Source organism: Schistocerca piceifrons, chromosome 1, assembly GCF_021461385.2.
Source record: "Schistocerca piceifrons isolate TAMUIC-IGC-003096 chromosome 1, iqSchPice1.1, whole genome shotgun sequence".
NCBI lineage: Eukaryota > Metazoa > Arthropoda > Insecta > Orthoptera > Acrididae > Schistocerca > Schistocerca piceifrons.
Window position 1 is genome coordinate 448,145,647 of NC_060138.1, and position 72,089 is coordinate 448,217,735.

Sequence of the window (72,089 nt, forward strand, 5' to 3'; positions counted from 1 at the left end):
ATCAACTTTCTACATAAATGATTAGGTGTGTGCGGATCCCTGAAAGCGCGAGTCCTACTCGAACTTGACAGATTTTTTTTTAAATCTACAAGAGCATTTCAGAAGAAACGAATTCTAAAAGAGTCGTTTCTACTCAGGTTTCTAATAAAAAACTTTACGAGACGGAAGTATTTTTCTTCAAGGCACAAGAAATGTGAATGTTACCGTACTTCCTTTCATACATTACACTGGAGAGAGAGAAACAAAATTTAAATATTTCTTTTTCCAATAAATATTTCTCCTACCGTAACAAGCAGCAATGCAAGTTACATCTAAACATGCATTATTTTACAAAACTTTTTTTTTTCTTCCGAGATAGATGTCCACAGAAGATATTACTCTTTGTTCCACAGCTGTTTTCTTTTCACGTCTTATTATGTGTCTCTGATTCACATTGCAAGTCGCACACTGCCATCGGTCGGCCAACGACTACTCCAGCCGCAGCTAACATCCGTTCTAGTATACCGCGCCACCAGAATATCTCTCAAAATATCGTTTGGCCGGCGCGAATCTCATAGTGCAGGGCTTCCCAACGTGTGTTCCGCGGACCCTTTAGGGGTCCGTCGGCTCTTTCTAGAGGGTCCGCGGCCACCTTTCACCAAATAGTGTAAAATAATGAGTAAATTTATTGAATAAAAATGTGAAAATCGAATTCATCACTATTTTTCTTTTCGTGTGAAAACATGTCTACTTTTACTTCAGGTTGTATTCCCAAGCAGCTTTTGTTCCTAAGTGAGAACGCATACACAGTTTAGTGCCGGAGAATGTGGCTTCTCTGATCGACTATTTCGAAACAATACGGGGGTCGTTTGTGCGCCGGTTCACGGCGCTAGATGCGCTGAAACCTTTCACGCATGCGCGGAGCGAGCTTTGTCGACCAATCAAAGCGCTCGCTGGCACGTATATGACCCCAGGCATCATTAAATGTCAAACTAGCTTTGTCAGTGCACCACCTATTTCATAAATCGATTTTTGACCAGTTTATTACTTCTAACATGGATTGGTGGCTGAAGTCAAGATCATTGAAGAAGGGTGCAGTTTCTCCACACCTTCACAACAAGGGAAGTTTCCAGTTGAAATGAGTTGAAATGAGGGAGGACGACCAGAGGAAGACCAAACAGAAGAAGCTCCACAGCCGGATTTATTATGTGAAAACGCTGCAAGTACTCCACTGGTTGCAGTATCCTGTGGAAGTGGAATAACCAAGAAGCGTATGTACAAAGAAAGCTATGTAGAAATGTGCTTTATGGAAACAAAGGAGGGTGAAGATCAGTGTGTAATTTGTGCGCGAGTCCTTCCAAACAGTTCAATGGTTCCAGTTAAATGGCGCCGTTATTTTCACGGTACTCACCTGAATTTCCAGGCTAAAGACGTCGATTTTTTCAAAAGCAGGAGTGCTGAACTAGCTGCTTCTCAGCATTGCATGAAAACTCATGCAAAAACAATTAATTAAAATTCATTAAAGCTTCTTTCTTGGTTAGTTATTGAGTGGCAAAAACAGGCAAAGCTCATACCATTGCAGAAAATCTCATAAAGCCATGTGTAAATGATATTGTTTCTTGCATGCTAGACGAAAAGGCTGTAAAGCTTGTATCTTCGGTGACATTATCAAACAATACTGTCAAGAGACACATTGTTGACATGTCAAATGATGTGAAAGACACTCTTATTTTTAGCATCCAACACAATTCATTTTCTCTGCAGATAGATGAATCCACTGATGTTGCAGGATTAGCGATTTTATTGGCTTTTGTCCCTTATGAATATTCTGGATGTTTTGAGGAGGATCTCTTATTGTGCAGACCACTACCTGCTAACACAACGGGTGCTGAAATATTCCGTCTATTGGATGACTTTTTAAGGACTAACGAAGTTTCATGGTCTAATTGCATAGATGTGTGCACATATGGTGCAAAAGCTATGACGGGTCCTACAGTCGGAGCAATAACGAAAATAAAAGAAAACGCCAAGAACTGCAGCAGTAGTCATTGTGCTCTCCACAGATACGCTTTAGCTACGAAACAAATGCCTGTTTCGTTCAAGAAAGTTTTAGACGAATCCATTCAAATCATTAACTACATAAAATCAAGGGCGTTGAAGTCAAGACTTTTCACAATACTGTGTGAAGGTATGGGAAGCCTTCATCGTGCCCTGCTCCTCCACACAGAAGTGAGGTGGCTCTAATGTGGGAATGCACACTCTCGGTTGTACGAATTAAGATTGGAAGCCTTAGCTTTCCTTTTGGAGTATGACACCAAATTAGCAAACCTTATTAATGACGAAAATTAGCAGTGTATACTTGCCTATTTGTCAGATATTTTCTCAAAAATGAACGAAATGAGTATTTCACTCCAAGGGCAAAGTGAAACAAAGGTCACTGCTATCGACAAAGTTCGATCATTCAAGAGGAAAATCAATTTTTGGGCAGAGAGTGTCGAGGAGGGGGTGGTCGAGTGTTTTCCTCTTCTCAAGGAGTTTTTGAAAAACAAAACATTGGCGCTTGGGAAGAATTTGTTTCATCAAATCCTGGAACATCTCCGAAGCTTGATGTCATTGTTGGAGCATTATTTCCCAACAGCTGAAGATGAGAAGCTGCAGAAATACGAATGGGTGGTCAACCCATTCACTGTATCCAAAAAGCCGAACATTCTATCATCAAATGAATATTAGTTGTTGATAGCAACTGGCGCAGACCCTACCTTGAAATCAACTTTCGACATTGACGTTTACTCACACTTTTGGATCCGTTTGGATAACAAGAAACACTACCCCCTTGTTGAAAAGGCAAAACGTGTACTTCTTCCGTTTGCTACAACATACATGTGTGAATCTGGATTCTAGATCTATGCTGCCCACAAAACTAAGTATCGAAGCTGTCTAGATGCGGAACCAGACATCCGTCTCCAGTTGTCAAGAACTGAACCCAACATTTCAAAATTGTGTCAGCAGAAGCACCCTCAACCATCACATTAGGATTCCATTATTATTCCTACAGACTCATCTATAGTAAAGAAGAAAGGATTTTTCTTCGTAGATGCTCTGTGAACGTACCTGAACTATAACTCTGGAGGAATTTAGTTTCTGTCTTCTATCATTTCCAAAATATTTATTAATTGAATTCTGTTGGCACTGATATTTTTGTTACGAAAATTAAAATGATCTCTAAAGCTAATTTCTTTTCTTTGTAATATATTCCGTCCTCTCAGTTAAAAATATTGACTGCCTATACTTCAATTACAATTACTTGCTATTACTCTGACACTGTATTGTGGCAACTGGCTGCGAGCGTAAACTAATGAGCACTTTTCACGTGCCACCTTGTAAAAGGCATACCTCCTCTGCCGGAATTGGTTCCTTTGAGAAAAAAAGTCTTACGTTCTTTGAAATGCTTTGTCTTCTTATATAGAAATAAAAGAGTCTATTTGTTTGCTTTCCTAATTTGTTTACAGTCGAGGCTTACTGCCACGATATAGTGCCCAAGTAGTAGTTGAAGTTGTCAGCTGTGGTTAAACTGTTGCCACGCCACCTGCCAGTTGCCAGCTACCAACTGACAGTACACTGTTGCAACGCCGCCTGCTAGCTGCCGGCTATGTACTGACAGCTGCCGCTCAGTAGATACGCAAAGACGTAAAAATAACTAGACTTTCCGAGCTGTTTACATGGGCACGAAAATCGATTGTGGAACTGGAAAATGGTTTTATAAAATCAGATTTCCAGAATCGATTTTGAAGTGTTTACCGACCAACCAAAAGCGAAACTGGGACATCGGCTTACGAAATCCAGTTTTGGAAACGCATGTAAACTGGGTGAATGTATTCCCATACATTACACAACAGATGTCACATTAGTCCTACAAAGGCAATTCCTTGGCCTCTTTTCTTTCGTGATGTGTTTGTATCCCGAATGATGGGTCTGCCTCTTTCCTTCACAGCTGTGCGGAATGGCCGCGTGGTCAAAGCCGCCGTGTCGTCGTGGATTGCGTGGCCGCTTTCGCAGGAGGTTCGAGTCCTCCCGCGGGCATGTGTGTGTGTGTGTGTGTGTGTGTGTGTGTGTGTGTGTGTGTGTGTGTGTTGTCCTTATCGGGAGTTAAACTTAGGTTAATAGTGTGTAAGACTAGGGACTGATGATCTCAGCAGTTAAGTCCCATAGACTTTACATACATTTGAACATTTTTCTTCGGATTTCCGAAAACACACACGACTGTTAAGAAATATGCATGCTCCTTACACAACAGTAGCCAAACAGTGGAAGTGAACAGACCACAAGCGGCAGCTTGTCAACAGCGAACAGTTTGGACGTGATGTTGATTGCTCTTGGAGGAAGGCAGCTCCAACGTGTGAGATGTCAATTACCAAGTAATTTTCATCAGGCTATAGTGTGTTGAACAAAGGGAGTAAATCCACTAGCAATTGTCTGGATACAGTGGGAATTCAAACTGGATCGTTAATTTAAAGTTGTTTTCATTCATCTCTAAACCAAAGACTATTGATACTTCGGGGCGGGGGGGGGGGGGGGGGGTTAATTGGGAACATGGCACTTACATTAAGAAGCTTTCAGTTCCCATGGGTTTAGCTCTGAAATTTAAAGTTACTATGCTCTTGACTGACTAGGGGTTCACCATGGAGTTTCGACTGAAGAAGGGGTCCACCAGCTGAAAAGATCGGGAACCCCTGTCATAGTGTTCACGAAAGAAGAAAAATAAAAGCATACCCAAGTATCGGTACCTAGTACTCTCTGGGAGATTAGAAAAATAAGCCGACCGCGGTGGCCACGTGGTTCTAGGCGCTGCAATTCGGAACCGCGCGACTGCTACGGTCGCAGGTTCGAATCCTGCCTCCTGCATGGATGTGTGTGATGTCGTTAGGTTAGTTAGGTTTAAGTAGTTCTAAGTTCTAGGTGACTGATGACCTCAGATGTTAAGCCCCATAGTGCTCAGAGCCATTTGAACCATTCTTTTTAGAAAAATAACAATAAAATAAGGAAATAAAAATAAATTTGAGCTGACGATACTGGTTCCTCACAGCCTGAAATCCCAGAGCCGGATTTTCCGTAAGCTCCCTGATTCTCTTCAGGCACTTTCCGGGATTGTTCCTCTGAAACGACACGCCTTGTTTCCTTCCACAGTTCGAACTTGGGCTCAGTCTCGTCGTCAGTGGGAATGCTAAACCCTAATATTTCATGCTTCTTCAGAAGCAGGTGTACACTGCAAACAAGTTTATGTGTGATGGTAGTTTACATGTCACTGTGGCAGTGTGAGAAGATAGATCATATACTGGTAGCTAGAGGCGCATGTCATACAGGCACCATTTACTAGACGAACTAGGATGGATGGCAACTGCTAAATGAGGTCAAACGCAGACAGAGGTGGATTGGTAGTTACAAATCCATCTTCTAGTCAAGCGGCTGCGACACACCTCGAGTGACCGTCGAAGCCGATGATGCTCGCAGTTTTGGACCAACATCTCCATCCATTCATCGTTTGGATTTGCACCTCCTTGTGTTGACCGTGTTTGCAGTTGAAATTGTAGGATGTGAACGTCCGCCAGTTATGCAAAACACCGTTTTTTCTCAGTACCCAAACATGTTTCAACACCACTGTGGCATCATCAGTGGATTTCCGTTTCATTTACCATTTTCACTTGGTGTGCATGAATTTTCCAGATAACTTGTGTATTGCGGATGACAAGCTACCTGTAGTAAATAATACACAAGTGATCCGGGAAATTTATGCACACCAAGTGTAAAGAATAAATAAAACGGAAACCCACTGATGATGGCACAGTGGTGCTGAAACAGGTTTGGGTACTGAGAAAAAAACGGTGTTTTGCGTAACTGGCGGACCTCACACACTACAATCTTCATCCATATTACTTTCTACTCTTTCTGTAGCCATTGGAAGAGTTATATCAATAGGTAAGAGCACTATCTTTTATGAACGAGGTGTGTTGTTTCCAGTGTACAGTTACTCTGACCTCAGTAGAAATTTGAAGCCTTAATTGTAGTTCTACATTTTTTTGAGAATCGTGTAGTTACTGCTGAATCAGAGAGGAAAACAGCATAAATTCTGGACGGAAGTAGCCGATACTATTATCTACGTGAATGTAAAATCTCAGATTTGAAACAGGACAAAGTACTGCTTTTGAGAAGAACTATGCACTATCCTACTTCAGGTGAATATTTTGAGTTTGCTTTTCGATACTTGATTGTTCTTGGTTTACACTTCTGCTGGACGTGCTGCTCCATGACTGGTTTTGCATCAAGCTGCTACCTTGCGTTTTTCTCACACATGGTCGTCACTGTATACGTGCTTTAAGCCGTCAGCACATTTGTCTGAGTCACAGGTTTCCGTTGGAATGACCAGCATTGTTCCCAGAAGTCGGCGCCGATAGTCAGCATACATCCTGCCGACCGCACGCCGGCGGTGATGAATCACGCATCTGCCACCACAAGCCTGATGCTGCCAGCATGTCCTGTTTGGCTGACGTTTCCCAAAGTAGAGCACGGCTTCTTGGCTACCATCTGATGACGCTACGGCTTCTGCGACCCAGATATCGATTCTTACTCAAGTTTTGTTCCTCTACAACCCGTCAAAGTTTATCGGTACGGTGTCGTTACACCCCGAATAAAGTCTACTTTTTTGTCTGTTTCAAGTGCTCTGTTTTTGTTATCCATCTCAGGAGCTACAGTTACATTTCATTAAAAATACTTTATTTGATCGAAAGACACTGCAGTAATTGCTTAAGGTCTGTTATTACATCATCGCCTTGAAACCTAAACCCAAGTGCGAGTTCCTCTTCGGAGGATTAAAGAGGTAAAGAGGTGCTTAAACCTCCTTCGTATCTGTCTTACGACAGGATTCAACTGGACACTCTCCGTCGTGACCTATTGTGAGCATCTTCTTTCAGCTGTTTATACTTTCATCCATTTTTTAGTTTTGTCAATCATTCTAGTTCATTACGTAACTCTTGCTCCTCTTATTCCTTCCATTTTTCAGTGTATGTTCCAGGCAAGATTTGCCCTCTTTCTGATCACTTCCAATAACCTTTCTTCCTATATTTTCTCCATTATTACTTCATACTTCAGTCCGTCAATCCATTTGCCTTAAGCATTCTTCTCTGAAGTCACGTTTCAAAACTTTCTAAATGTATTTCGCCTTTTCTTCTAAATGTATTTCTTCCTTTACCCCCCATGATACAATGATGCGAAACACTACATTTAAGACATAACATTTAACAGGTCTTTTCCTCAGTTCCATTGGAATTCTTCTCTTACTAACCTCTACATCTTTTCAAACGCATTCTTACCCATAGATATTCTTCTTCTTATTTCGTTTGTATAGCTTCTGGCCCAAAAATTTCCCAGATATGGAAAGGATTTTATTTGCTCCGTCTTTTTTGTGTTAAGTATATGTTAACCGGCACTTCCTTCGTGCTTATTTTCATCTCTTTTGTCTTTCCTATATTTATTTTCAGTCCATGTTCCTCGTCCCTTTTTGCGACACTTTTGGTAACAGTCTTCAACATATGTGTAGCTCCTCTTCTGATTCTAAAGCTACAAATAAATGACTAAGTGCCTGGCTGAGGGTTCATTGAACCACCTTCCACTCTCGAACAGCGCGTAAGAAAAATGAACTCTTAACCCTTTCCGTAAAAGGCCAGATTTCTCTTATTTTATTACGGTGATAATTTCTCCCTGTGTACGTTGGTTTCAATACAATATTTTCACATTGGACAAGACAGACAGCTGGTGATTGAAATTGCATGAAAAGATCTGTCCAGTACTGCTTCATGACCTGCGTATTTTATAGTCTTTATCCTTACTCCACCAATAATAACGCCCTTTGCGTCCTCTTTAGCATTGCCCATCAGTTTTTCTCCATACTCGTTAAACAGCTTCAGGGACAGAGATCATCCTTACCTTACAACACGTGCAATGCTCACCTTTTCCGACTCCTCATTCTCTAACCTTACTGTCACTGTTTTGTCACTTTTTAATCTGTGTGTATCTCCTTCATTATTCTCTCCCTCCCGTCTCTATCAAAAGGGCCTGAGGTCTTATGAAGTTACTTTCCCTACCCTACAGGTGAATACGTGTATTGGTGTGACATAGATCCAATAAACATAGTAGTAGACGTATCCGGGAATGCGACACAGAACACCAGGATGTATGCAACCCATCCGTCTGAGAAAGCTGTCACGTCTTGCCTAATTCATGCTTCTGATAGACACAAAAGACCACACCAAAAATATCTGCAGCTAATTCTACGTACAGACACTAGAAGTCATGAACAGAAATGAGATACTGGAGGCACTCGTAGAATCAACACAAAAACTAAACTACAAAGTCTGAATTTTACAAACCATTTTTAAAAACTGAATCACCTCTGACGAAGGAGTTTGACTGATCAAAAAGACGAATTCAATACTTACAAATCACTCAATGGACAACTCCTGGCGTCTTGAGGAGCGATACACTTCTTCAAAGAGCTGCGACTTCAGTGTGGATTTCGTGTTTTACGATTCTCAGACTGAGCAGACCTCAGTATAAGTCTTTCAGTATCGCTAATGTGTAGGACTGTCGACTGCAAAGTCTCAACAAAAGCTTTCGCCAGTGATCTCGAAGTTGTTAAATTACAGTGTGCAGAATATGGCTCACTCTTCCTTTTGCTGAAGCAATAGATGAGAAGAGAGTGATACAGGGCGACTCTCGAAGTTGTTCAATCTGTATGTTGAGAAAACTCTGAAGAAAAGCAAGGAGAAATTTGGAAAGGGAATTACACTTCAGAGAGAAGGAATAAAATCTTTGATTGTAATTCGGAAGCAGACTGAAATGAATAAAGTCTTGAAACTGAGTTTCAAGATGAACATCACCAAAAGCAAAATGAAGGTAATGGAATGTATTTGAATTAAGTCAGGCGATACTGAGGAAATTAGGAGACTAAAAGTAGTTGATAACTTTTTCTGTTTGTGAAGAAAAATAATTCTTGGTGGACGAAGGAGAGAGGATATAAAAAAATAGGCTCCCAGTTGCACGAAAAGCATTTCTGAAAAAGAGAGATTTGTTAACATTAAATATAAAAATAAATGTTAGGAATCTTTTATGAAAGATTGGTTCTGGAGTGCTGCCATGTAAGAAAGTGAGACGTAGACGTGAACACTGCAGACAGCGAGAGAATAGGTGCTTTTGAAATGTTATGCTACAAAAGAGTACTGAATATTAAATAGAGAGATTGAATAACGAATGAAGAGATACTAAATGTAATTGGAAAGAAGAGACATTTACGCCACAATTTGACTAAAGGATGCGATCTATTGATGGGACACTTCCTGATGCATCAAGGAATAGTCAGTTTGTGTGTGTGGGCATAAAAATTTTAGACGGAGACCAAGGGACAAATACATCAAGCAGGATGAAATGATGTAAATTGCAATAGGTACGCAGAGATGAAGGGATTTTCACAGGATAAACTCGTATGCAGAGCTGCAACAAACCAGTCATCAGACTGAAGACCACAAATAAATGCCGGCAGGTGTGGCCGAGCGGTTCTAGGCGCTTCAGTCCAGAGCCGCGCGACTGCTACGGTCGCAGGTTCGAAACCTGCCTCGGGCATGGATGTGTGTGGTGTCCTTAGGTTAGTTAGGTTTAAGTAATTCTAAGTTCTAGGGGACTGATGACCTCAGATGTTAAGTTATTGAAATGCAGGAGGATCTGCAGTGAATTGACGCATGGCGCAGGTAATGGAAATTGAATCTCAATGTAGACAAGTATAATGTGCTGCGAAGACATAGAAAGAAAGTTCCCTTATCATTTAGCTACAATATAGCAGGTCAGCAACTGGAAGCAGTTAATTCCATAAATTATCTGGGAGTACGCATTAGGAGTGATTTAAAATGGAATGATCATATTAAGTTGATCGTCGATAAAGCATATGCCAGACTGAGATTCATTGGAAGAATCGTAAGGAAATGCAATCCGAAAACAAAGGAAGTAGGTTACAGTACGCTTGTTCGCCCACTGCTTGAATAGTGCTCAGCAGTGTGGGATCCGTACCAGATTGGGTTGATAGAAGAAATAGAGAAGATCCAACGGAGAGCAGCGCGCTTCGTTACAGGATCATTTAGTAATCGCGAAAGCGTTACGGAGATGATAGACAAACTCCAGTGGAAGACTCCGCAGGAGAAACGCTCAGTAGCTCGGTACAGGCTTTTGTTAAAGTTTCGAGAACATACCTTTACCGAGGAGTCAAGCAGTATACTGCTCCCTCCTACGTATATCTCGCGAAGAGACCATGAGAACAGAATCAGAGCGATTAGAGCCCACACAGAGGCGTACCGGCAATCCTTCTTTCCACGAACAATACGAGACTGGACTAGGAGGGAGAACCGATAGAGGTAGTCAAGGTACCCTCCGCCACACACCGTCAGGTGGCTTGCGGAGTATGGATGTAGATGTAAGTCCCATAGTGCTCAGAGCCATTTGAACCATTTTTGAACCACAAATAAATAATACAATTTAAATAGTGAATCTTTCCATACAGTGGACTATACCTTTGACAAGGCAACTAAATAATTCACAGCCGAAAAAAATTAGTACATCTGGAAAGACAACGTCGATTTTGATCCAAGAACAGTATATTTCACACTGTGGATAGTAGATGTACTCATAAAGATTTCAACGTCGTTCAGCAACTGACAGCGTAATAGCGTAGCTACCAGAGCGCCATCTGTGTCTACCCTGTAATAGGGAATGCTCACAGCATGAACTATTAGCATGGTACAATCGTGTGAAACAAGAAGGCAACCACGCTGTGCAGACGCACTCGTGCGCACTGAGCGAGTTTGAAATGGTCAAGTTGCGACCCAACAGGTTGGTTGGTTGGTTTGGGGAAGGAGACCAGGCAGCGTGGTCATCGGCCTCATCGGATTAGGGGAGGATGGGGAAGGAAGTCGGCCGTGCCCTTTCAGAGGAACCATCCCGGCATTGGCCTGGGGTGATTTAGGGAAATCACGGAAAACCTAAATCAGGATGGCCGGACGCGGGATTGAACCGTCGTCCTCCCGAATGCGAGTCCAGTGTCTAACCACTGCGCCACCTCGCTCGGTCGACCCAACAGGTGGCAGGACAGTCCTTTAGGTGAATTGCCACACAAGTTGGACGTTCTGCGTCAGTTGTGCAACAGTGCTGATATCAGTGGTCATTTGAACGTTCCCAAACAATAGAAGAGGTTCTGGACGTCTACGCGGCACAGACGCCCGCCGGGATGGTCGTATTGTAAGGGCAGCAGTGGAAGATTGTACAGCTACCACAGCACAGATAAGAAGGCGTGTGAGCCAAGACATGTCAACACGAACTGTTGCAAACCGGTTATTAGCAATGGGACTACGAGCACGCACCCCCTTAACCCGTCTTCCACTCACGACACAGTATCGATGTGCACGGCTCGACTAGTGCCGTCACAGGATCACTTAGAAGATGGAATGGCGCGCCGTGGCCTTCAGCGATGAAAGCAGATTCTGCCTGCACGCTGGTGCTGGTCGTTTGCGCGTCTGACACAGACATGGTGAGCGCTGTATCGTAGACTGCACCCCGGGTCTTATGGTGTGAGAAGTACGATAAGCTACAACTCTCGTCCACCTTTGGTGTTTCTGGAGGGGCGCTAATCAGCGATCGGTACGTGCAGAATGTTGGTAAACCCTTTCTTCTGCCATTCTTGCAACACGAAGATAATGTTCCAGCAGGACAATGCTCGCCCACAAACTGCCCGTGAAATTCGAAGTGCTCTGCAAGACGTTCAGCTACTACTCTGGCCAACACGATCTCCCGTGTTGTCTCCAATCGAGCACATGTGGGGCGTGATTGGACGTGAAGTGACTCGTGCGACTCATCAATCAACAATTCTTACAGAAATACGTTAACAGGTCGAGCACGCGTGGCAAAAGTATTCCAGGACAGTATTCGCCATCGGCACGGTCGATTGAATGCCAGAGTCAGCGCCTGTATTGCCGCCCGTGGAGGCTGCACCATGGCACTAATGAGGGACTTTCAGCACGTGTCGGTACATGGTACCTCAGAATCGCTTGTGCTATTAATCTGTAAATGTAATCATTTCAACTACTCCATATGCATTGTTGCAAAAATAAATCTTGAGTTAATTGGAAACCTCTAAAACGGTGTACCATTTTTTTTTCTGGCAGTGTATATACCATTATTCTGTGCTGATCATAGAGAGTTTGGAAATACCAGTACATTGAATTTTGGTTAATTCTCGTAACAAGCATTTTGGTAATGTAAAACTGCCCGTAACTTCTTAGTAGGGTTATTTGGTTTTCCGTAAAAGGCGCTGTCTAGTAATGAAAACTAGTATCACTTGTTTCAGTAATTCCGTCGTGTACAAATGAAAGAATGGGACAGCGACTGGTCACTGACTTGCACAAAACAGACATTATTAAATCTACAACCTCGCTTCCGCCGTTTTGCAATACACGGCAGTTGCGGCAAGTGTGGTTCAGGTGATTAGTCATAGGTGTAATACAATAAGCTTAGGCATCTGTAAACATAATGCCATTAAAATATTAGTCGATTTGTGATTGGATCATAAGGTTATTCTCGCTAAGTAAGTCAACTTACGTACCCATATCTCTCCGTTTGCGGGACGTTTAATTTTCTGCTTTAACATGAAGATATCTGCGGCTGTGGCTCTTAAAATGCTGGGTAAGACCAATGGTGAGGGAAGTATTAGTGGAAGAACGTGCAGAGAATGTTTTCAACGCCTGAAGAACGGCGATTTTAATGTCCAAGACCGGAATGGCGGTGGAAGGCAGATCGTTTTAGTTGCTACTGAAACAGACGAAGACAGTCACAGGACATCATTAGAGAAAGCAATTGATGCGTTCCAGCCCAGCACTGAAACACAAACGGCCACAATACAGCGATAGACACGTAAAGGTAATTTTGCAGCAGGTCAGTGCTCGACCCCACGTCGCAAATCCCGTCAAAATATACATGGAAACGTTGAAATGAGAAGTCCTATCCCTCCCGCCGTATTCTCCATACGTTTCTCTCTCTGACTACCACCTTTTTCGATCAGTGGCATACAGTCTGGCTGACCAGCGCTCCCGATCATATGAACAAGTGCAAAATCGAATCGATTCGTGCACTCCCACAAAAGACGCCCTGTTGTTCCGCCACGGGATTCGTATGCTGTCCGAAAGATGGGAGAATGTAGTGGCCAGCGATGGGTAATATTATGAATCATAACTTTTTTGTAAGTTTTTCACAATAAAGCCCCGATCTTCGAGAAAAAACGGCGGAAGCAAAGTTGTAGACCAAGTGAATAGCCGTAAATTTATTGAATAATTTAATTACGTTACCAGTTTCGGTGCATAATTGGCGCCATCTTCAGGCCCTTGTACAAATCGACAAAATCATTAAGGCTACCATAGAATATAAATCTGTTGTCGTTATTGAACATAAATACATATGCATTAGTAAAAATACAAAAAGAATGATATAAAATACAACGATGGTAAAATAAAATGTATGACATAAAAACAATTGTCACTGTGGACTGTGGACTGTCACGTACCTATTAAGCGTATTAATAAAAACAAAACAATATTAACGTAACGTTAGGATATACAGTGAAAACTGCTTCTTCGTAGTAATTAAGAGAGCCTTCATTGAAGAATACGCTGAATCATGTCGTACAAACGATAGTATCATATACAGCGGTCATACGGTACCCGCCAGGGCAGCTGAGAGCGCTAACGCGCTGCTTCCTGGACTCGGGTATGCGAGCCGGCCCCGGATCGAATCCGCCCGGAGGATTACCGACGAGGGTCGATGTGCCGGCCAGCCTCGATGTGGTTTTTAGGCGGTTTTCCACATCCCACTAGGTAAATACCGGGCTGGTTCCCTTGTTACGGCTCGCAGACATCGGAACACATTCACACTATTCCATGGATTACACTCGACGCAGACAGTTGGGTTATAATAATTCCGTCCCGAGGGGTACGGAGTGGCAGCAGGAAGGGCATCTGGCCACCCCTTAACCATTAACATGGCAAATCCGACTAACGATGACTGACCCTGCATAACTGCGGCACAAGGCTCAAGCGATAGACAGTGGTCATACAGTAACGAAACCTCATGATGACAGAAAATCCGACTTATAATATTAATATGGAAAAGTAAGAAAAAGAAATAATGAAAGCGTAAGTATGACAAAGGAAGAATGTGAACAGATTATACGGTGTAATTGAGTTGCTGACCATTGCGTATCCTGCACATCAATTGCGAATATTATTGAAATAATTCTTTGATCTCTCTTTAATTGTTCGATCATTTGAAGTGGGTCCTTGGGACTGTGCGCTGGAAAATAAATTTTGTGTTAATGCAGGCAAATTAACTTTTCCGTCATGACAACACAATGTGAGTGCCGTTATATCACGTACAGTAACTTCATCTTGGACAGTTTCCAGCCACTGGCTGGGTCTGTCGGGAACACAAGCCTCTCCACCGTGTTCTGTCTTTCCACCATTCCCCCTCTTCCACCTTCGTCCAGTTCTCTCCTCTTCTCATCACACATTCCTTCACTCCCTTCACCCATCTATCTCTTGGTCTTCCTCTGGGCCTCTTCCCCTCCAGTTGCAGATCAAACATCCTCTTTGGAATTCGTCCCTCATCCATTCTCTTCATGTGTCCATACCACTGCAGTCTTGATTTTTCTATCCTGTCCTGTACTGGTTCCTCCTTTAGTCTTTCCCTCACATACAAATTTCGCAATCTGTCTCGTCTTGTTACACCCAACCTGCTCCTCTGGAACTTCATTTCACTAGCCTGTATTCTACTTTTGTCGCTTTTGTGCATTACCCATGTCTCACTTCCGTATGTCAATATGGGGACAAAGTAGGTTCGGTATATAATTCCCTTGGATTTCTGTGGCACCTCCTTGCTCCAAATAAGCCCCCTAATGCATTTGTAGAACTGCCCTGCTTTTCTGCATCTTTCATCATCAAACGCAAAATGTTTTGGATTAAAAAATTTCACTTTACATTGATTAAACTGCAATTATAGCTACTTAAGTTAACCGAAATTACGTTCAGTGTACATTTACATGTATCTTTCAAAATAACAAAAGTATTGTAATTATTAATGTCCACATTGCTCCTATTACTTTGTCCACGTAAAAACAGTGAAACATATATTATTTTTAAGAGAGAAGCCAAATTCAAATTATCGTAGATTTAGCGTTGAAAAAATGATTTTGTAATGAAATAATTTCGTAAAACTTTCTATCCCCTATTTCATTCCCTTAGGGAGTGGATTTTCCGAAACACTGAAATGCTTTTTTTTTTTTTTTACCGACAAGTCAAATACCAGTTTTCATAGATGCAACTTTACAAATGCTTTAGTAGTTCTTCAATAACGATTTATTTTCAAAAATAAACTATCTTCCACTATTTTACCCCCTTAGTGGTTGAATTTCCAAAAATGCTGAAGCACGTATCTCTTTACTTCTGACTGAGAAACCAAGTACCAGTTTTCGTAGTTCTTGCTTCAAAATTGCGTTAACACCGTCATATTTTGAGAAAGTCATTCATCTTCTATTTCACCACCTTAGGAGTGGAATTTCCAACAATCCTTTCTTAAACGATGCCTGCAATATAAGATTTCAAGTTTCTGTCGTTGGCGATTTGGGCTGGGCAATGATGAGTCTGGTTTCCAGCCGAGATGCCGAATTCAAATTTTGATGGATTTAAAATTAATAATGCTTTCATAATGAAATATTTTCATAAAACATTTCATCCTCTATTTCACCCCGTTAGGGGTTACATTAAAAAACGCTGAACACAGTTTTCTTTATTTACGACAGCGCCTATATTATAAGATAAACAGGCTCTTCAAATTTCAAGTTGCTATTCTCAACGGTTTGGGCTGGGCGATGATGCGTCAGCCAGAACGTTACCTTTTTTTAAATGTGAATTGTTTCTTCGAGTATGACGGTCACTAGCCTACTGCAAGTCTTTGCGAAACGTAAGTTTCACACAATAATTTATTTAGAAAACTCGTATCGTCCTAGAATGCTCTGCAAACTAATTTTGGTTTTTGGTGTAACGTATTTTCAGCATTTTAGAATCTTAGAGAGAGAGGGAGATCATTCACATAACATTCTGAGATCACTTTTATTGAAGATAACTCTGATGTTCCTGTTCAGGTTAGCGAACAGACTAAGTAAGGATAAATTTCTGCACTTGCAGTTTGGGAAAAGAAAGCTGTAATGACAATCTGACCATCCAGACTTTCTGTCTCTATTGCCTGTATGCCGATGTTGGGATAGCTTCGTTACAAAGCGTAGAACCCACGGGAATAGAAGAGCAGTTAATGTGGTTATTTTGCTCTTTTTTATCGAAATTCAGCTGGTTCTCCTTTCTCTATGAACTAGAGCACGGCAGTAGACTAGAAGCTGGTGAAAACTTTTTTTTCTAATAACTGTGAATGTTGTGCAAGACAATATAATGATATTTTAAGCGCACTGTTACATCATCTTGTAGTAAAAGTTTATGTTTCAGGGCTAATCAAGAGCATCATGTGTTATCGCGAGAGAAAACCTTGAACGTTTGTTTACCACTTTCTGGTTGAAGCTAGTTACTTAACTGTGACATTGACGAGGCACTAGCCTTTAACTGAAGTGTCAATCTCACGTGCATCATGATGGAGTATGAAAGCACTTCATATCGTTGTCCTTGGCGAGCCCATTGTCCACGAGGGATGAAAAATGCATAGTAATGTAGCTCCAAGGTGCTTGTGACTGTCCGCGCCTGAAATAAGCCAGGAAGACTTCCCACAGCCTCAGTTAAGATATTTTTATTCTCATGATCTACGTCGTGATTATCGATCTCATTCTAAAAGTTTCATGGATATCCTGTATGTGGCTATCGTAAGATCACGAATTGCTCTCCTGGATAATCCGTTATGCAAGATAGTGCCAAGACACTAAGCAGTAGGAGAAAGATGTTTAACGACGGTTTTGTAACATAGTAGGTTACGGTGAAGTTTTTAACGACGGTTTGTAGTAGAGTAGGTTACTGTGAAAGTTTTAGCGTAACACAAAGCGTAAAAGATGGTTATCCACTGACTGTACAAGCTTTTCGAACCTCTCTGTAGTGTTCAGGTTGTAAAAGTAGATCATAACGGCAACTTTAACTACGAAGACGCTCACCGCTCAAGTCTGAACGTTTCATCCTGTTACTGAAGTTAACGCTGCTTTTGCGTAGACTGTAGGAAATGGGAAGATTGGCATGAACGGGCCTCCATATAGAGAAGTCTTAAGGCTGTCTTCAACTGCAAACGATTTCATTCTAGGAGACCATACGGAACATGCGAAAGCTTTGTCTTTCACGGGCACCCCTGGTTCAGCAGCTGTTGTGGCTGAGCACCTGAAGGATAATTTGGATAATATTTCGAGTAGATTTCCACATCATGTTATAGTTCTGGGTGGAGATTTTAATTTGCCGGATATAGACTGGGAGACTCAAACATTCATAACGGGTGGCAGGGACAAAGAATCCAGTGAAATTTTTTTAAGTGCTTTATCTGAAAACTACCTTGAGCAGTTAAACAGAGAACCGACTCGTGGCGATAACATATTAGACCTTCTGGTGACAAACAGACCCGAACTATTTGAAACAGTTAACGCAGAACAGGGAATCAGCGATCATAAAGCGGTTACTGCATCGACGATTTCAGCCGTAAATAGAAATATTAAAAAAGGTAGGAAGATTATTCTGTTTAGCAAAAGTGACAAAAGGCAGATTATATAATACCTGACGGCTCAACACAAAAGTTTTGTCTCAAGTACAGATAGTGTTGAGGATCAGTGGACGAAGTTCAAAACCATCCTACAATATGCGTTAGACGAGTATGTGCCAAGCAAGATCGTAAGAGATGGAAAAGGGCCACCGTGGTACAATTACCGAGTTAGGAAACTGCAGCGGAAGCAAAGGGAACTTCACAGCAAACATAAACATAGCCAAAGCCTTGCAGACAAACAAAAATTACGCGAAGCGAAATGTAGTGTGAGGAGGGCTATGCGAGAGGCGTTCAATGAATTCGAAAGTAAAGTTCTATGTACTGACTTGGCAGAAAATTCTAAGAAATTTTGGTCTTATGTCAAAGCGGTAGGTGGCTCAAAACAAAATGTCCAGACATTCTGTGACCAAAATGCTACTGAAATAAAGGATGACAGACTAAAGGCCGAAATACTAAATGTCTTTTTCTAAAGCTGTTTCACAGAGGAAGACTGCACTGTAGTTCCTTCTCTAGACTGTCGCACAGATGACAAAATGGTTGATATCGAAATAGACGACAGAGGGATAGAAAAACAATTAAAATCGCTCAAAAGAGTAAAGGCCGCTGGACCTGATGGGATACCAGTTCGATTTTACACAGAGTCCGCGAAGGAACTTGCCCCTCTTCTTGCAGCGGTGTACAGTAGGTCTCTAGAAGAGCGTAGCGTTCCAAATTATTGGAAAAGGGCACAGGTCATCCCCGTTTTCAAGAAGGGACGTCGAACAGATGTGCAGAACTATAGACCTATATCTCTAACGTCGATCAGTTGTAGAATTTTTGAACACGTATTATGTTCGAGTATAATGACTTTTCTGGAGACTAGAAATCTACTCTGTAGGAATCAGCATGGGTTTCAAAAAAGATGGTCGTGTGAAACCCAGCTCGCGCCATTCGTCCACGAGACTCAGAGAGCCATAGACACGGGTTCACAGGTAGATGCCGTGTTTCTTGACTTCCGCAAGGCGTTCGATACAGTTCCCCACAGTCGTTTAATGAACAAAGTAAGAGCATATGGACTGTAAGACCAATTGTGTGATTGGATTGAAGAGTTCCTAGATAACAGAACGCAGCATGTCATTCTCAACGGAGAGAAGTCTTCCGAAGTAAGAGTGATTTCAGGTGTGCCGCAGGGGAGTGTCATAGGACCGTTGCTATTCACAATACAGATAAATGACCTTGTGGATGACATCGGAAGTTCACTGAGGCTTTTTGCGGATGATGCTGTACTATATCGAGAGGTTGTAACAATGGAAAATTGTACTGAAATGCAGGAGGATCTGCAGCGAATAGACGCATGGTGCAGGGAATGGCAATTGAATCTCAATGTAGACAAGTGTAATGTGCTGCGAATACATAGAAAGATAGTTACCTTATCATTTAGCTACAAAATAGCAGGTCAGCAACTGGAAGCAGTTAATTCCATAAATTATCTGGGAGTACGCATTAGGAGTGATTTAAAATGTAATGATCATATTAAGTTGATCGTCGGTAAAGCAGATGCCAGACTGAGATTCGTTGGAAGAATGCTAAGGAAATGCAATCCGAAAACAAAGGAAGTAGGTTACAGTACGCTTGTTCGCCCACTGCTTGAATACTGCTCAACAGTGTGGGATCCGTACCAGATAGGGTTGATAGAAGAGGTAGAGAAGATCCAACGGAGAGCAGCGCGCTTCCTTACAGGATCATTTAGTAATCGTGAAAGCGTTACGGAGATGATAGATAAACTCCAGTAGAAGACTCTGCAAGAGAGACGCTCAGTAGCTCGGTACGGGCTTTTGTCGAAGTTTCGAGAACATACCTTCACCGAGGAGTCAAGCACTATATTGCTCCCTCCTACGTATATCTCGCGAAGAGCCCATGAGGATAAAATCAGAGAGATTAGAGCCCACACACAAGCATACCGACAATCCTTCTTTCCACGAACAATACGAGACTGGAATAGAAGGGAGAACCGATAGAGGTACTCAGGGTACCCTCCGCCACACACCGTCAGGTGGCTTGCAGAGTGTGGATGTAGAGTAGTAGATGCACCATCATGCAGAGGAACAATTATATTATTTTGTCATGGTATGAAGGTAAATAATCAAAACCTTTGAAAACGGTGGATGTCGCATTGCAAATACAGTTTTGACAGGCGAATAAATCTTATGCAAACGTCAAATGTCCGAAGGAAAAGGGAAGGGTGGGAGGAAAATCGTGATGGCATTGTGGTAATGCAACGGCGGAAGCTGAAAATTTGTGGTGCGCCTGATCTCGAACCCAGACTTACAGCTTCCCATGAGCTAATGCCTTAGCTGCTTACACCCGGCTTATCGCGAGCGGTCGTTTGAAACATTCTTTTTTTTCCGTCAAAATTACAGTGTAAAATGAAACTTGTGTGACTCTGTATTTTATCAGTAAACAGTATAAAACAGAATACAACGAAACTGAGGATGCCCTTCCGGTAGTGCAACATAAGAGCGACGACAACTCAAAAGCATCAGAAAATAAACGCTATCCAGTCCGAGATCTCCACAGAGGGGATCCAGATACGACTTCTCTCAATACAGTCTTCTTCAGTGGTCCATTCTAAGATTCAGATCAGGTCCACCAGAATCAACTTCTCTTCCCGGTACCGTCCAGCTCCGCGGTGGGATTATTTAATACACTCCTTAAGTACACTACTGGCCATTAAAACTGTTACACCAAGAAGAAATGCAGTTGATAAACGGGTACTCATTGGATAAATATATTAAACTAGAACTGACATGGGATTAAATTTTTACGCAATTTGGGTGCATAGATCCTGAGAAATCAGTACCCAGAACAACCACCCCTGGCCGTAATAACGGCCTTGATACGCCTGGACATTGAGTCAATCAGAGCTTCGATGACGTGTAAAGGTATAGCTGCCCATGCAGCTTCAACACGATACCACAGTTCATCAAGAGTAGTGACTGGCGTATTGTGACGAGCCAGTTGCTCGGCCACTATTGATCAGACGTTTTCAAATGGTGAGAGATGTAGAGAATGTGCTGGCCAGGGCAGCAGTCGAACATTTTCTGTATCCAGAAAAGCCCGTACAGGATCTACAACACGCGGTCGTCCATTATCCTACTGAAATGTAGGGTTTCGCAAGGATCGAATGAGGGGTAGAGCCACGGGTCGTAACACGTCTGAAAGGTAACGTCCACTGTTCAAACTGTCGTCAATGCGAACAAGAGGTGACCGAGACGTGTAACCAATGGCACCCCATACCAAAAAAAACCGGGTGATGACAAATACACGCTTCCAATGTGCGTTCGCTGCGATGTCGCCAAACACGGATGCGACCATCATGATGCTGCAAACAGAACCTGGATTCATCCGAAAAAATGACGTTTTGCCATTCGTGCACCCAGGTTCGTCGTTGAGTACACCATCGCAGGCGCTCCTGTCTGTGATGCAGCGCCAAGGGTAACCGCAGCCATGGTCTCCGAGCTGATAGTCCATGCTCCTGCAAACGTCCTCGAACTGATCGTGCAGATGGTTGTTGTCTTGCAAACGTCCCCATCTGTTGACTCAGTGATCGATACGTGACTGCACAATCCGTTACAGTCATGCGGATAAGATGCCTGTCATCTCGACTGGTCGTGATACGAGGCCGTTGGGATCCAGCACGGCGTTCCGTATTACCCTCCTGAACCCACCGATTCCATATTCTGCTAACAGTCGTTGGATCTCGACCAACGCGAGCAGCAATGTCGCGATACGATAAACCGCAATCGCGATAGGCTACAATCCTACCTCTATCAAAGTCGGAAACGTGATGGTACGCATTTCTCCTCCTTACACGAGGCGTAACAACATTTCACCAGGCAACGCCGGTCAACTGCTGTTTGTGTATGAGAAATCGGTTGGAAGCTTTCCTCATGTCAGCACGTTGTAGGTGTCGCCACCGGCGCCAACCTTGTGTGAATGCTCTGAAAAGCTAAAAATTTGCATATCACAGCATCTTCTTCTTGTCGGTTAAATTTCGCGTCTGTGGCACGTCATCTTCGTGGTGTAGCAAGTTTAATGGAAGTCTGACGATAGCTAGAATTGTACTATACTTGATCATAAAGATCCTGTATGAAAGTCCAAAAGCGAAGCATATTTTTGAGACCGTACACAGGAAGTCTTCTGATCCAATTCATCGTGTGGTCCTTTCTGTCTGGAAAATAGGTCTTAAGCGGGAGATGGAGCATTCCTGGCTCGACTGTGCGAATACCTCTCGGACAAAGATGGCAAACATTTTCTTCATTAGAATTCACACATAAACGGGAAGACTACATTCCAGGTGACGTTTATCCGTGTCTACCGTACGACACCGTACGCACATTGGCGAGTCAACTATAACAACATCTGCAGTCTGGTCTTGGAAACCTTTCGATGACCATGAGGTAACATGTGGTGCCAATCTCCATCGTAAAACATTTCTGGTGAATCGCTCGCCTAACCGCAGACCACGCTACTCCTATGTGACGTCTTTCTACCATATTCCGAGGGTGATTCGTCACCAACAGGCGGTACACATCACGTGCCCAGGTCTTTTGAAACAGGGCATATTCGCGTGCCCATAGCTATAATCGAGGAAGAATATTTTGATGTGGGAGAGCGCAGGCGTATGCAACAGAGGAAAGTAGCACAGAGACACCACTTCATCAGTGAGGGGGCTGGTGAAACAGTGTCGACGATCCATACCTTGAACATGGTACTGATGTTAAGAGCTTGTTTGTCCGTTTTTGGAGCGAAATACAACACTGATTCTCCTTATCAAGGATCCGACAGCTTGTTAGTAGATTTGTGGAGGTATGTGGCATTACATGTCTATGCGCAGGCCATGTAATTCGTGTAAATAATGGGCAGCTGATTAATGTACGAGGTCCTGGCGCCCGATAGTGACCCAGATGGGCTCAATAGGATTTAAATTAGATGAATCTGGTCGCCGGGACATCAAACTGAGTCCACTCTAACGCACTTCAAACCACTGTAGCGCGTTTCTGACTCCGAGACACGGATAGTTAGACTGCTGGAAGATGACGTCGTCGTCGAAGAAGACATGAAGCATGAAGGGATGTTCGTGGTTCGTAGCGCGTCATCGATTACCTCCACAGGTCCCATGCCAGCGCAGGAGGATGTCTGCTATGGCATTACTGCTCCCACCACCCTGTGCCGTGACACGCTGCGAGTTTCGAGCCGCCGTTTACCTCGATGACGGCCTCTGTGTAGCAAAAATGTGTTTCACTGGAAAAGCCGACATGTTTCCATTGATCGGCGGTCGAATCCCGATGAATGATGTGCTCCGAAACACTTGTGTGTGCATCATCATTGGGTTGTCTCGGTGGAGATGCCGGAAATCACCATCTATCCTACATTAAAGAGCAGACAAGCCTCCGAACACCACGTTCTGTGCCTTGTCCTCCTACTTCTTTCTGTAGATGCTGATGACAGTAGCTCATGTTTGACCAGTTTCGTCTGTATCGAGATACTCTTTCACAGGCTCTGCGTAATAACGATCTGCCCTTTGTCAAAGCCGCTTACCTCAGTGGATTTCCCCATTTGCAGCCCGTATCTTCGCTAGGGTGATCCCCTGTCCGTGTATGCTCCGCTTTCGTACTTCTCTTACCATGTCACGTGCCTGCAACGCTACCAGGCGGCATCCAGTTTCGAGATGGACAATAGTCACATTGTTTTGGCTTATTAGTGTAAGGGGCCGCTTCAAGAGCTTCGAGGGGAAGGTTCTCTTGAAGAGAAGTCCATTGCTAAGAAAGTAATTGGGTCCGCTGTCCAGCACTGGAGTCATCGGTAGGATTTGCGCTATGCGCGGTATCCAGGACGCTATGTAGGTGTTAATGAAGGCGACCATTTGGACAGTATCTACAGCTCGGAGAGGATGGCCTTGAACGCCTGTGCAGTGAGCTTGTGAAAGGCGTTAATGTTCAATGCCGTGGTGCGACGGACATCTCTCCGTAAAAACGATGCTCAAAAACCAAAGCGTATCCAATCATGCCACGCTCCCCTCCCAAAGCCCTCTGCCGATTGCCATGGCAACGTGACTCGGCCATGTTCATGGTGATGACTGTCACATTCCCATACCGCTCGATCCATCCTAGCGCCTTCCGGATCACCTATTCAGAACAGGCGAAAAAAACTAGGTCATCCGTGTAAGTGCAGAATTGGAAATTGTGTCCTTTCAGTACGATCCCAGAAGTTTTTGTTTTTGCCCACATAGAAGCAGCTCTATCACTACTGCATAGAGAATCATTGAAAAATGATAGCCCTGTCGAAATGCATGTAAGATGGTAATCTGTCCTTCCACCCTACAATTAATCATCATACTCTGCGAAGCACCAACGCTCTTGAGCACCTGGATAAAGGCCGCAGGGAAGATCATACGATCCATCATGGTAGTCAGGAAAGAGTTGCTCACTTCATCAGACACATGCTCAAAGTCCATGGAGACCAGGGCGCTGCTCAACATACAGACTGACGCAAGTGCGATCATATCTCAATAATCGCTATGGGTCATCTGGATTACTGCACCACCCCCAAAGATGTTTCTTCATACGAAATAATTTGGCCCAATACTCGCTTAATATACATCACCGAGATTCTGATGAAGATTTTGAAATCACAATTGAGGAAGGTGATCGGGAAATAATGTTCAATCCGAATGCGACTGCTAATGACAGCAATTCTTGATACATCTCCTTCCACTGCATGGCCATCAGATCCTTAAAGGGCCAATAAAATTCCAACGGGAAACCACCTAGACCTGTAATTTACTATCTGCCCCCTTGGCAAGGACGTCCACACATCATCGCTCGCAATTTTCTCCAAAAGGGATGCTGACACTGTATAAGCAAATGCGCCAGTGAAGGTCTGAGGGCCTGTTGCCAAGTCCACATCATCACGGCGCACCTCCTAATACACTTGGTGATAGTGGATGACGAACACACGTGCACTGTTCATCTGGTCAGTCACATTGCTACCATCCAGGAGATCCAGTGCATGTACCAATCTTCGTTTTCTTTGTCGTCGTTCGGAGATACTGTGCGGCATAGAAGGAAGTTCTTAATCTATCCTGTCATGGCATCTTGTTCGCACCACGACATCTTCAAGCCCATAGTAGGTAGGATGAGGATATTCGCTTTGGCACCATGGAACTCTGCCTGGTGATTCGACGGTGGAAACGTCATTTGTTCCCAGAGAAGTGCATAATAAAAGTCATCTTTTGTCAGTACCAGAGCAATCTACTCTAACCAACCAGTGCATATCGTAAAGTTGGTCTGATGGATTTGAGGGATCACTGAAGCCACGACAAACACAGCAACAGTCGACATTCACATGAGGCCCACCTAGTCACAATGAGTTGCCCATATTCCTGATCCCATAAGAGTGGCACATGCAGTTTCAATAACCCCAACTTCTCCAGAGGTTGACCATGCAGATGTATGCACTATGTCCAAGAAAGACTCTGCTGCAATCACCACCGCAAGATCAGACGAGATGTAGATGCGATAGAGTCAACTGGTGGAATGACAGGCCACATAAGTTAGGTGATCTCCATGTAACACCTCCCAAATATCAGCAAAACACAGTGCTGTACGAAGATATGGCATAGAGTATAGTTTGGTTGTTGGTCTTTCTGAGACAGCACACTATTAAAGTCATCACCAATAATGGTGTGGGAATGGCGACCCAAGAACAGAGGTGTAATTTCTTCCACATAAAACTATGACCAGTTCCATCTTTTATCCGTCGCAGAATGGTGATAAACATTAACAACTCGAGTACCTTGCGTGTCGAATGCCAGTCCCCACGCCAATAGCTATTATATCACATTGCTTATCTCTGTTCCATCTCAAACAAGGGCAGCGGTTTCATTGCTTCCCATAGCAGAAGAAGTGATGCAAGCAGTAAACCCATGGAAGTCCAGTAAGGTCTCCAGTCGAACTTCCTGCTGTAGATCAACATCCACGTCCACAACCCTAAGCATATCGTGCAGCTGTTGAAGTTTTATATCTGTGCTGATCAAGCTGAGATTGATGGAGGCAAACTTGCTGGCTTGCTGCTCATGCGTAGGCATTGGGGCGTTCATAACAATAGGGAGAGGGGGTGTAACCGCAGCAGCACAACCACGCCGAGCCACTCCTTCACCGCAAAAAGTGTTCTACCGCTCCAGTGCTACAGAGACCAATCATCGTCCTTGCAGCCTCGGGCGAAATTTCTGGGGAATATCATCTACCCACGCCAACGGATGAGTGTTAGGGTCTTCAGATATCTGTCCAATTGTACGTGGTGAGTGTGAGGATACTTTGCATCACATAGGGCGTCATTCCTCGCGTTGGTCAGCAATCAACAGCAGCACGACCGGCGACAGGCCTCGTGGATGGATACAGGTCACATTCAGGCATGGAGTGTCCATCAGAAGTTAATCGTCAGGTTGGTCGGTCTCGTGTGCGCACCAGCTGAGGACATCTTTCAGTATGCCTCTTTGGGACTGAGAGTGCGTCTCTACATCAGATAACAGGAGCGATGTCTTCGCACAAAGGCGGCCATGGGCACAACCACTGCATCAACTTCCATCCCGTTTTTTACCACCTACAACAACTGGCGGAGCATAAGGAGAGGAGACCTGATTAGGTGTCAGCTGCCACTCCTCGTCCCCACTTGGCATCGCCAATTGCGAAAAATCCGGTGGATGGTCAGGTCCATGCATCCATCTTGTGTGTCACTACATATGTGAAAGGTACAGATGTCGAGGTGGTGGACATATCAGATCTAGAGATCAGGGCTAAGAGATACAGTACTGCAGACACTTCCAGCTAACATGGCCCTCTTTTCCACAACACAAGCAGGTCTTTGGCTGGGCACCATATACGAAGATCATATCCCCTGATCTAGAGGTAGGATAGAATATGGTTGCTGATTTAAGTGTATACCTGTCGTACTCCACTCGAAACAGGGCATGTAGAGAGCTGTGTCCACTTGTCCACGATGTGGCTGTGAAACGTTTCAGAGGGCGTGAGTGCAGCTGCCACATCAGCTTCCAGCACTTCGAGTGGGGGTCTGAATGTGTGGATTGTCCTGTGTCCAAGAACCACATGATCCACAGTCACTGGACCAATGTTGCCATCTGAATGTCAGAGCTTGACCTTACCCTTATCTCCTCTAAAACCGTGTCATATGCAGCATCAGTTTGTAATTTAATGTAAACCATGCTGCTCAAAATTGAGAGGTAGTTCCCACAAGATCAGTACAGGGAACCTTCACATCATATCGAAGAAATTATTTTACTTCCAGCACTTTTGGGGCATATATGTTCATTCGAGAACCCCTAATTTCAACAACAATTTTCAATATGAATTGGCCATTTATTAGAAAGACATTCACTAATGCGAAAGCCGCTGTAGCACTTAAACACCTCGAAAACGAGCAACAGGTGAGGATCTAAACAGCTCCAGTCGCACTGCTCTGTCGCCAAAGGCAGACTGCCGCTTTGGCCATCTGGACATGGTCCCTCACTGACGCAAATTTTAATCGCGTGCTGCTATGCAGTGCAACTCGCCCATTAAACTCCCTACTCGCAAATTATGTTCGCCGTAGGACTGTGGATGATGTCTATGCACACGCATGAAGCAAACATTGCTCTGTTTTTCATAAATATATACATCTGAGTGCTATCTGTTCTGTCGGTCATGCCCTATGGTACAGACAACTATAAACAGTTTCGAACCAAATCGCAAAACAATTGTGTGTTTGAGGACAATGGTACATCTATATATGACTTTTTCGGATATAATGGAATGCGACCATCACTGGAAATATATAGCGATCAGTATACAAATCGAAAACCGAGTTAGTGAAGCACACAGATTTTAAAACCTTACCGATGAATGCCATGAGGAGGTTAAGTGGCACAGGATCTGCCAAACAAGTACACTATCTGGTCGGTCAACAGTATCTGGATACCCTAAGTAATGCTAAAGTTATCACTAGATATCGCGAAAGTCAGATACACCAGTGTAAAAGGAGATATGGAGTATTGTGTTGTCAGTAGAGAAGCAGAATGTTTTGGACAGTACAGGTGAGTGACATTGGAGCATGGACCAGTCATTGGATGTCATCTGAGTAAAAAATCCATCAGCGGCATTTCAGTCTTTCTAAAGTCGCCGATGTCGACTGTTAGTGATGTGACTGTGGAGTGGAAATGCGGAGGAACACCCAAACTAAGAGCAGTACTCAGGTACTTGAAGAGCAGGACAGTTACCACTGTAGAGAGTGGCTCTAAAAATTGTGTGAATTCAGCGGAAGAAATCGTTAGTGAGTTCCAGAGTGCTATAAACAGCTCAGCTAATACAGTGACTGTGCGTAGGGAGTTAAAAGGGAATGGGGTAACATAGTCGAGAAGCTTCTCATCAGCCACGTTTTACTGAAGTCGGTGCTAAGCGAATCTTGAGTGGATGGCTGGAGGCGAGAGTGAAGAGTTTGGTTTTGGTTTCGTGAATACCAGGAGAATGTTATCAGCCAACATTTGTAGTGCCAACAGTGGAGTGCAGGGGAGGCGGTGTCACACTATGGGGTTGTTTATTGTGGGTAGGGGACGGTCCTCTTATTGCGCTTAAGAAAAGGAAATGGCCACTTTTTACAGCATTATTACTGTGCACAACAGAAGAATAATTTGGTGACCATGGTAGTCTGTGTCAGCATGACAATACACCCTGTGATAAAGCAGCATCTGTGAGGCAGTGATTTGTCGGCAGCAAAAACATTTCTGAAATGGACTAGCCTGCCAAAAGTTGCGGCCTGAAACTGATGGAACAGATTTTTGGTTAATTTGAGAGTGAACTTCGCTCCAGAATCCAATGTCCAGCATCACTACCTTCTCTGGCTTCGACTATGGAGAAAAAAATGGGCTACCATACCTTCATACATATTCAAACACCTGATTGAAAGTGTCCCCAGAAGACCTCAAGCCATCATAAAGGACAAGGGTGGACACAATCCATACTGATGTCCACTAATATGGGCCTAGATACTTTTGATCAGGTAGTGTAACTATTGGGATCTGACAGACTATTATTTTAATTAAATGACTGCGTGCTATCATATTCTTGTTCAATTTGCATAAATAATGAAATACAGAAGAGTACTAGTTTTGTATTAATGAAAATGGGTATCTGGAAAAGTGCACATGAAGGACGTATGTTAGCGATACTGTCGTAGTACTTGTTCTTGTATATTTTACATACTTCAGTACTGACACACCTCAGTTCCTAGGTAAAGAGCTTACATGTGTAAAGATTAGTTCTTTCAGAATTATAGTTTATGCCGCCTTCAATAAGTGTATCAAATTCATACAGAACTCGGTGATAACATCAAGACTTATGTTCTAAATTGGTGAATAAGATTTGGGTTTGAGAACCTAGCATATCACAATAAAGCTGCAATATTTTAGGGATCTTCGAAGATCCCTAAATTTACCCACTGCCTTACTAAATAATTGTCTTTGTAGTGTCTTGATCAGAGCCAACCACTGAACTGCGAATTTTGTCAATATACTGTCGATGGGCCACTCTGCAGTTAAGATCGGTTTTGCCTTAATGTCAACTTATGTCTAGACCATAAATCCTGTAGTTAGTCCCGTACCCCACGGCAAGAAGTTCGACGCATACTGCGTGACTGTGTGGAGACACTGATGATTCTGAGTGGTATTTTCCCCTTCCGTTTCCTCTTATTACAGTACTGCAACATGAAAATTGGATGATTTATTCAAGAGAAACAGCTTCACAAATTGATCAATTCAGTAACGCGTTGGCACACCTCTCCCCGTTATGCAGGCATTTAGTGTTCTTGGCACTGATTCAAGCAGTTGTTGGATGTTCTCTTGAGGGATGTATGCCAAATTCTGTCGGGTTAGTGCGTTAGATCGTCAAAATTCCGAGATGGTTGGAGAGCCCTGCCCATAATCCTCCAAACGTTCTCAATTGGGGAAAGACCTAGCCATATTGCTAGCCAAGATAGTGTTTCGCATGCCCGAAGACAAACAGTGGAAACTCTCGCCGTGTGAGGGTGGGCATTATCTTGCTGAAACGTAAGCCCAGGTTGCAGAATATCGTCGACGTATCGCTGTGCTGTAAGGGTGCAGCGGATGACAACCAAACGAGTGTGCTATGAAAAGAAATAGCACCCCAGACCATCACGACGTATGGCGGGCGACAGTCAGCTTGGTACCCCATCAACATCCGAGGCATATCCATGCAGGCCTTCGCTGGTCGCTGGGGCTAGATCATAAGTGGGACTCATCACCGAAGACAATTCTGCTCCAGTCAGTGAGTTTCCAGGCCGAAGACATATTGTCCCATATTCTTCTTAGGACATCAGTTGCAGCGGTTGATGAGGGATGTTTCCAGTAACGCAGAAGTCCTCTCTTTAAGTCTCCCATTCCTTCAAATAAGAAGAGGTCTGAAGATATTATTCAACATGGGGGTTAACAAACATTTTGAAGATAATGTCGGGTAATGAGCAAACTGTGGCGACTGGCTTTTGTCTTGTTTGAAGAGTAGATCTAGTCGTTGATGGGGAGGCAACAGACTAAAGTGGATGATGATATTCTGCACTGATGGCTCTTCCGTCAAGAAACACCTCGCGTAACCCATCTCTTTCTTAGCCTCTATCGCTACACCGTCGGAGGCCGACAGCACGGTGAAGTAGTTTACATGAAAGCCCGTGGACAGCATAACGTAGCTTCGAGCAAATGGCTTCTGATGGTGCTAGCTCATACAGGGGGTGAAATGCAAATTTGATCATATTTTGCACGTCTCGCAGTGAATAGTTCTTTTTCATTCCATTGTCGTGACAGTGGGGCAAGCCGTTATAGAACGTCTTTCTTTTCAGCCAGAGATCCCATTAAAGTAGGAGTGGACTAGGGGTAGTCGTAATTAGGAATATTTGGGACGGAATATCCAAGGTAAAACCTCCCGTACAGCTTGATCAGAACACCTACATCTACTTGTCTAGTTTGCACTTCAAACACAAGTGCTTGGCAGAGGTTTCTTCGAACCATCTTCAGACGTATCTCTGTGCTCGCGTAGCTCAGTTGTTAGAACGCTTGCTGACGCAAGGCAAAGGTCGCGGATTCGAGTCCCGGTCCACCACACAGTTTTAATATGGCACGAAGTTTCTCGTTTCTTTATTGCTCCATTCTTGAAGAGCACGCGGAAGAGTAGAAGAGACAAATCTTTCCGTTCCCGTTCTGTTTTGTATTATTACGAAGATCGTTATTCTCAACATAGGTGGGCTCAACAAAATATTTTCGCATTGGGAGGAGAAAGTGGGTGACGAAAGTTTCGCAAAAGATCTCGCAGTAACGAGAAACGCCTTTGTGTTAATGATCGCCATCCTAGCTTGTGCTGGTTCGTCTTTTTTATGTGATCGTTTCTGTCTAAGTTCTACCTGGAATCCCTAAGTATTTAGTTGAACTGACAGCATCTGGATTCGTGTGATTTAACATGTAACCGAAATTTAACGGATTCCTTTTATTCCTCACGTGGATGACATCACACTTGTTATTGTTTAGGCTTAGTGGCCGCTTCTCGCACAGATATATAGTCCAAATTATTTTGTAATTTGTTTTGATCTTCCGACGACTTTTTTTTTTTTTTTTTTGGTCATTAGTCTACTGACTGGTTTGATGCGTCCCGCCACGAATTCCTTTCCTGTGCTAACCTCTTCATCTCAGAGTAGCACTTGCAACCTACGTCCTCAACTATTTGCTTGACGTATTCCAATCTCTGTCTTCCTCTACAGTTTTTGCCCTCTACAGCTCCCTCTAGTACCATGGAGGTCACTCTCTCATGTCTTAGCAGATGTCCTATCATCCTGTCCCTTCTCCTTATCAGTGTTTTCCACATATTCCTTTCCTCTCCGATTCTGCGTAGAACCTCCTCATTCCTTACCTTATCAGTCCACCTAATTTTCAACATTCGTCTACAGCACCACATCTCAAATGCTTCGATTCTCTTCTGTTAAGGTCTTCCCACAGTCCATGTTTCACTACCATACAGTGCTGTACTCCAGACGTACATCCTCAGAAATTTCTTCCTCGAATTAAGGCCGGTATTTGATATTAGTAGACTTCTCTTGGGCAGAAATGCCTCTTTTGCCATAGCGAGTCTGCTTTTGATGTCCTCCTTGCTCCGTCCGTCATTGGTTATTTTACTGCCTAGGTAGCAGAATTCCTTAACTTCATTGACTTCGTGACCATCAATCCTGATGTTAAGTTTCTCGCTGTTCTCATTTCTACTACTTCTCATTACCTTCGTCTTTCTCCGATTTACTCTCAAACCATACTGTGTACGCATTAGACTGTCCATTCCGTTCAGCAGATCATTTAATTCTTCTTCACTTTCACTCAGGATAGCAATGTCATCAGCGAATCGTATCATTGATATCCTTTCACCTCGTATTTTAATTCCACTCCTGAACCTTTCTTTTATTTCCATCATTGCTTCCTCGCTGTACAGATTGAAGAGTAGGGGCGAAAGGCTACAGCCTTGTCTTACACCCTTCTTAATACGAGCACTTCGTTCTTGATCGTCCACTCTTATTATTCCCTCTTGGTTGCTGTACATATTGTATACGACCTGTCTCTCCCTATAGCTTACCCCTACTTTTTTCAGAATCTCGATCAGCTTGCACAATTTTATATTGTCGAACGCTTTTTCCAGGTCGACAAATCCTATGAAAGTGTCTTGATTTTTCTTTAGCCTTGCTTCCATTATTAGCCGTAACGTCAGAATTGCCTCTCTCGTCCCTTTGCTTTTCCTAAAGCCAAACTGATCGTCACCTAGCGCATTCTCAATTTTCTTTTCCATTCTTCTGTATATTATTCTTGTAAGCAGCTTCGATGCATGAGCTGTTAAGCTGATTGTGCGATAATTCTCGCACTTGTCAGCTCTTGCCGTCTTCGGAATTGTGTGGATGATGCTTTTCCGAAAGACAGATGGTATATCGCCAGACTCATATATTCTACACACCAACGTGAATAGTCGTTTTGTTGCCACTTCCCCCAATGATTTTAGAAATTCTGATGGAATGTTATCTATCCCTTCTGCCTTATTTGACCGTAAGTCCTCCAAAGCTCTTTTAAATTCCGATTCTAATACTGGATCCCCTATCTCTTCTAAATCGACTTCTCTTTCTTCTTCTACCACATCAGACAAATCTTCACCCTCATAGAGGCTTTCAATGTATTCTTTCCACCTATCTGCTCTCTCCTCTGCATTTAACAGTGGAATTCCCGTGCACTCTTAATGTTACCACCGTTGCTTTTAATGTCACCAAAGGTTGTTTTGACTTTCCTGTATGCTGAGTCTGTCCTTCCGACAATCAGATCTTTTTCGATGTCTTCACATTTTTCCTGCAACCATTTCGTCTTAGCTTCCCTGCACTTCCTATTTATTTCATTCCTCAGCGACTTGTATTTCTGTAATCCTGATTTTCCCGGAACATGTTTGTACTTCCTCCTTTCATCAATCAACTGAAGTATTTCTTCTGTTACCCATGGTTTCTTCGCAGCTACCTTCTTTGTACCTATGTTTTCCTTCCCAACTTCTGTGATGCCCCTTTTTGGAGATGCCATTCCTCTTCGACTGTACTGCCTACTGCGCTATTCCTTATTGCTGTATCTATAGCGGTAGAGAACTTCAAACGTATCTCTTCATTCCTTAGTACTTCCGTATCCCACTTCTTTGCTACACTGTAAACGACAGCACCATCTGCAAAAATCTGTGACGGCTAGCCAAATTGTCACCTAAATCGTTTGGTTTAAGAGTCACTGAAAGAGGATTGTATTCGCGGAAGAGACCTAGAGACACTGTAATATTACAGATTGAAAAGGTAACGGTAAAACAGTGATTTCGGAACCAGATTTTAAATTCCACGTGCTGATGTGGACTATGGGCATAGTTCATTGTTTATGAACTGTAGACTAAAAATGAAGAAGCTGTTAAAAGTTAGGAAATTAAGGGGTTCGAACATGGGGATGTTGAAAAAACCGGAGGTTGTTCAGAGTTTCAAAGGGCGTATTAGGCAAACGATTGACTGAAACAGGGGAAATGAATACAGCAGAAGACAATTGAGAAGCTGTAAGACTTAAAATAGTGAAGGCAGCAGACGAGCAAGTAGCTTATATGTGAGAAAGGGGGTGTACCCTCAGACTTCAACAAGCATGTTACAATTCCAATTCCTAAGGAATAGGTTGTTGACAAATTTACTACCGAGGTAGTAGAAGTAATCCACTAAATTACAGGTCCGTATCATTAGCGCCTATATGCAGTAGAATTTTGGAACATATATTGTGTTCGAACATTATGAATTACCTCTAAGAGAACGGTATATTGACACATAGCCAACATTGTGTTAGAAAGCATCGTTCTTGTGAAACAAAACTAGCTCTTTACTCACAAGAAGTGCTACTAATAAAGGAATTAATTTTGATTCCGTATTTCTAGATTTCCAGAAGGCTTTTGACACTGTACCACACAACCGGCTTGTAGTGATATTGCGTGCTTATGGAATATCGTCTCAGTTATGTCACTGGATTCGTGATTTCCCGTCAGAGAGGTCACAGTTCGAAGTAATTGACGGAAGTCATCGAGAAAAACAGAAGTAATTTCTGACGTTCTCCAAGGTAGTGTTTTAGGCCCTTTGCTATTCCTTATCTATAAAAACTATTTAGGAGACAATCTGAGCAGAGTTTTAGCTTGTTTGCATATGACGCTGTCGTTTGTCAATTAGCAAAGTCATCAGAAGACCAAAACAAATTGCCGAACGATTTAGAAAACATATCTGCATAGTACAGGAAATGGCAGTAAATAACGAAAAGTGTGAGGTCATCCATATGACTGCTAAAAGGAAACCATTACTTTTCGGTTACACGATAAATCAGTCAAATATATAGGCCGTAAATTCAACTAAATACCTAGGAATTATCATTTATGAACAACTTAAACTGGAAGTAACACATAGAAAATGTTGCGGGGAAGATTAACCAAAGACTGCGTTTTATTGGCAGGATATTTAGAAAATGTAACTAGATCTACTGAAGAGACTGCCTACACTACGCTTGTCCGTCCTCTTTTAGAATACTGCTGCGCGGTGTGGCATCCTATCCAGATGGGATTGACGGAGTACATCAAAAAAGTTCAAAGAAGGGCACTACTTATCTTAGCAGATAGGTTAAAGAAAGGTAAACTACGATTATAGCTGTTATAGACTTTGAGATAGCTTAGGCAATTATGAGTGGAACACACCCTTTGAAATTATGAAGGTAGAAATGAGTAAATAACAGGAAGCGAACGGTTATGTACAACTTGTACAGAAGCCAGACGGCAGTTATAAGAGTCGAGGAGCATGAGACGGAAGGAGTGGTTGAGAAGGGAGTGAGACATGGTTGTAGACTGTTAACGATGTTATTCAACCTGTACATTGAGGAAGCAGTGAAGGAAACAAAATAAAATTTTGGGGAAGGAATTAAAGTTTAGGAAGAAGTAATAAAGATTATGAGGTTTGTCGATGACATTTTAATTCTCTCAGAGACAGCAAAGAACTCAGATCTGCAGTTGGACGAAACAGACAATATCTTGAAAGGAGTATATAAGATGAACATTTGTAACGTTAAATTTTGTTAAAGGAAGACAAAGGCAATGGAATGTTGTCCTATTAAATCAGGCGATGCAGAGAGAATTAGATTAGGAAATGCTACACTAAAGCTAGCGGATCAGTTTCGCTATTTGGGCAGCAGAATAACTGATGAAGGTCGAAGTAGAAAGGATGTAAAATATCGGCCGGCAACTGAACGAAAAGAGTTTCTGACAAAGAGAAATATAAGTGTTAAAACCCCTTTTCTGTTGGCGGTTACCTACAGCGTGTCGTGTAAGGAAGTGAAATGCGGACGATAGGCCGTTCAGACAAGAAGATAAAAATAATAGAAGCTTTTGAAATGTGGTGCAACAGAAGAATTCTGAAGATTACATGGGCGCATTGCGAAAGTAATGTGGAGGTACTGAATATTTGGGGAGAAAATAAACATGCGGCATAACATGACCAAAAGAAGGGATCCGTTGACAGAACGCGTTCTGAAACATCAATGAAGCTTCAGTTTAGTTTTGGAGTGAAGTTTGGAGGGACAAAATTACGGAAAGAGAACAAGAGACGGGTACAGCAATCATATTCAAATGAAATTATTCGGAGATGAAGAGGTGTCCGTGTGAAGAACAGCATCAAAGTACCCTTTAGACTGAAGATCACAACGCATACAGATTAACACTGGAAACATTGTAATTTATTTCTTAGATATCCATTGTCCCAGCGAAAAATTAAATGATTGTGAGTGTGTGCTTATGAACAACAGTTGCTCCTCTGTTGTGGCGGTCTGCCCTGAATCTCTATCTCGCTGTCGCCGCCGGTCGGGATGGCCGAGGGGTTCTAGGCGCTACAGTCTGGAACCGCGCGACCGCTACGGTCGCAGGTTCGAATCCTGCCTCGGGCATGGATGTGTGCGATGTCCTTAGGTTAGTTAGGTTTAAGTATCTCTACGTTCTATGGGACTGATGACCTTAGAAGTTAAGTCTCATACTGCTGCCACTTGAACCATTTTTTTCGCTGTCGCCGGGAATCAGGACTAGGAGCAAGTGCACCTTTCTCAGACTTACAGTATGAACGGTGATACACACTGTCCAGTCATGTTAATGTCACCAGCTCTCAACAGCCTGAATAGCCTCCTTTTGCATTACTTGTAGAATCAATAAAGTGTTGGACGGTACCGACGGTGATATGAAGCCATACCGAAAACAGCGCCATGGCCAACTGCTCTAGGTTTCTCAGCAGAGGATCCATGGTGCTAAAAGCCCGATCGAGGTGGTCCCGCAGATTCTCGGGTGGGTTTTTAATCCGGGGAGTTTGGCAGCCAGCGGCGTACGGTAAACTCGTCCCATTGTTCTTCGAACCATGGACAGATACTACGAGTTTTGTGACACGTTACATTCTCCTGATGGTAGGTGAACAGTCCACTAATTTAGCCGTTTAGGAAATGCTTCGACTCTTGGCCCGAAAGCCAGTGATCATGCCGTTCTGCGCGTCAGATAAATCGCTCAGTTTGTTGCATTACGATAACTACTGCACCGTTTTCTGCGTCTCCGCGACACGCTTCATATACCCTCCATTGCTAGTGCTTCCACATGCCTTGTCCAACATAGGCGGTGGTCACATTAATATGACTAGGCCGTGTAGAATTAACACGTCATATCATATGCAGAGTAATTTACTCTCATTTCATATAAATCACTCATTAGACTGTTCTTTCCGTTCAGCAGCTTCTTAATTCTTCCTCACTCTCTCTTTAACAGAGGATAGTAACGCCATCAGTGAATTTTGTTATTGACGTCCTTTTACCTTGAATTTTAATCTCACTCTGGCACCTTTATTTTATTTCCGTGATTGCTTCTTCTACCCACACACCGAACAGAGGAACCGAAAGAGTACATCCCTCGCCGTATACCATTTTTAATCAGAGCGCATCGCTCTTCTTGTTCTTCAATTTTTATAATTGTCTATCGATTCTCGTACACATTCTAATTCCAGCATTTCCCTATAGGTTACACCATTTTTCTGAGACTTTAAAACATCTTGAGTTGCTTCATGTTGTCGAACGCTTTTTATAGGTCGACAAATAGTACGAACTTGTCTTGATTTTGTTAACTGCTGTTTCCACTATCAAGTGCAGCGACAGGACAGCTTCTCTGGAGCCTTTACCTTTCCTGACTCTAAACGGATCCTCAAGTAATGTATTTATTTCTTTTCTATTCTTCTGTATATTATTATTGCTAAATTCTTGGATGCATTCACTGTTCATGTGATTCTACGGTAGTCCTCGTATGTGTTTGCTTTTAGTATCTTCAGGGCTGAGTGTATGATGTTATCCAAAACTCTGACGGCTTGTCTCCAGTCTCATAGATCCTGCACACTTACGTGAATGATCGTTTGGTAGCCGCTTTCCCCACGACGTTAGAAATTTTGAGGAAACGTTATCTATGCCTTCTGCCCTGTTCCATCGCAGGTCTTTCATAGCTCTTTCTAACTCTTAATACTGGATCCCCTATGCATTCCAAATCGACGTTATTTTTTCTTCCTTCACCTCCGTAAAAGGCATCGTGGGCATTCCCGGTCAAAATAAGTTTGCTGCTATCGAACATCAGCTTTTATTTGAGAAAAACATTTCTGAGACGGTTCGTTTGGAGTACAGTAGTGTGTAGTGGTGAATTATGGACTTCGCGAACAACACGAAAGAACTACATCCAAACGTTTGAAATGTGGTGCTACAGAAGGATGTTGAAAAGCATGAAGGATGAAGAGGTTCTCCAAAAAACCGACCAAGAAAGAAACATATGGAAAATACTGACTTGAAGTGTACACCAGGGAATAACTTGCGTGGTAACAGAGGAAACTGTAGAGGATAAAAACTGCACTGGAGGAACGATACATTGGAAAATATTCCACTAATAACTGAGGACGGCTCAAATTAAACCAGTCAGAAGACTAATGACTAAAAAAAAGAGAAGTCCTGTCCAAGGGACTGCAAGCCAACCTAGAGACAGGAGAAGTTATAAACTCTGGACAGGCAACCAGAATAAATGTTCTGATGTCCCGATAGACGAGACGAGGATGTAGTGCATGTTGTTGAGTTGAAGGGTGCAGATTTTTGTAGAAGGGAGCTGTCAGTTGAGGAGACGTGACAATATTTATAATAGCACAGAATCACAGTTATTCAGGTGCTGTCAAACATTACTGAAGATTATACATAAACGCTTTTAGAGAGGAATATGCTTGGCAAGTACCTGTTTTAATGGGGTATTATGGAAAACAGCGGAAGTTGCTAACAAATAATTCGAGTGATGAGATGAAGAACACGAGTTGGCCATTCACATTAAGGACAAATCCGGTGCAATTTTTGGTGAACGCTGTGGAAAAGTCTCAGAACTAGTATGGAAGATTTTCCTGTAAAATCTCTGCTGAGAGGCATATCTTATACCCAGGAATTCTGTCGACGGCTCACTGTAATGCAATATCTGGTAAATGAAATACGCTACAGCTTTGCCATAAAAGACAACCAACGTGCTGTTTGTCTCGAAGTAATGACTAACATCCTTCAAAGGGACGTTGAATAATTATTAACAAAACGAGAATACTAGTGTTTTATTTTTTTAATTTTAGTATATACGTATGATGGAGAGCCATTAATTGCTTCAGAATAAGTTTTGTTGAAGGAAAACTGCAATCAATTTCGTTGAGGATCAGAATAAAATAAATTTTGTAAAAACAACTGGTTGAAGTAAATTGTAATTACATTGCTGTATTAAAACTGTGTGCCGGACCGAGACTCGAACTCGGGACCTTTGCCTTTCGCGGGCAAGTGCTCTACCAACTGAGTTACCCAAGCACGACTCACGACCCGTCCTCACAATTTTACTTCCGCCGTGAGTCGTGCTTGGGTAGTTCAGTTAGTAGAGCACTTGCCCGCGAAAGGCAAATGTCTCGAGTTGGAGTCCTGGTCCGGCAGACAGGTTTAATCTGCCAGGAAGTTTCAAAATCAGGGCTCACTCCGCTGCAGAGCGAAAATTTCATTCTACATTGCTGTAGTTAGAGCTCCTAACGATCTTACGTGACACCACTTTCAAATGCCAGCTCGAGTGTAAATTAATTGTAATTAATAAATATCATTAACTTAATAAATCCGCCGCACTTAAATTTTTGGGAGGACTACGGTTAAAATCCGAGTCCGATTTGTGTTTTCCGTTATGTTTCATACATAGCTCCAGCCAGATGCTGGGAAGGTTCCTTTGAAAGAGCACGAGCGATATCCTTTCCCATTCTTGAAGCATTCCGAGCTTCTGCTCCGTCTCTAATGACCTCGATGTCGAAGAGACGTGAAACATTAATCACCTCCCTCCTCCTCCACCTCCCCCTCGATGTTGACTGGACGTTAAATCCCAAACCTCCTTTCTTTCACTTACGTTATTTGAAACATGCGGCCTTACTAATTGTTCGCTCCATAAATAACTTCCCATACAGACGCCAAATTACGACCAGGACGTTAAATCCTAAACTTCCTTTCTTTCACTTACGTTATTTGAAACGTGCGGCTTTACTAATTGTTCGCTCCATAATTAACTTCCCAGACAGACGCCAAATTACGACCATCACTAATATTTACTATAAGGATTCCACCTTAGGGGTGTAAAACTAAGTTTTATTACAGCAAAATCAGTGTTTCTATATTATTACTTACATTTTTCTTCAATAATCTAAACTAACTGTAGTTTTATTAGCTACCGTGATGTATCAGTATAGCCTGTTATCAGCCGTTACGTGCTCGTTGTGCCGTCACACGCGATGGGATGTTCCGTCTGTGCCTACGCCAGGATCCAGTTAATAAATAAACAAAAAATAAGCGTTGCGAAGTACCCTGAATGGGAGCGACACTGTCCCCTGGTGCTTCGTCACTGGCGGCCGTCCAAGAGGAGGCGGGAGTCAGCGTCCGCGAAATAGCCACCAGCGGCAGACGTGCCGCCGCAGCTGCCAACAGGCAGCTGTGCAGCCGGAACACCTGCCAGCGGCCGCTGCCGGCCGTCTTCAATTTACTGCACGCCTCTTACAGCACAGCTTCTGGCACTCTTGTTTCATTCAGGTCAGGCTGTAAGGTATCTCGTTATACGCCGACAACCAACGAAATGGAACAGTTCCAACAACATGATGAAGAATCATCATATTTGTAAAGGGTCAGTAAATTCAAAAATTTAGTGATTCAGAACACCGTCCTGTGGACCTGATAGTGACTACATTTCGAAAATGAAAATACTAGCCGGCCGGAGTGGCCGAGCGGTTCTAGGCGCTGCAGTCTGGAACAGCGCGACCGCTACGGTCGCAGGTTCGAATCCTGCCTCGGACATGGATATGTGTGATGTCCTTAGGTTAGTTAGGTTTAAGTAGTTCTAACTTCTAGGGGACTGATGACCTCAGCAGTTAAGTCGCATAGTGCTCAGAGCCATTTGAACCATTTTGAAAACATTGTGATCCTAAGTCCGCAGCTCGTGGTCGTGCGGTAGCGTTCTCGCTTCGCGCGCCCGGGTTCCCGAGTACGATTCCCGGCGGGGTCAGGGATATTCTCTGCCTCGTGATGACTGGGTGTTGTGTGATGTCCTTAGGTTAGTTAGGTTTAAGTAGTTCTAAGTTCTAGGGGACTGATGACCATAGACGTTAGGTCCCATAGTGCTCAGAGTCATTTTGAGTTTTGTGATCCTAAAAATATATCTGACATACTGAAAGTGTTCTCGTTTGATCCAAATAAAATACGCTCTGGTATTTAACCGCCTCTTACTGTTGCATCAATTAGGTTGTACGACAAAACCGACTTTTCGACCGATTTTGCAGCGACCGTCTTCAGGACGCTAAACTGCTGCCTTTTGATTACGGTATTTTCTGTATATTGTTCTATTTAAGTCGCAGCACTAAAGCCAACGTCGGTATTCTGGGACCTTACTGGGCAGTCCAAAGTTAAAACACACACACTTTCATATGCTGTCACTTTTCGTGAGCTGTACTGTGTAAACGCCACGGATCTGCCAACAAAACATCCGCCAACATGTTGCCAAGGTTGTTTTGAATAGGCTTCAGAATTTCGATGGGAAGCCCTTACAAGTCCTCCCTACAGACCCGTTCTCTCCCCATGCAATTCCCATATTTTGGAGCCCTGAAGAAACACTATCATGGTCGTCAATTTCCTTCGGACGAAGAGGTCTTGAAACAATTATGCTTTCAGAGGCAACTGCTAACATTTTTCTATAAAGACACCTACTGTCAGTCACACAGTAGAATAAATATACGGCGGTAATAATATTACGGCGATGACTTCTGAAACAATAAACAGATTACTTAATTTTTTCCATCTGTCTCGTTTTCATTTGACTGCGCCTTATACGAGGGCTATTTGGAAAGTACGGTTAGATCCGTCGCGAAATGGAAACAGCTGTGAAAATCTGAACTGTTTTATTTGCAACAGATAGCTACATCTTGCAGCTACTTCTCTACGTAGTGGCCGCTGACACACTTTTCGTGACTTTGAACCGAATTTCCAATATCCTCGTCACAGAAAGCAGCCGCTTCTACTTTCAACAGATTCTCTGCGCTAGTCTGTAGCTCGTTGACTTTATATCCAGCTGTTCGTGATGAAACTCAGGGGAAACCAATTACGGCCTGCATTGTGAGTGACCGTACACTTCCCCTGGAAAACGCTGCAAGAGCATCTTCATTGCCCCTAGAGCGTACGGCCGAAACTGTCATGAAGAGTGAAACACGCCGCGCGGAATGACTGCGCAGTTAGAGGCGCCATGCACGAATTGCACGGCCGCTCTCACGGGAGGTTCGAGTCCTCCATCGGGTATGCGTGTGTGTGTTGTTCTTAGCGTAAGTTACTTTAAATTAGTTTAAGTAATGTGTAAGTTTAGAAGCCGATAACCAAGTTTGGTCCCTTAGGATTTCACACACATTTGAACATTTGAAGGAAACGCGTGACAGTTACGTTATGTGGGCTGCGTGACTTCAGGCGAAATCTCTCACCAAGCCCTCATACTTGGCGGGAGTCATTATTTATCTACGCATTTTTACGTGTTCACAGTGCGCACAGAACTGAAAAGAGCACTTGACACGATTGACATGTAAACTAGAGACACTGCCCAACACATCTGTGCAAAGCTTCATCGGATTTTCGCAATCGTTTCCATTTTGCGCCCAAGCGGACCTTACTTTCTGAGTATCCCTTGTACGTTAATGTACTTTCATGGCAGCTATTGGAAACTGTACAGAGCGATAGTAAGAGAATCGTGGAGTCGAGTCTCCATGCAGAACTCTCTTTTTCCTTTTTTAATTTTCAATTTTTACATTAGTTACACTGCAAATAAACCGAGTGATGCTCAAAATATAGTGTTTATTAATATTTTCATAAGAGGCATGTGAAGAAATTGCAAAGGAAAGTTCAGACCTGGAAATAGATTTGCAACGAAGAATTAAACCTTTAATTACAATCCTTTTTTGAACAGCCATTTGCAGAGTCCCTGTTGATGCTGTAAGTACAGTACTTTCTTGGAAATTTATTTGCAATCCCGGATTTTCCTTTGCCTTTCCCTCTCCTAACTTTGATGAAAATATTAATGAGTACAATATATTAGCATTATTTTGGTTTATTTGCAGTGGAAATAACATAAAAATCGAAAAAAAGTTTCTGCATAGGGACTCGACCCCTAAGATTACCATTCTTTTTTCTCTATGTTGCATCACGTTCTGTCACGAAACTGCTCTAACATATATGGTACATGCCACATCCAAAGCGCGCCGAAAATGTTGGCCACCTGGGCAGATCAATTCTGTCACTTTCATGTGGTCAAGCCCTGCATGTAGCATCAATTTGTTCTATAACGGTGATGACGAGTAGGGGTGGGCCTCTTGTGAGATGAAGACACCGACACAGGAGAGCGATTCATGGTGGGCCGCATCAAATTAGAGAACTGATGACCCACAAAAAGTGGGTGTACCTAAAAAAACATGATGTTTCCTGGTCGGTGATTGTTTAGCGACTGATCTTACAGACATATGAAGGAATGCTTACTAGAAACTGCCATATGCGTTTTCCAGGTAACACATCAATGCACCAACATTACAAATTTAACTGAAAATGACCATTCGCAAAGTACAGGAGGTGTTATTACTTTTGATTGTCATTCTGAGCTACCTCTCATGCTGAGTTCTCATGCTAATACCTTTCAATCTCTCTGTCAGGGGCAAAAAGCCTTTTCCTCCCCTCCGCATGGTAATCAAATGAGCTCAGTCAAGCAATCAACATCAAACTGTGAGCTGTAAGATCAAAATAGTGAGAGCAACCATCAAACGAGCACGCTAACAACACATGCTGTGAAATACCTCCTGAACGCAATACTTTTTGAACCATCAACTTGAGTGTACATAATATGCAATGAACGGAGATTATGTTGAAAAACGGAGGTTTGTAACCAACAGAGGGGGAGTTATATGACGTGTTGGAACCTTGAATAAAATCAGTCTGCTTTCAGGAAAAAATGTGTTGCATTACTTATTGAACGCCCCTCATACCCTCATAGTTATAGAACGTGTGGCCAGTTAAAGCCATACTTCGTCGGTCGTGCACCGTCTTTTACCTTGAAATAGAAGAAGACTGTGTGCAGTGAAACACAAGATATTTGAAAATGGAATGAGTTTCTTCAATGTCTTAACAACTTCCGTGCCTTGGAAATGGAAATTTGTGTAATTTGCCAAATAGCTCCTATTTCAAAATGTTTTTAACTCGGAACTGCTTTTACAGTTCTGTTACTGATTTGTTAGTGTGTAGTAAATATGTAACACATAGACTATTAAATTTAGTATTCACAAAATTTTCTCTATTGCAACACTTTTAAATTTGAATAGAATATTTGTTGCTAGGTACGCAACAGTAGTGGAACAAAGTTCACGTCACCCAATGCTGCATTGTTGCCGAGTTTATTCAAAATGGCCATAGATGTGGCAACATCGCACTGACGTCATGTTGGGAACTTCAAATTTTGATTGGAAAATAGGTCAATTGGGCTACCTCCACTAATCTAACTCCACCCTCCTCCCCTCCACTCCACTTCCATCCCCTTCCCCATCTGTAAATTGGCGGGAAAAGGACTCAGTCCTTACTGGGCTGTCGGTTGTATGCATTCCAGTATATTGTTTGTTTAAACAATTTGAGTTGTCATAGACAGTAACTACATCCAGTTTGTTCACCTTGAGATCCGGAGTCCAACTCACATACTTCACAACACCACCACCAGAGGAACCTTCCCCCTCCCCTCCAATGACATAATTCAAGATTTCGGTCTGGGGAAAAATGGCGGGAAATTCGCTCATTCTATGCTGAGCATCCTGAGAGTTCTACATGTTCAGTGGATGAGATGTCTGCGTTGGAGAAGGAGGAGCTTAACAGATCACGCAGCTGAGGACTGTGTCCATAGATGTTTGGAAAGCAATGATATTTGGTGAATGTATGAAGAAGACGACTACATGAAATAATGAAGATGCAACAGTATGGGGCTAAGTTACGCTTTGCAACTCATGCTGATAAGTGTGTGTGCTGTAATTGTAGATCATTTGATAATAGTCCAGTCAGTCTTCCTAAGTGCAAGAAGCAAGACGTTCACCCAATCTGGTGTGTGCACTCCCTACCCGAGAGTCTCCGCTCTGGACCCATGCAGCAGCCACAGGACGGCCGTGCACTAAGTACTTTCTGTCACGTTTGACATAGCCGCAGCATTCTTTGTGGCACACGGATACCCTTTGTCGCTGAATACGAACTGCTTCGGGAGTTATTAAATATGGTGTTTAAGGAATGTGCAGTATATTGTCACATGCATATCTTGAAGATGTCACAGAAGCTAAATGTACTACTGCACAAAGAGATTGAGAGAGAGAGAGAGAGAGAGAGAGAGCTTTGCAGGCGACGTAAGAATATCTAAGCAATTTGTGATGTAATTACACGTTTCATTCCAAGTAATACCACCATCGCACTTAAACACGAACGGTAAAAGAAAGATCGCTACACACTTGTGAAATTTCCCGGAAACAATTCACGCGTTTTTGTGAGAAATAACATACCCTTCCTTTTTCTTTGAGCATGAGCTACTTCCAGAGACCTTTCTTGCGGTCATCAGTCTTCTGATTGGTTTGATGCGTCCCGCCACAAATTCCTCTCCTGTGCCAATCTTTTCATCTCCGAGAAGCACTTGCAACCTACGTCCTCAATTATTTCCTCGATGTATTCCAGTCTCTGTCTTTCTCTAGTTTTTTGCCCTCTACAGCTCCCTCTAGTACTATGGAAGTCATTCCCTCATGTCTTAACAGTCCTTTCTCCCTTTCAATGTTTTCCACGTATTCCTTTCCTCTATGATTCTGCGCAAAACCTCTTCATTCCTTACCTTATCAGTCCATCTAACTTTCAACATTCGTCTGTAGCACCACATCTCAAACGCTTCCATTCTCTTCCGGTTTTCTTACAGTCCATGTTTCACTACCATGCAATTCAGTAGTCCAGACATACACATTCTCAGAAGTTTCTTCCTCAAATTAAGGACCATGTTTGATACTAGCAGTCTTCTCTTGGTCAGGAATGCACTTTTTGCTTTTGATGTCCTCCTTGCCCAATCCATCACTGATTATTTTACTGCCTAGGTAGCAGAATTTCTCAACTTCATCTGCTGGCAGGCCCCTCCCGGAGATCTGAATGGGGGACTATTCCGAAATCTTTTGCCAACGGAGTGATCATCATGACACTTTTTCAGTTACAGACCACATGGCCTGTGGATACACGATATGTGCCTTCAATGCAGTGGTTTCCATTGCCTTCTGCAACCTCATGCCGTTGATCAATGCTGATTCTTCTGCTTTAGGGGCACTTTCCCACTCCTAGGACAAGAGAGTGCCCTGAACCTCTGTCCGCTTCTCCGCCCTCTGACTTTCTAAGCCAGAAGTCTTCTGCCGCCACTGTCGGTTATTAATCAAAGTTTTAAGGCTTGGCGGGATTCGAACCTGGGACCGTGGACGTTTCGATTATTAATCAAAGACGTTCCTCATAGACCACGGTGGAATTGTTATGGAGTTATTAAATCCAATTGAATATGTCTCTAAATACACTTTCAAAAAGATCGCCACACAGCAGTTCGAAAATAAATAGCGTGGGAGTATTGTTCATAAATTGAAACTAAAGTAAATGAGCGCAAATACATCGCTTTGAAACTCTGAAGATGATACTACACCACGTAAAAAATGTTATTAAGTACACTATCACAGTAGTTTCTGCACGAGGTACGGCAGTAACTCGGGACCCGCAAAGGAGCGGCGCGTCCGTCAGTGAACGCACAGAAATCGGCGACCGGAAGCGGGGCAATCCGGCCGGATCCATGAGCACCCGAAATCCGTGCCCGGCAGGCCATCACCAACTTGTCCTACGTGCTCATACCAGCATTCATCGTTGTTGTTGTTGTGGTCTTCAATCCAGAGACTGGTTTGATGCAGCTCTCCATGCTACCCTATCCTGTGCAAGCTTCTTCATCTCTCAGTACCTACTGCAACCTACATCCTTCTGAATCTGTTTAGTGTATTCATCTTTTGGTCTCCCTCTACGATTTTTACCCTCCACGATGCCCTCCAATACTAAATTGGTGATCCCTTGATGCCTCAGTATATGCCCTACCCTTCATCTAGTCAAGTTATGCCACAAATTTCTCTTCTCTCCAATTCTATTCAATACCTCCTCATTAGTTATGTGATCTACCCATTTAATCTTCAGTATTCTTCTGTAGCACCACATTCCGAAAGCTTCTGTTCTCTTCTTGTCTAATCTATTTATCGTCCACGTTTCACTTCCATACGTGACTGCACTCCATACAAATACTTTCAGAAACGACTTCCTGACACTGAAATCTATACTCGATGTTAACAAATTTCTCTCCTTCAGAAACACTTTCCTTCCCATTGCCAATCTACATTTTATATCCTCTCTGCTTCGACCATCATCACTTATTTTGCTCCCCAAATAGCAAAACTCATTTACTACTTTAAACGTCTCATTTTCTAATCTAATTCCCGCAGCATCACCCGATGTAATTCGACTACATTCCATTATCCTCATGTTGCTTTTGTTGATGTTCATCTTATATCCTCCTTTCTAGACACTGTCCATTCGGTTCAACTGCTCTTCCAGGTCCTTTGCTGTCTCTGACAGAATTACAATGTCATCGGCGAACCTCAAAGTTTTTATTTCTTCTCCATGGATTTTAATTCCTACTCCGAATTTTTCTTATGATTCCTTCACTGCTGGCTCAATATACAGATTGAATAACATCGGGGACAGGCTACAACCCTGTCTCACTCCCTTCCCAACCACAGCTTCCCTTTCATGCCCCTCGACTCTTATAACTGCCATCTGGTTTCTGTACAAATTGTAAATAGCCTTTCGCCCCCTGTATTTTACCCCAGGCACCTTCAGAATTTGAAAGAGAGTATTCCAGTCAACATTGTCAAAAGCTTGCTTTAAGTCTACAAATGTTTGAAACGTGGGTTTGCCTTTCCTTAATCTATTTTCAAAGATAAGTCCTAGGGTCAGTATTGCCTCACGTGTTCCAATATTTCTACGGAATCTAAACTGATCTCCCCCGAGGTCGGCTTCAACCGATTTTTCCATTCGTCTGTAAAGAATTCGTGTTAATATTTTGCAGCCGTGGCTTATTAAACTAATAGTTTGGTAATTTTTACGTCTGTCAACACCTGCTTTCTTTGGGATTGGAATTATTATATTCTCCTTGAAGTCTGAGGATATTTCGCCTGCCCCACACATCTTGCTCACTAGATGGTAGAGTTTTGTTAGTCCTGGCTCTCCCAAGGCTCTCCCAAGGCTGTCTAAAGGAATGTTTTCTACTCCCGGGGCCTTTTTTCGACTTCGGCCTTTCAGTGCTCTGTCAAACTCTTCACGTAGTATCATATCTCCTATTTCATATTCATCTAAATTCTCTTCCATTTCTATAATACTGTCCTCAAGAACATCGCCCTTGTATAGACCCTCTATACAGGGCGGTCCACTGATCGCGACCGGGCAAAATATCTCACGAAATAAACGTCAAACGAAAAAACTACAAAGATCGAAACTTGTCTCGCTTGAAGGGGAAACCAGATGGCGCTATCGTTGGCCCGCTACATGGCGCTGCCATAGGTCAAACGGATATAAACTTTTTTTTTAAATAGGAACCTCATTTTTTATTACATATTCGTGTAGTACGTAAAGAAAAATGAATGTTTTAGTTGGACCACTTTTTCACTTTATGATAGATCGCGCTGTAATAGTCACAAACATATGGCTCACAATTTTAGACGAACAGTTGGTAACAGGTAGGATTTTAAATTAAGATACAGAACGTAGGAACGTTTGAATATTTTATTTCAGTTGTTCCAATGTGATACATGTACCTTTGTGAACTTATCATTTCTGAGAACGCATGCTGTTACAGCGTGATTACCTGTAAATACCACATTAGTACAATAAATGTTCAAAATTATGTCCGTCAACCTCAGTGCATTTGGCAATACGTATAACGACATTCCTCTCAACAGCGAGTAGTTCGCCTTCCGTAATGCTCGCACTTGCATTGACAATACACTGACCCATGTTGTCAGGCGTTGTCGGTGACTCACGATAGCAGATATCCTTAAACTTTCACTACAGAAAGAAATCCGGGGACGTCAGATCCGGTGAACGTGCGGGCCGTGGTATGGTGCTTCGACGACTAATCCACCTGTCATGAAATATGGTATTCAATACCGCTTCAACCGCACGCGAGCTTTCTGCCGGACATCCATCACGTTGGAAGTACATCGCCATTCTGTCATGCAGTGAAACATCTTATAGTAATATCGGTAGAACATTAAAAATGGTTCAAATGGCTCTGAGCACTATGGGACTTAACATCTATGGTCATCAGTCCCCTAGAACTTAGAACTACTTAAACCTAACTAACCTAAGGTAGAACATTACGTAGGAAATCAGCATACATTGCACCATTTAGATAGCCATAGATAAAATGGGGGCCAATTATCCTTCCTCCAATAATGCCGCACAATACATTAACCCGCCAAGGTCGCTGATGTTCCACTTGTCGCAGCCATCGTGGATTTTCCGTTGCCCAATAGCGCATATTATGCCGGTTTACTTTACCGCTGTTGGTGAATGACACTTCGTCGCTAAACAGGACGCGTGCAAAAAATCTGTCATCGTCCCGTAATTTCTCTTGTGCCCAGCAGCAGAACAGTAGACGACGTTCAAAGTAGTCGCCATGCAATTCCTGGTGCACAGAAATATGTACGGGTGCAATCGGTGTTGATGTAGCATTCTCAACACCGACGTTTTTGAGATTCCCAATTATCGCGCAACTTATCTGCTACTGATGTGCCGATTAGCCGCGACAACAGCTAAAACACCTATTTGGGCATTATAATTTGTTGCAGGTCGTCGTTGACGTTTCACATGTGGCTGAACACTTGCTGTTTCCTTAAATAACGTAACTATCCGGCGAACGGTCCGGACACTTGGATGATGTCGTCCAGGATACCGAGCAGCATACATAGCACACACCCGTTTGGCATTTTGATCACAATAGCCATACATCAACACGATATCGGCCTTTTCCGCAATTAGTAAACGGTCCATTTTAACACGCGTAATGTATCACGAAGCAAATACCGTCCGCACTGGCGGAATGTTACGTGATACCACGTACTTACACGTTTGTGACTATCACAGCGCCATCTATCACAAAGCGAAAAAAGTGGTCCAACTAAAACATTCATATTTCTTTAAGTACTACACGAATATGTAGTAAAAATGGGGGTTCCTATTTAAAAAATCACAGTTGATATCCGTTTGACCCACGGCGGCGCCATCTAGCGGGCCAACCATAGCGCCATCTAGTTTCCCCCTTCAAGCTAGACGAGTTTCGTTCTTTGTAGTTTTTTCGTTTGATGCTTATTTCGTGAGATATTTTGCCCGGTCACTATCAATGGAACACCCTGTATACTCCTTCCACCTTTCTTCTTTCCCTTCTTTGCTTAGAAATGTTTTTCATCTGAGCTCTTGATGTTCTTGCTAGTGGTTCTCTTTTCTGCAAAGTTCTCTTTAATTTTCCTGTAGGCAGTATCTATCTTACCCCTAGTGAGATATGCCTCTACATCCATACATTTGTCCTCTAGCCATCCCTGTGTAGCCATTTTGCACTTCCTGTCGATCACATTTTTGAGACGTTTGTATCCCTTTTTGCCTGCTTCATTTACTGCATTTTTGTATTTTCTCCGTTCATCAATTAAATTCAATATATCTTCTGTTACCCAAGGATTTCTACTAGCCATCGTCTTTTTACCTACTTGATCCTCTGCTACCTTCACTATTTCATCTCTCAAAGCTACCGATTCTTCTTCTACTGTATTTCTTTCCCCCATTTTTGTCAATTGTTCCCTAACGCTCATCCTGAAACTCTCTACAACCTCTGGTCCTTTCAGTTTATCCAGGTACCATCTGCTCAGATTCCCACCTTTTTGCAGTTTCTTCAGTTTTAATCTACAGTTTATAACCAATAGATTGTGGTCAGAGTCCACATCTGCCCCTGGAAATGTCTTACAATTTAAAACCTGGTTCCTAAATCTCTGTCTTACCATTATATAGTCTATCTGAGACCTTCCAATATCTTCAGGCTTCTTCCATGTATACAACCTTCTTTCATGATTCTTGAAACAATTGTAAGTTATGATCAAGTTATGATCTTTGCAAAATTCTACCAGGCAGCTTCCTCTTTCATTTCTTACCCCCAATCCATTTTTTTACCTACTACGTTTCCTACTCTTCCTTTTCCTACTATCGATTTCCAGTCACCCATGACTATTAAACTTTCGTCTTCCTTCACTATCTGAATAATTTGTTTTATCACATCATACATTTCATCAATCTCTTCGTCATCTGCAGAGCTAGTTGGCATGTAAACCTGTACTACTGTGGTAGGCGTAGGCTTCGTATCTATCTTGGCCACAATAATGCGTTCACTATGCTGTTTGTAGTAGCTTACCCGCATTCCTATTTTCCTATTCATTATTCAACCTACTCCTGCATTACCCATACTTTATTTTGTATTTATAACCCTGTATTCACCTGACCAGAAGTCTTGTTCCTCCTACAACCGATCTTCACTAATTCCCACTATATCTAACTTTGACGTATCCATTTCACTTTTTAAATTTTCTAACTTACCTGCCCGATTAAGGGATCTGACATTCCACGCTCCGACCCGTGGAACGCCAGTTTTCTTTCTCCTGATAAAAACGCCCTCCTGAGTAGTCCCCGCCCCAGAGATCCGAATGGGGGACTATTTTACGTCCGGAATATTTTACCCAAGAGGTCGCCATCAGCATTTAACCATACAGTAAAGCTACAAGCCCTCGGAAAAAATTACGGCTGTAGTTTCCCCTTGCTTTCTGCCAGTCGCAGTACCAGCGCAGTAAGGCAGTTATGATTAGTGGTACAAGGCCAGATCAGTCAATCATCCAGACTGTTGCCCCTGCAACTACTGGAAAGGCTGCTGCCCCTCTTCAGGAACCACACGTTTGTCTGGCCTCTCAACAGATATCTCTCCGTTGTGGTTGCACCTACCGTACGGCTATCTGTATCGCTGAGGCACGCAAGGCTCCCCACCAATGGCAAGGTCCATTGTTCATGGGAGGGCATTCATCGTTGGGGGGGTGGAATGCTGCTCGCCTATTGGCTTCCTGGGTATAACGCCAGGTGGTGGGGATAGAAGTTATATAATTCACTCTCGCGGTGCAGTCGCTCTCATTCTGCCTTAGTCAGTTCGCCTGTGTGATGGATTGTGTGTTCTAATGCCAAAGCCAAAAAAATGAAGCACACAATTTCCGGTGACACTATCAACAGCAGCAGCAGCAAACGCCTTCGCCAGGACAGTCTATCTTGTAAATTAATTGCTCTAATCATTCAGTGTGCCTCTGTGCCCCGTAATTTTAGTATCCTGCACAGTACTTGTTTAGGTCGTAGACTGTAGAAGCGTACCTCCGCACTACCGAGGTTTTGAAGGGCTCGCTGCTGTAATTTTAGTGTGTGACGAATTTTTATTCCGTAGGTGTTATTATAGTCCTTCTTTTTTTCTTGTCGTTGCAGCCTTCATCCCTCAGATGTTGGCTGATCTAGATCGGCGGTTGGGGGCTGAGGGACTATTGCAGCAACAGCATCCAGCAATAATAACCGTGTCGGCGCAGCAAGAACGTAAGCGCATTTATTTTTTATTTCATTATTTTTTTAACATGTTGTTGTTAGAGAAAATATTTTTTGTTCGCATAATGTACTGTGGTTCTAATGATGAGGGCTGGGGCATATATACACATTTATTCAGTTATCTGAGACATATTATTTGCTTTTTTATCTATTTCTACAGATGAGGAAGGAGATATAGAGGTATGTGTCGAGGCCAAGATACATGAGCAATCGATTCAGTCTTGTAAGTAGGAGAGCATGATTTTCAAATTTAGTGTGTTTCCTATATAAGTAATTTCAGTGAACTAGAGAATACGATTTTCTTTTTATATTTCAGTGAGTTAAAGGAAACGGTTCTGAGTACGATTTTCTGTGTGTATGCCTCTAACATTTTCAAGAAATAGTTACATTCGATATCTTATTGTTGTAGGTAGCGCCAGTGAGCAATATAAATGGCCCCAAGGCGAGGGTGAAATACCAGAGTGGTTGCGTGAGATGCCAGCTGCTGGAGGGGAAGCTGAAGGGCAGCGCCATTTCGCCCTGCTGGAGGAGGATGAGGAAATACTGGGTAGGGTGGGAGAACTACTCGAAAACTCGACTGCATGGCTCAATTCTTGGACCCAGAGTGAAAAGATGATTATAATGCAACCGTTTTCATTACAGCATATAATTATTGTTATTCTGAAATGTTGTTATTTGTTTGCAGCATTTTTTTTAAAATCTTGAGCTTTGTACTTAATTTTTTTCGTTATTCCTGTGTTACAGAGGCTGCACAGTCGCCACCAGCACCACAACAGCTAGCTGTGCCATAACTGCCTAGAGAGTTGGCGCAGGAATAAAACACACAGCCGAGCGGCATGCACCGTCTCGAAAAGCACCACCCGTAGCTGCGCGAGAAGCGGCTGTATCAGCAGTGGTCGCTGTAGCGCCAGCCTCCACACCATCGCATACCCTCTCGCACCCATTGGTGCTTCACTCGGAAGAAGAAGAAGAACAGCAACGATCTCCCACCCTCCAGGCTGGCGGTGGTGAAGGCTCCAGCAAGCAGCAGCAGCAGCAGCAGCATCGCCGGACACCGTCGCCGCAACCAGGTTGCTCCCACGGGCCCTCACTGCCGCTACCTTATCCTGCTTCGGCTCTGTCTGTTCGCCCTTGCCAGTAACGGACTCGCCGATTCCATTATCAACAGGATGGACCTCGTCACCCTGTGGTAGTAGTATCATTAGTAATGGAGATCAATGATCCTTGTAGTGCTACAACGATGAAAATTAATATTACGACGATGTCAAACGTTATTTTCATGATTTAAAGAAGTATTCATGATATTAAAAATGTAATTATAATTTTATTATTTTCATTTTTGTGCTCAGTGTATCAAAGACTTTCTAGTGCACGGAAGAAATTAGCATTGTTTGTACTACGAAACTATGTATGATTGTTAAGGGTTAAGCATGTAATAATTCGATGTAAGACATTTTGTTGAGTCTGAATTTTGTTCTCGTACTGGTCGGTAGAGAAGGAAAAGTTCCTTAATCGATGTGAAGGTATAAAGGCTGTAAAAAGGAGAGAGAGAGAAAGTAAATACAATTTATTCAAAACAAATATCTCGAAGGTGTAACGCCTTGTGATTTCCTATAACTAAAAATTGCAAGGTCTAATCTGAGCCTGTCCTGAATAACAGCGAAGAACATTTATGTTATCGTATATTTTCTTCGTTTGATCACGGTTGTGATTCGCATGTTTCTTTTTGTTACGCGACGTGTTATGAATATTTTCATTATACGCGCAAAAGTGCACACAGCTTTAATCGAACCTGCGTCTTTCGGAAACGATAACTTTTAATCAGTACAATTACGCGAATACTGTCTAAATCACAATCGTGGTCGCAAAAGTGTTTCCTGGACCAAATAATTCTTATAAAATGTGTATTCTCCAAAGCGAGCAGCATTGCACTATCGCTGACTCGCAACAATCGAAAGAGCAAAAACGGTGCTTAAATAGAATTGCCACCTTTTAATAATAATTATTATCCCATTAAATAAATAAATAGCAATTCATCCTGTGGCTAGCGGTAGTTTCCTCTCCCGTCCTTTTAGTGGAGGGCATCAGGTCAGTGTCACTATACCGCGGTTAGAATACTCAGTGATTGCAGATGCCTTTGAGGAGCAAATCTCTTTCAGAAGAATCGAGAATCCGGTAGGAGGATACCACGACAGGAGGGCTTGCCTTCCTGTCGCGGAGCTCCTCCAAGTAGTCAATGATCCGCGGTAGCCCGCCATTAAATGCAGTGCGGTGCTCTGCTTAGAGCTATCGCGAACCCCTTCCTTCCCCCCCCCCCCCCCTCCCCACACACCGACCTGAAGTTGCCTCTGGCATTGTGAAGAGGCAAGCCATCATCTTTGGAGCTCGAATTGCGTGATAACACCAGTCACCGAGTGGTTTCGTGAATCCACCTTGAGTGCTATATAGGCCCAGTTTTCCGAGATGGGCGAGAGAGGGTCAGCTAAAGCACTGATCAATACACATGTCTATGCACCAGTAAATGGAAGGCCTAGCTATATCAGGCTCCCTAAGGATACAGCTAATAAGAGGTCATCCATTAATGTCGAAAATAGGAAGGATCAGGCTTGTTTTGTAAGGCCAATCCTGGATGAGAGAGAAATTGCAATCACAGAGATAACCGTGAACGTCCCGGTATATACCATGTAGGTGATAATATTCGAGGATGTTATAACTTTGAAGGTATCGAGTTCCCCGTCAAGATCTATGACATACTTATATTTGAGGTGCAGAATGTCGGAATATCGGTTCACGTTTATTGCCTGGAGAACAAAACCAAGTCAGATGAGCAGTACAAGCATATTATTGTCGGCTTCCTCCATTCATCAAAATCTGCCGGTGATCGTGAAATGCTGATCTTCTTCCAAGGTGGTTATTATCATTATATTTTAATCAGAGACATGTCCCGACTCCCTTCCTCCCAATTATCAACTAATCATTGCGTGAAACATATTTGCTTTAGATGCCTCAATTTTTTTTCCTCAGCCAAGTTATTAGCAGAGCATCTAGCAGATTGCACTTCCAAGGACCTGGCAGTTGTTATGACGCCTACTGAGGAAGAAAAATGTTCACCACCAGGAGCGAGGCCCATTTGTAGTGTACACCGACTTAGAATGCCTCCTCGCTCCTGTGATCCACCGTGAAGGTGACCCCACGATCTCACATACCACCTTTACAGAAAAAGAACGAACCATATGAAGCAGTGTACCAAATTATATCATTCTACGATTCCAGTCTTAACTGCTACTAATCTTATGTGGGGATAACCTGCGGTCTGGCTGCTCACTGAGCTAAAAAACTCTCATGGGATGTTGATAAGCTTCATGCCAACAACGTTCCCATGACTAAATCGAAGGAGAATGAAGGTTTCTACAATAACGCTGTTGTCTGTCATATTTGTGGGCTACCGTTAGATAGAAAATCAGAAACTCCTCGTAGGAACCACCGTTCATCTTACGGAGAAATTCCGTAGTGCAGCTCAGTATATGTGCAATTTGATATACCGGTCACGAAGGTACATATCAGGTTTCTTCCATAATTTAAGAGATATGACTCTCAATTCCTTTTTGAACAATTGACTGATTTCGACATGGATAAAGATCGAGTCAGTGTCGTATCTGTAAGTGTCGAAAAATACATTTTATTCCCCAAACTAATGACGCCAAGAATTACGCTCCGTTTCCTTGACATACTACGTTTTATGCAAGCGCCACTCCACAAACTCGTTGAAACTCTGTCTCGGGGGATATGAATATCACTCTACCTGCATTTTCCGACGAGGGAAGTTAGAACTTGTGACTAGGGAGTGGGTTTTCCCATACTAGTATGTGGATAGTACGGCAAAACTCAACGAAATCAGGGTACCCAACATAACTACACTCTACAGCAACGTTACAGGCGATGCTATAACGGATGCAGAGTATGAGCGTGCCGTGAACGTCTAGCAGGAATTCAGTATCTGCCCTTTAGGACAGTACGCACGGCTTTTCATGGACACAGACGTGTACTTGCTTGTGAACCTTTTCGAGAAATTGCGGAGTCTATGCATGACCACATATTCTCTGGATCCTGCCTTTCATAACACGGCACTTGGATTATTTTGGGACGCAGTGCTCAAGAAAACGACGATCTGTGCTGACAAGCTTCTTTTCTTTTAGCGAGGGATTCATGGGGGACTTTGCCAATGTGTCCATAGGCCGGCGAAGGCAAACAACCCATGGATGGGTGACAGGTTTAGCGGATCCCTTGGTTCGAGTTAAGTAATGTACGTGGACGTAAATAACTTATACGGGCACACCATGCAACTAGCACTGCCGATTGGTGAGTTCGAAGGGTGCCTGAAGACGAATGCGAGGGATTAGGTGAAAAAATCATGGGGAGGCATGGCAGCTGATTCTGATGTAGCGAGTGTGGTAAAGGCAGAACTCACATGCCCTGTTAGTTTGCGTGATGCGCACGCCGATTTGCTGCTGTGTCTAGAGAAACTAGTTCCACGAGGAGGCTCCACCCCAAAATTGTTGACATTGCTGGAGAATAAGCGGAGATAGATTATTCATTATCACAGTCTCCAGCAGTGCTCAGCATGGGGATGGAGCTGGATAGAATCACCTGGGCTATCTCCTTCAAACACTGATCTGAAACCACTTTGAGAAAGATTTTTATAAATTAATGAATAATTCAGCTTTCGGAAAATTTGGAAAATTTGAGGGAACGACATGAAATTACGATTAGAACCGAACGTGGTTGGCGTTATGGCGTAAGAAAATGCATTGCCAGACCAAATTTTAAGCGGGTCGCCATATTCAACTAGAACTTTGTTGCTGTGGAGGTGGCGAAGACTGCGGTTGAATTTACGAAACCTGTTTAGTGGGGATGTGCATACTAGACCCCAAACTCCGTATGTATCGCTTCCATTAAAAATTTGCAAAAACTCATTCCGCGGATTCTTTATATGGATACAGATAGCTTCATCTATTGGGTGAAGAACTGCGATCCACATGAAGTAATGAAGTACCACAGCAAACAATTCGACACGTCCTCATACACACCCAATAATCCTTATGGTATTATTCTGGAGAAGAAGAAGGTTATCGGAGAATGGATTGCCGATTGTGGAGTTTGTAGGTCTGCGATCGAAAATGTATGTGTATCGCACATTGGAAGGAGCCACCCAGAGGCGGGCTAAGGGTGTGCGTCGTATGGCATCGACAGGAGAGCCCTCTCTGTCAGTGAATTTTTGCGGTGTCTGTACAACAGCCGCTACGTATGGTACGGCAAACTAGTATTCTATCGAGAGGACACGAGGTGTACACTGTGCTACAGTCTAAACTCGACCTGTCGCCTCCTGTCGATACGAGGGTCATTTGAGACGACGGGATTGAAACTCTCCCGTACTCACGCTACTCACTTGTAGAGAGAGAAGGGGTGTGGGACTCTCATTGAGAGGGAGAGCATGAGTGAGAGAGAATCAGCAGAGTAGTAGCAGGAAAGTTCAAAGCTCTTCCTTATATATTCTTCTTCATCATCATCTTCTTCTTTGTAAACGTCAAGAGGAACATGAGGTATAGATGCCAGCAGAGGTGTGTATTAAAGTCCTGATAGCGCCGAAAATTGTAGAACACACGTCTTCTGCAAGTGAAGTATCCTTGTAATTCTTCTGGATGTTGCAGGTCACCAAAAGAGTCGAAATAGTAGACGGTACCCGCATTTTTCATAACATATGACTCCCAGTCGGTGTCGAGACCTCCAACAATATCTAAATTCACAATACCACATTCACCAGTTTTCCACATAGTCTTCACTAATATATCCCTCATAAACACGCCACGGAATATTGAAATGTTGAATTTTTTCAAACAAACTTAAGAAGATCGCTATTTGTGAGTGGATGGTCTGATAGTCGTGCTAATGGACTTTTTCTTTTTAATTTATGAATAAACAAAGCCATTTCCTGTACTGTTTCAAGTATAGTCCTCTTCCGGTGGCTGCGGCCTCCATCATGCGGTTATATGGTACCTTCTAACTGTGCGTGGGGGGTTCTGCGCGTTCTTGGCTATTCAAGCAATAGTTGCAACACCACCAGCGAGCAACCCTACCACCTAGGGGACGGAGGGGGCGGGAATGAGGAGGAGAACAAGGCCAACAGACATTGTGGCTATTGGTAGAACTCGAGGTGTTTTGCCTTCTTCCCACGCCCTTCTGCTTCAGAGCGTTTGTAGCTGCATACACTGCTGGCAGGATAAATGTCTTCGAACACCTTTTGCTTCCCATCCTTCTTCTTCTTTAGTGCACATAGCCAGTATTTCTAAAATGGCTCTGAGCACTATGGGACTTAACATCTGTGATCATCAGTCCCCCAGAACTTAGAACCACTTAAACCTAACTAACCTATGGACATCACACACATCCATGCCCGAGGCAGGATTCGAACCTGCGACCGTAGCAGTCGCGCGGTTCCGGACTGAGCGCCTAGAACCGCGAGACCACTGCGGCCGGCTCAGCATTTATAGCTCGCTTGAATCCACCACTCCTAAAGCCAACTTAATTTTTCCATGCATGGTTTTATCACCTGCAAATGCTGCATTCCGTTGACCTATACCAATATCCTTTCTTCTGTGTATCGCATTAGCCTTGTCGGCTAAAATGCTGTCTGCAATAAGCTACTTGGCATATCTTTACTTACATCGTATGCAATATCGTGTTCCATACATTCTTCGTCGAGCGGATTAATCCCCTTACCACCTTGGGCTTAGCGTCTATGAAGCATTATTCCAGGTAGGTTCACTGTAGTTACATCCCGGAATGTGTTGTAAGTAGGCTGTTTAGGTTTTTATGTTGGTAACACCACATAGCGCTCTGTATGAAAATCACTGACTGTGCTGTGTGCAGTCTGTGTTTGGTTGGACTCATTGTTGGAATATTCCCTTGCGTAGTGTTGGGCAGTTGGCTGTGAAAAGCGCGTAGCGTTGGGCGGTTGGAGGTGAGCCGCTAGTAGTGGTGGATGTGGGGAGAGAGATGCCAGAGTTTTGAGAGCGGACGATCTGGACGTGTGTCCGTCAGAAAAAGGAAATTTGTAAGACTGGATGTCATGAACTGATATATATGTTATGACTTCTGAACATTATTAAGGTAAATACATTGTTTGCTCTCTATCAAAATCTTTCATTTGCTAACTATGCCTGTCAGTAGTTAGGGCCTTCAGTAGTTAGAATCTTTTATTTAGCCGACAGTATAGGCGCTCGCTGTATTGCGGTAGTTCGAGTAACGAAGATTTTTGTGAGGTAAGTGATTCATGAAAGGTAAAGTTTATTGTTAGTCAGGGCCATTCTTTTGTAGGGATTATTGAAAGTCAGATTGCGTTGCGATAATATATTGTGTGTCAGTTTAGTGATGATCAGAATAAGTAAAGAGAAAACTCTCTGAGTACGTTGAGTTTTGCTCAGCTGTTTGTAAATCAAATAATGTAAGAGGTTTACCAGCACAGTAATTCATCATTTTTCTAAGAGGACGTTTCAGTGTAATTCAACTGGCAGTTTGTCTAGAATATCACCAACTGCTCTAATGCGTCTCCTAGCACTTATGTTATGCTACTGCGATAGTTGTGGACATTACATAGCAAATCGCTAGTATCAATCCAATTATTTTGTGCGGCAGGAAAACCAAGCCATTTGACTAGCGCTTTATTTTTCCGCCGTCTTATGACTCTCTACACGAGAAAACATCCGGTTCTGAGCTATTCTGCAACTCCTCGGTGTAGAAGCAACCTGCAGTTGTTTTGCCTTTACTATCCTTCAAGATGTAAGTTCTGCGATTTTTTCTTTGCACCTTTCAAACTTGAAATATCTCTGTTGGCCATTTCGGTAGGTATGATTTCTCAAATACTGTCTTGTGTTTTGAGATACGTACCATATCATCTACATTAAATTTCTGTTTGCTTTTATCCAGCATCATAATGCGCCAGTACACCGTATCCATGAGTCCATTATCACACGAAAACGAAAGGTCTCATTTTTATTATACTGTGTTCGGTTCGATTAAACTGTGCAATTAATTCTGGGAGGATATCTGTCCACTTGTATTAGCCACGAAGATTAAAATGCATCCACATTTGACCTTTTGTTGTTCTGTGCAGACGTTCCAAGATACTCGCCTTCAAGTGGGTTAATGTTAAGTAGTGATATATTCTATACCGCTGCATCACGATAATGAAATACCTATTGTAAGACTCTCCACTGTCTGCAGCAAACTAATACCCAGAAAAATTTGGAGTATGTATCAAAAACCAATAAAATGTATTTGAACCCATTATTCTCATCTGAATATTCCCTCATATCTACAAGGCCAGCCTGCCATAAGTCATCTAAACCTTTTTTAATAACATGGCTACGAGGGTATCTTTTGCGTGATGGTTTGTGCAGATCTGGAACTACTGTCTCCATACTTATAGTGGGGGGGGGGGATATCACCACTTGCATTGACTATCGTGTATGTAACGCCTTTTACTTCGTGAAATATCTCCTGTAATAGCTGATACTTGCGCTGAAACAGTCTTTTTGAAAATACACAAACATGTTCAAATCTGTCTCAATCCATGTGTGTTAGCAGCGTCATGAGAACATTAGTCTTGCCACATTCGGATGGACCTGCAATAATTGCTCGTATATTATCAGGAAGGAGCATTCCATTCTTCTTCTTCTTCAGGTCTTCTTTTTCATCTTCACAGGAGCAGTCACCAGTAGCGAAGTCCCTGTGATGAGGATGTTTCACCCACTCTGCCATAATGCCGACTACGTCAGGTATTGACATGTAGTGGGCATATGTTGAAAGACACGCTTGTAAGGATGGTGATAGTAAGTGTAGCCACTATAGCTCCGACACTTCACCATCTGAGATATACTGGCTGCACAGACAATTCAGCTCTCTCTCTCTCTCTCTCTCTCTCTCTCTCTATATATATATATATATATATATATATATATATATATATATAGGCATTCACAAATGTTCGATATGTGCCCCTTTAGTGATTCGGCAGACCTCAAGCCGATAATCAAGTTCCTCCCACACTCGGCGCAGCATGTCCCCATCAATAAGTTCGAAAGCATCGGTGATGCGAGCTCGCAGTTCTGGCACGTTTCTTGGTAGAGGAGGTTTAAACACTGAATCTTTCACATAACCCCACAGAAAGAAATCGCATGGGGTTAAGTCGGGAGAGCGTGGAGGCCATGACATGAATTGCTGATCATGATCTCCACCACGACCGATCCATCGGTTTTCCAATCTCCTGTTTAAGAAATACCGAACATCATGATGGAAGTGCGGTGGAGCACCATCCTGTTGAAAGATGAAGTCGGCGCTGTCGGTCTCCAGTTGTGGCATGAGCCAATTTTCCAGCATGTCCAGATACACGTGTCCTGTAACGTTTCTTTTCGCAGAAGAAAAAGGGGCCGTAAACTTTAAACCGTGAGATTGCTCAAAACACGTTAACTTTTGGTGAATTGCGGATTTGCTGCACGAATGCGTGAGGATTCTCTACCGCCCAGATTCGCACATTGTGTCTGTTCACTTCACCATTAAGAAAAAATGTTGCTTCATCACTGAAAACAAGTTTCGCACTGAACGCATCCTCTTCCATGAGCTGTTGCAACCGCGCCGAAAATTCAAAGCGTTTGACTTTGTCATCGGGTGTCAGGGCTTGTAGCAATTGTAAACGGTAAGGCTTCTGCTTTAGCCTTTTCCGTAAGATTTTCCAAACCGTCGGCTGTGGTACGTTTAGCTCCCTGCTTGCTTTATTCGTCGACTTCCGCGGGCTACGCGTGAAACTTGCCCGCACGCGTTCAGCCGTTTCTTCGCTCACTGCAGGCCGACCCGTTGATTTCCCCTTACAGAGGCATCCAGAAGCTTTAAACTGCGCATACCATCGCCGAATGGAGTTAGCAGTTGGTGGATCATTGTTGAACTTCGTCCTGAAGTGTCGTTGCACTGTTATGACTGACTGATGTGAGTGCATTTCAAGCACGACATAGGCTTTCTCGGCTCCTGTCGCCATTTTGTCTCACTGCGCTCTCGAGCGCTCTGGCGGCAGAAACCTGAAGTGCGGCTTCAGCCGAGTAAAATTTTATGAGATTTTCTACGTATCTGTAGTGTGTCGTGACCATATGTCGATGAATGGAGCTACAGTGAATTTATGAAATCGCATCAATCATTTGTAATAACCCTGTATATATGAGAGTGAAAAGGTGATTATAATGCAACCGTTTTCATTACAGTATATAATTATTGTTATTCTGAAATGTTGTTATTTGTTTGCAGCATTTTTTTTTAAAATCTTGAGCTTTGTACTTAATTTTTTTCGTTATTCCTGTGTTACAGAGGCTGCACAGTCGCCACCAGCACCACAACAGCTAGCTGTGCCATAACTGCCTAGAGAGTTGGCGCAGGAATAAAACACACAGCCGAGCGGCATGCACCGTCTCGAAAAGCACCACCCGTAGCTGCGCGAGAAGCGGCTGTATCAGCAGTGGTCGCTGTAGCGCCAGCCTCCACACCATCGCATACCCTCTCGCACCCATTGGTGCTTCACTCGGAAGAAGAAGAAGAACAGCAACGATCTCCCACCCTCCAGGCTGGCGGTGGTGAAGGCTCCAGCAAGCAGCAGCAGCAGCAGCAGCATCGCCGGACACCGTCGCCGCAACCAGGTTGCTCCCACGGGCCCTCACTGCCGCTACCTTATCCTGCTTCGGCTGTCTGTTCGCCCTTGCCAGTAACGGATAGCTCTCTCTCTCTCTCTCTCTCTCTCTCTCTCTCTATATATATATATATATATATATATATATATATATATATATATATATATATATATATAGACTATAATGAGAGATGGTTGGTTGGTTAATTGATTTGGGAAGGGGACCATACAGCGAGGTTACTGGTCCCATCGTATTATGGAAGGATGGGGACGGTAGTCAGCTGTGAACTTTCAGAGGAAACATCCCGGGATTTGCTAAAGCGATTTAGGATATCACAAAGAATCTAAATCAGGCTGGCTGGACATGGGTTTGAACCATCCTCCTCCTGAATGCGAGTCCAGTGTGCTAACCACTGCACGACCTCAATCAGTATATAATGAGAGAGGTATGAAATAAAACACAAACACACTTTGAGATTATATATACAATTATTTATTTAAATATCGTACATCAGATGCACTATTTAAAAAATCATTAGACTCTTTTTATCCTCTTCACACCTGTCCAGCATTTCCCAAGTTAAGCTTTCCGACATGCAATAAATTCCGCATGTATCTCCTTCAAACTGGTGGGTACCTCACAAAGCTCTGGTTTTTCACATGCACATTTAAACTTTTTTCTTTTCGCTCCATGTTCATGCACAAACAAAGAAACTGCTCCAAATCATCAACATGTACACTATACACACGTAGAAAGTTTGCACTGTCATTGTATTCTGAGTCTATGCTTGGCAACCAACGACTTAGTCTCTCCAACGCAAGGCATAGCGCAGTATCCACATCGTATAAGTTCAAAACTGAGGCGTGCCAGAGGTAACCACTATCGTCATCTGATTTCACACGTAGTGCAGAGTCAACATACACTGTTGTAATAAATAGTGTCACAACGCAAATGTCCAGAGGAGGATGGGGGGTAAGAGTTGGATAATACTCTGTGGTCACCTTCTGATAGATGTAGCGCTCTGCAGGACATTTTTTGTCCCAGGCAACTCAGAAATAGGCACTTTATCACCATTCGATGTATTTCTAGTTTCTATCCTCACATGCAAGCTGCAGTCATGTACACATTTCGTTGCACTAGGAATTAAATTGTATGTAGAATGGAAAAGGAAGAGCACACTTAATACCTTATTATCCACAGCATCAGCTCTCTGTCCCTATGGTAGCATAGGAATATTCTGCTGGAATGAGTCATATGTCAGTGACCAGTACTGTCCTCCATCTTGCTCTTGTTTAAGACCCTCAGCAGTATCCGATGCGCTGTAACAGACCGCATGTCCTCAAGATACAAATCAATGAGTGGGACAGACAACAACAGCTCTGTGTCCTGCTCCAGTAAGTGAGCTATGTGTGGAACCTTCTTATCCACAACAACTACCCTCTGTCCCTGCACTACCATAGGGATGTTCTGGTGGGATGGGTCATATGATGGCGACGGGTAATGACCTCTGTCTGCCACCAGCAACATTCGAAACATTAGGAACACACCTGCTGTCCTAATTGTCCAAATCAATGGGTGGGGCAGACAATAACAGTTTCTCGTTCTGCTCTAGAAAGTGAGCTATGTCTACCATAGGATCCCACATGATTGGTAGAGGTTCAGATATGCTGGGCATTGTTGCTGCTGAACTTCCAGATGTTGCTGCAGGTCTCAACAAGATAGTGGCTAAGGTTGGTGTGGGTTGGACATGCAGAGGTCGACATGTTGGCCTTGTGGGGTAGCTGTGCGGTCTAGGGCACCTTGCCACGGTTTGTGCGGCTCCCCTCATTGGAGGTTCGAGTCCTCCCTCAGGGATGGGTGTGTGTGTTGTTCTTAGCGTAAGTTAGATTAAGTAGTGTGTAAGCCTTGGGACCAATGACCTCAGTAGTTTGGTCCCGTAGAACTTACCACAAATTTCCAATTTCGACATGTTGGTGCAGTCCTCGACATATCGAAGGGTGTTGCTGAAAAAGGAGGAGGAAGTTTTACATACAGATCAAGACACGAAAACAACAAATAACAATAATGCTAACTACAGGCAGAGATGTGATACAGGTTACTTACTTTTCCTTTTCTTCATGTTCTGCAGGCTGTACTGGATCTCAACTGCTGCTGCTGATGCTTCATGGTTCTTCTTCTTCTGCTGCTCCTGGCTGACATAGTGAGACTAAGGCCATGGAGCCGCTGAGCCAGCCGTATATCCCCCTGATGACGTCACCAGTTACTGTCATCCTACTGGTTGAAGCCTCTCATGCGACCAAATTCAGTGTTCCTATTGGTTCCCGCCTATTTTTGGACCGCCATCTTGGATTAGTCATAGGAGGGGCTGTGGGAGCGCCGACAATGCCCTTTGGTTGCGGTATGGTGAACTAGGTCAAATGGTTCAAATGGCTCTGAGCACTATGGGACTTAACATCTGTGGTCATCAGTCCCCTAGAACTTAGAACTACTTAAATCTAACTAACCTAAGGACATCACACACATCCATGCCCGAGGCAGGATTCGAACCTGCGACCGTAGCAGTCGCGCGGTTCCGGACTGAGCGCCTAGAACCGCTAGACCACAGCGGCCGGCGCTCAGTGATCAGTGCGACAGAATGTCAATACTAAGGGCCCAGGTTCGATTCCCGGTTGGGTCGGAGATTTTCTCCACTCAGGGACTGGATGTTGTGTTGTACTAATCATCATCATTTCATCCCCATCGATGCGCAAGTCGCCGAAGTGGCGTCAAATCGAAAGACTTGCATCCGGCAAACGGTCTACCTGACATGGATGACTGCACCGGAGTAGGTGAACATCTTGCCTCTTGAGCTTTGGAAAACTGACTGGACTTTTATTTAATGACCTACAGTTACATAACATGCATTTGTCAGCATAAATAGCTGTATCTTCATATTTGATGAAGTTTAGTCGTCTTCTTCATATATTCACCAAATATCATCGCTTTGGAAACATCCTGCAGATGGCTATGGACACAGTCCTCAGCTGCATGATTACAGCTAATATACCTGTTAAACTCCACCTTCTCCAGGACAGATACGTCATTCATGAACATATAGTACACAATAAATAATTATGTGTGTGCTCTTGGGAATTTCAGCACAGATTGAGCGAATTTCGCGCCATTTTTCGTAGGAAAGCCATTCTGGATTGAGTCACAGGAGGGGAGGGGGGAGGACCAACAGTCGCCTCTGGTGGTGGTATTCTGAACCAGGTCAGGTGGACTCCAGACCTGAAGGTGAATGCACTGTATGGAGCTACTGTCTATGATAATTCAAACTGTTTAAATAAACAATATACTGCAATGCATACAAACAAAGACTTACATTCATCCTATCTGACAGCTCAGCACAGATGAGGGAGGGAAGGGGATGGGGGAGGTGGGTAAGTGGGTAGTTTAACAAAAGTAGCCCAATTGAACTACACTATGTTATCAAAAGTATCTGGACACACCCAAAAAAATACGTCTTTCATATTAGGTGCATTTTGCTGCCACCTACTGCCAGGTACTCCATATAAGCGACCTCAGTAGTCATTTGACATCGTGAGAGAGCAGAATGGGGCGCTCTGCAGAACTCACAGACTTAGAACCCGGTCAGGTGATTAGGTGTCACTTGTGTCATACGTCTGTATGAGAGATTACCACACCCCTGAACATCCTTAGGCCCACTGTTTTCATTGTGATAGTGAAGCGGAAACGTGAAGAGTCACATATAGCACAAAAGCATACAGGCTGACCTCGTCTACTGACTGACAGAAACTGCTGACATTTGAAGAGGGTCGTAATGTGTAATAAGCAGACATCTATCCAGACCATCACGCAGGAATTCCAAACTGCATCAGAATCCACCGCAAGTACTATGACAGTTAGGCGTGTGGTGAGAAAATTTGGATTTCATGGTCGAGTGGCTGCTCATAAGCGACACATCACGCCTGTAAATGCCAAACAACGCCTCGCGTGGTGTAAGGAGTGTAAACATTGGACGATTGAACAGTAGAAAAACGTTGTGTGGAGTGACGAATCATGGTACACAATGTGGCGATTCGATGGAATGGTGTGGGTATGGCGAATGCCCGGTGAACGTCATCTTCCAAACAGTAAACTTCGGAGGCGGCGGTGTTATGGTATGGTCGTGTTTTTCATGGAAGGGTCTGGCACCCCTTGTTGTTTTGCGTGGCACTATCACAGTACAAGTCTACATTGATGTTTTAAGCACCTTCTTGCTTCCCAATGTTGAAGAGCAATTCGGGGTTGGTGGTTGCACCTTCCAACATGTCGAGCACCTGATCATAATGCATGCCCTGTGGCGGAGTAGTTCCACGACAATAACTGCTCTGTAACGGACTGGCCTGCACAGTGTCCTGAACTGAATCCTATGGAACACCCTTGGGATGTTTGGGAATGCTGACTTAGCGCCAGGCCTCACAGACCGACATCGATACCTCTCCTTAGGGCTGTGCTCTGTGAAGAATGAGCTGCCATTCTCCAAGAAGCTTTCCAGCACCTGATTGAATGTATACCTGCGAGAGTGGAAGCTGTCATCAAGGCTAAGGGTAGGCCAACACTATACTAATTCCAGCATTACCGATGGAGGGCGTCACGAACTTGTAAGTCAATTTCAGCCAAGTGTCCGGATACTTTTAATCACGTAGTGTATTTTCTTTCCAAAATTTGAACTTCCCGTCATGATATCAGTGCTATGTTGCTACGTCTATGGCCACTGTATTGGATCTGCCATTTTGAATAAATTTGACAACAATGCTGCTTGGGGTAACATGAACTTTGTTCCACTACTCATGTTGTGCTCTGAGACAGTTGCAAAAATCTTATGTTACTGGAGTAATGTTTGTAATTTCAGAAAAAGACAACAGCACACATAAAAGAATGCTATTATTTAAAAATGGAATAAGAAAACATATTAATCTTCTATTACAGGGCTACCTGGAATCGAAAATCTGAAAAATGCTCCGAGGTATAGTCACTAGCACATATTTTCACGAATCACAGTACCATTTGTTATCATCTTAACTTGGGAACTATTAAATATAGAACACAGTGGTTAGTCGTAAAATTTTCAGCAGCTCTGAAATTTTTTCTTTTGTCATTTGTTGCAGATTAGACGTGCTACAGTCCTAAGGAGCATCTGGTATGAAAACTCGAACTTTTTGACTACGGTATTAAGGAATTTCCAGTGTCTGTATAGGAGTGCACCACCAGCAAGAAGAATCACAATGAGGTTTTTCAAAAACTTTAAAGAGAAATACAGTGTGAAGGACCGTCCTTGAAGCAGACTTCTAGCTGTGTCTCAAGCACGTGCTGACAGAGTGGAAGCTGCATTTCAACGTAGCCCCAGAGGTTAATTCGCTGTGCAAACGGCAGGAAGAAAGATCAATTGTCGATAAACTGGTACATGATCGGTTTAGGCCTTTATCCGTACAAAATGAGATGATCCATGGACTGCAGCAGTATGCATTCGCCTTCCACGCTGGTCTCCTATAGATACTGACAATGACTACCTGAAGAAGTTCCTGTTTCCAGATGAAGCAACATTCCACATTTCTGGACATACGAATCGCCATAATACAAACACCTACGCAACTCACGTGGTCGTATCTGTGATAGTCCGAAGCTTAATGTTTGGTATGGCCTAATCCATAATAGGATGATAGATTCATTTCACTTCACCGAAAAAAACATAATGTTGCAATTTTACCTGGACATCCTCGAACAGATCAAGGAGCTGCAACTCTCAATCTTCTTTCAGCTGAAAGTGCACCCACGAATAGGAGACTGAACGTGCGAGATGTGTTGAATGACGGATTCCCTGAGTGGTGGGCGAGTCTGTCACGCGATGAGACTGCCTTTTGTGGGAATAAATCAAGAATCGCACATGCACAGTACCAGTCAATGCCATTGGTACCTTTCATGCAGAAATCAATGAATGAATCAGAACTGTTGATGCTGAAATGCTGACCCATATGTGGGCAGAGTTGAATATTACCTTGATGTTTTACCAGCGACGAGTTGGACAGTTGGCCACAAATTATGATTCTGGCATGACAGAAAAATGTAATTACATCAGATCAATAGAGCACTTACGTCTGCGTTACAGGCAAGATTTCCCCATTACATAAAAAACTAGGGTACTACTCCAAATTAGAAAGCCTCTGAGCCGATGCCTACGTTCCAGTTTGTGTTAGGGAGTGGAATGGACTACGGCATTGTATGCAGGTGTCTTACCCACGATGCCAGGGTGGAGCAGTAGATAGCACAAGTGCCTACTGAACAGGAGTCACAGTTTAGAGTCGTGGCCTGGCCATGAATTTTAATTCGTTACTTCAGCTTCTATCCTTACTGAAGGTAAAGATGAAACTCAATAAGTCTCCAGAAAAGTGTAATTATATCAGCAAAAACGCTTTGATAGCTGCTCACCGTTTCATTTGCAAACTACGCCGCTCTTATTTCTAATAGTTCCCAAGTTGAGACTTTTACAAATGACTGCGGGAGTTAGTGAACCAAAACTACACCGACAAACTTTCTAAGGTTGTTCAGTGATACCTTCTGAGTAATTTCCGGAAAGGGGCACACGGTCTACGACGCCCCGTTACAGAGTAATAATGTAATTATGATTTATTCGGTTTATTACCGCAGTCACCCGTGTTTCTGTGAAAACACCTTCACAACAAAGGAAGACTGTAATATGCAATAAGCAAAATGTACAATAAGCAAAATGTACAACATGTAACACATTGTAATAAAACAACCCTTGAACGAAACCGTACACTTTTACCACAGTGTGGTCAGTGTACACCGTAGTGTACAGTACAGCACGAAACAAATGCAGAACTACTCCATTACAGATATTGTTCACTGTCGGTCTCTATGATCATGGCAGACTTTATAGCCAGAGTGTACAGTTACGCACCGTCACCTGTTCTAGACGCTCCTGATTTCCAAGAGTTTATCCTACCACTTCCGTCGCAGCTATAATCCTAGAAAACCCGTGCGATTATCGTCCATAGTTTCATTGACTAGACTCTTCATATGCCCATAAGAAGAAGAAGTCCATTGGTGTCACACACGGTCGGCATTCGCAGTGTCGCGCACTATTTTCAGTTCGGTGCAGGTACGAAGGTAACTGGGACAAGAAGCCAAATCTGTAGCGAACCGCCGGAGACAGTATATGCGTCATATCGAAACACTCGGACGGTATCCGTGAACAGCCTCTGAAACCTTGTCGGTGGACTTCCGGTTCACCCTGTATATTGAGAGGAAGGCGAAATTACCCGGCACATTTCATCTCAAGCCGCTGCTTCGGCTGTGTAATGCCTGACCTCTTTCTTGTAGCTCATCTACACAAGTTAGTTACGTGGCAGTTTCGTGCAGAAAGGCGTTTTCCGAATGATTGGCAAGTACGACGCCTAAGGTCTCCCGGCCAATACGGTACCGTTGCGTGGGCAGCCACCGTGAGAAGTAGGAAACAGCCGCCTCTTCCAACAATGGAGGTTGTAGCTCCGTTGTCCGGTCATGGCCTACTTCTGAAGGATCTCTGCTGTTCCATAACATAGCTCCACCAGCTCCACGTGTGTAAGGTTCTCATATGTTTTCTGCTATTGTAAGTAATTCACCTTTAGTGTATTAGGACAAAGATGAATGAGCGCACTGCACGAGTAGTGAATAAGATCCTTGATTCTGTGTTTCGTTTTATCTGTGGTTGGCTTGTTAATCAGTCAGCTGTGCAGAGGCGGGGCATTCTTATTTGCGAGCAGTTGATATTTTCAGAGAATGAGATCTGTTATTTGTGAATCTAAGAGAAATTAATTGAAATACTTTATTATGGAGATGACAACCCATTTATAATACTTTCTCTTTCTTTATACAGATGATTTTTGGAAGAATTTAAAGGCTCACGAAGGCTTGCGTAAGATTTAAAGGTTTGTTTGTCAAAACTCTTAATTGAAGAAAATCTTTGATCCTCAGATACCTAATAACTTTCATTATTAGTGTTAATTTGATCTCTTTGTTTTATATTATCTCACAAATAACTCAAGTGGTTGAAATGTTTATAGTTTTTTTGTCTTAAGAGATATTTGTAATTTTTAGTCTTCTTATGTTGTTCAGTCTTTTTGTCAATAATCAGAATTTGATTTCTCAAGTATGATTTTCTTTAAAGTAAAACAACCTACCTCCAAACTTCATAGTAAAGTTTTATATATTTCGTCGCGTGTGCATCGCACCTTAAGCCGCACGAAATCTCAAATTGTTCCTGAGAAGCAAAAGGAAAGAAATTAGTAGTGAACAGTTTATTTTCCTTTAGCTGCTGCATCTGCTGATTCATATTTGCTTTCGAAAACGTCAGTACTCCAGCACAAAACGGCATGCTGGGCAGAGGTAAGTCACTTTCATTTCAGGGCAGATCTCACCTTGAACTCTTGAAAACAGTGTGT

At 43.1% G+C, this 72,089-nt stretch overlaps 1 protein-coding gene across 1 annotated transcript; it reads left to right on the forward strand.

Moving 5' to 3' along the window:
* The first annotated feature begins 40,628 nt into the window (after positions 1 to 40,628).
* LOC124797413 lies at positions 40,629 to 53,900 on the forward strand. Its single transcript, XM_047260783.1, has 5 exons — positions 40,629 to 40,730; positions 52,763 to 52,867; positions 53,037 to 53,099; positions 53,286 to 53,423; positions 53,621 to 53,900. Exons 2-5 carry the CDS (start codon positions 52,777 to 52,779, stop codon positions 53,665 to 53,667), a joined length of 339 nt encoding a protein of 112 aa, XP_047116739.1. The 5' UTR covers positions 40,629 to 40,730; positions 52,763 to 52,776; the 3' UTR covers positions 53,668 to 53,900.
* Positions 53,901 to 72,089: the final 18,189 nt, after the last annotated feature.

Excerpts from the sequence above, each read along its gene's own strand:
- LOC124797413 (XM_047260783.1), top strand. The coding sequence starts at position 52,777 with ATGTTGGCTGATCTAGATCGGCGGTTGGGGGCTGAGGGACTATTGCAG. Across the intron at positions 52,868-53,036 it reads CGTGTCGGCGCAGCAAGAAC|ATGAGGAAGGAGATATAGAG; the intron begins GTAAGCGCATTT and ends CTATTTCTACAG. Across the intron at positions 53,100-53,285 it reads TGAGCAATCGATTCAGTCTT|GTAGCGCCAGTGAGCAATAT; the intron begins GTAAGTAGGAGA and ends TTATTGTTGTAG.